The sequence below is a fragment of the Taudactylus pleione genome, unplaced genomic scaffold, assembly GCF_031769625.1.
Source record: "Taudactylus pleione unplaced genomic scaffold, aTauple2 ptg000201l, whole genome shotgun sequence".
NCBI lineage: Eukaryota > Metazoa > Chordata > Amphibia > Anura > Myobatrachidae > Taudactylus > Taudactylus pleione.
In genome coordinates this window covers 57,144,664-57,216,752 of record NW_028284603.1, presented here as the reverse complement: position 1 = coordinate 57,216,752, position 72,089 = coordinate 57,144,664, and the positions used below count along the sequence as shown (strand labels likewise).

The window sequence follows — 72,089 nt, the reverse complement described above, 5'->3', positions numbered from 1 at the left end:
TTGCTTCACTTCAGGATAACACCACACCCACAGGTACTGTCACTGTTACTTTACCCACAGGACAAGAACTCGATTGTGTGATTGATACCGGAGCTCAGAAATCAGTTTTTATGCATTATCAGATCCACCCGCAACTTCTTACTGCAGAGACAATACAAGGCACAGGTCTGGGAGGTCAAGCAATGCCTCTCAAAGAAAGTAGACAACTCTTTCTGCTTATTAATGATGAACCTACTCCAGTTCCAGTGGCATTCCTCACCTCTCCCACATGTCCGGTGAACCTGTTGGGAGCAGATATACTCGCACTTATGCAAGCCTCAATACAATACACACCAAAAGGAATCAAGTACACCAGCAATATTCCAAATGAGGTGAGCAATAGTATTGAGGCAGCCATACAAGTTTATCTATTTCAGGAACATCCAGCAATTGACTCGCTGCCACAATGGATTTTAACTGTACCTGACAGACTGTGGTCAAAAGGAAAGACTGATGTGGGACTTCTACAATTACAGCCAGTACAACTATCCCTCAAACCAGGTACCATACCAGTCTCTGTTAAACAGTACCCACTCACACCAGCACAAGAAAATGCTATTTCACAACAGCTGCAAACATACTTGGACATAGGGGTCATAATACAATGCAGGTCCCCTTTCAACACCCCTCTCTTCCCTGTAAAGAAGCGGGGTACAGGAAAACAAGTAGAAGTACAATACAGACTGGTTCATGATTTGAGGGAAATAAACAAGAGACTTGTAGTCAACACCCCAATAGTACCAAACCCACATACTCTCCTAAATCAGATACCACCGTCAGCAAGATGGTTCACCATAGCAGACCTTGCAAATGCTTTTTTCTCTGTCCCTATTACAAAAGATTCCCAGCATCTACTAGCATTTACACATAAAGGAAAACAGTATTGCTGGACACGCTTGCCACAAGGGGGTGCCACTTCACCAAGTGATTTTTCTGAAGCTATGTCCACAATACTTCAAGCATGGAGACCTTTATTTCCAGATGAAACTCAACTTATCCAGTATGTTGATGATTTACTGCTAGCTACCACATCTGAAAGCAAGTGCCAAGAAGAGACTGTATCCTTGTTAAAGTTCCTGGAGGAACAAAACTGCAGAGTTTCCAAAGAAAAACTACAACTAGCAAAACAGAAAGTGATCTTTCTAGGACATTGCATCTCACACGGCGCAAGGCATCTAACAGAGGAAAGGAAGAAGCTGATATTACAAGCCAAGGTACCAAAGACTATAAAACAAGTCCGTTCCTTTTTGGGTCTCCTAGGATATTGCCGCGAATGGGTCCCCCTAGCGTCGGTATTCATGCAGACACTGTATGGCAGCACCAAAAAGGAGGGCCCATATCCCACTCCCCAGCAGATGGAAGAAGCAGTGACGCAACTCAAAGTAGCTGTCACCACTTCCCCGGCCCTAGGCTTACCTGATTACAGCAAACCCTTCACCCTCTACTGCCACGAAGAAAAAGGCCATGCACTAGGAGTGCTCACCCAAAAACATGGACTGAAGCAACGACCAGTGGCCTACTACTCCAGCAAGCTAGACAACATTATCCAAGGGGCACCTACTTGCATCAGAGCGGTAGCAGCAGCAGCAGTCTTAAAAGACAAAAGCACAGACATCGTACTTGATCATCTGTTAACTATTCAAGTACCCCATGCAGTAACAGAAATACTTCAACAAACCAGAACTAAACACCTTTCAGCAGCAAGGCTAACCAAATATGAAGTGGCATTACTCAGTGCAACTAAAGTAACTATAAGAAGATGTACTACCCTCAACCCCGCCACTCTCCTTCCAAGCTTACTCGAGCAACAAGAAGATCCTGAATCACTAGATTCAAAAGGAGGGAGAAATATGGTCTATCCAGACTTACATGCCTGCACCACAAGTGATGAAGAGCAAAATGATCAAGTAAGGGACGATAAAATATACAATTCAAAAAATTTTGACTGTCATGATTGTCTGGCCCTTATGGATCAAGAAACCTCACCTTTACCACATGTTACAGACACTGCTCTCCCAAATGCACATTATGAACTGTTTGTAGATGGCTCTAGATATTATGACAATGGGACACCTTACACAGGATATGCTGTAACCACACAAGATGACATCATAGAAGCAGGACCACTACCCTCACATCTATTAGCACAAGCAGCAGAAATAGTAGCTCTCACAAAGGCTCTAGAATATGCAGAAAAAGCTACAACCAACATCTATACAGATTCAAGATATGCTTGGGGGGTTACACAGGATTATGGAAACATATGGAAAAGCAGAGACTTTAAAACAGTGACAGGCAAACAAATACAGCATGCAGAACTTATAAAACAACTTTTTCAAGCACTTGAATTACCCCATAAAGTAGCTATTATTAAAGTTCAAGCACATGCCAGAAATCAGACCAGCATAACCAAAGGGAATTGCACAGCAGACAGAGCAGCAAAACAAGCAGCTAAACAGCCTTACAAAGGCATAACAGCATATGTCACACAAACTGAAGGTACAACAACAATGCCAGATTTTCAAGACCTACAAAAACTCCAAGAACAAGCAGGACCAGAAGAAAAATCATCATGGGAAAGGAAAGGAGCCTGCAAGGAGGAATTCACAGGACTATGGAAAGCAGGTAACCTATTATGTCTACCAAGGGCATTGTACCCACCCATGTGTCAAGTTACTCATGGTCTCACGCATATAGGAAAAGACCAAATGGGAAACCTGGTAAAGGAAAGGTGGATAGCTCCAGGATTCTTCCCAGCAGCTGCACGGTTTGTACAAGCCTGCTGGATCTGTGGGATCTCCAACCCAGGACAAAAGGTAAAGACTACCATGGGAGCCATTCCAAAAAGTTATTTTCCTTTCCAGAGACTGCAAATTGACTATATTCAGATGCCCAAAGTTGGGATTTATGAATATGCATTGGTCTGTTTAGACACCTTCACAAAATGGATTGAGGCCTGGCCAGTAGCTAAAGCCACTGCAAGGAACACAGCAAAAAAACTCCTCTCAGAAATCGTCTGTAGGTATGGAGTACCAGAGGTAATTGAATCAGATAGAGGCACACACTTCACAGGAGAAGTAATGACTCATATCATGGAAGATTTGGGGATTCAACAGGCCTTTCACACGCCCTACAGGCCACAGGCCAGTGCCCTAGTAGAGAAATTCAATGGAACTCTTAAACTTAAGATATTAAAAGCAGCACAAGAGACAGGGAAAAATTGGTTAGAATGTTTACCAATAGCTCTGTTTAGTATAAGAACCACCCCATCTAAAGCCACAGGGCTGTCTCCATATGAAATTTTGTTTGGGACTATCCCTAAGATAGGATGTTATTATCCACAAAAAATGCAAAATAAACATGCTGACTTAACTGCATATGTAAAAGCCTTAACTGAAAAACTCACCTCTCTGCATTCTCTAGCTTTCGCCTCTCTCCCAGATTCTAAGGCAGATCTCAGTCCACATCAGCTGCAACCAGGTGACTGGGTCTATCTGAAAAGACACGTCAGGAAATCGCTGGAACCCAGATATGATGGGCCATACCAAGTGTTACTGACTACACCAACATTGGTGAAAGTTAAAGGGAGAGAGACTTGGATTCACGCGTCACATTGCAAACTCACTAAAGTTAAGTTTGATTTAAAAAAAAAAAAAAAATATGATCATGTGGAAAGAATTAATGGGTCCTAATCCAGATAGAGGTGTGTAGGGATGCATTATGTGTATAAGCCTCTTTATAGTGCTCACCTATACATATTTCTTTGGAATAATGATAATAGAGGCTGAGGAACAAAAGAATTTTACTCAAACTAATCATACCTTGACAAGAGGAAAAAGGGATGTTGCAGTGTGGCCCAACTCAGTTATACAGTCTCACATGATGGTAGCTCGAGCATTGAATTTGACTGATTGTTGGATATGCACACATGCCCCAGTCAGTGCTAGGTCCATGCATTGGGTAGCAGTACCACTGACTTTATCAGAGCTTAAGGAACTTAATTATAGTCTGGGCAGCACATATAACAAAACGATGGCAGAGACTCCTGTCTCATTTATGACAGCATATACCATCGGATATCCACAATTCTGCATAGAAGCACCTCCAGTCACAACGAAACGAATCTTTCCAGATGGGTTCGTATTAACTCCTACTCAGGCACGAGTAGGACAGGTAAAATGTTCACAGGCCCAAGTAAATTTCACAACAAATTCCACTCATAACAAAGGATATTATTTAGGATGGTGTGACAAAGGACAACTGGTAGTACACCGAGAAATCAAACTACAGATTAATCAAACCAATGCAATTATACAAGAGTGGTTCAAAGCAAACGATTCATGTATCAATAATCGAGACATACTAGGCCCATACTCCCAGAACATAAGTGAATATCGCAGAATAACCCGACACAGCAGAGATTCAAGTGGCATACGGAGTGGTTCTGGGATATACATATATCCTAGAACAAGGGTTGTATTTTCTGTGTGGGAGACGTGCTTATAAGTGGATACCTTATGGGGCTTCAGGCATGTGCACTATAGGACGAGTCATTCCTGCAGTGCGAGTTCAGAAGGAATATACTGTAGAACAGGTGCAAGCTGCCCAACATACCCACCAACTAGCCCGCCGTAGTATAAAGAAAAGTAATACACATGCACATGACTTAATATTCATTCCATGGTATAAGAAAATGGGCTTAGCACTAGCAGGAGGTACAGTACAGAATGCACATAACATAGAAGCCCTAGCAAAACTGCTAGACAATGTAACCCAAATATATGATGAGACATTTAGATTGGTGCTTGATGATGTAAAAATGATAAAGAGGGAAGCCCAGGCACATAGAATGGTATTGGATTACTTGACAGCAAAAGAAGGAGGAATGTGCATGGTAGTAGCAGAATCCTGTTGTAATTACCTCAATAGAACTGACTCTATAGAAGAAGCTATAGAGGAACATTTAGATAAAATACAGGAATTAAAGGAAGAATTCAGGAAAAAACACAATGACCCTGAATATGACATTTCCACAGATGGATGGTTTTCCTGGCTCAATCCAGCTAACTGGTTTAGTGGGATAAAAGGATGGATTGTGGGCATTTTGATGTTCCTTCTGAAAATAGTGAGCCTAGGATTATTGATATATGTATGTCTTAAAGTGTTTTTCTGTTGTTTTTCAGTTTGTAAGAAACGTGTGACTAACGCATTGGACTCCTCCAAATACAAAGAACTGCAGAAGAGCTGGGCAAAGAAAAGTCGTGAACAGCTTACGAGAATGGATATGTGTGATTCGCGCCTTTAAGCCCCCCGCTCGGACAGTATGATTAGCATCATCTCAGTGGGGCCATAGCCATTAGCACCATTCTTCCTAAACTGTTTGCTTAACTGTATGATAGGTAGACAAATTGTACTGCCAGAAGCTCAACTGCTAGATCAGATTAATTATAAAAAGGAGGGAATGAGAGAGATAAATGTATTCCCCCCTATGTAATCAAGCATATATAGTTATAAATAATACTGATCTCTGATTATTGCTTTATGAACTAATAACCTTTGCTGAAAATGTGTGTTTCTGCATGTTCCCCCTAGTTTAGGATCAGCTGATTTAATCTGTGGGTTATTTCCCCTGCTGTCTCGTCTAGAAATGTAGAAATGCTTATATGTGAAATTTACTTTAACACAAAAGAGGAAGTGCACCAGACTCTGGAAATACCCTTGTATCTAAAGATTAGTATGTCTTACTTCTCCGAACCACATCCTGTTTTTGTAACAAATGAGATACTGTGTGTTTTAAAGAAACTGCTATATTAACCCCATCGGATTAAACGTGAGGCAGTCTCAGTCTCTTAAACACGACCTGCTGTTTGATTTATTGGGGCTCCCAGTCGACTGGTAAGGGGGAAACACAGAACTGACAATCGAAGGGACTTGGTAGTGGAACATCTCCAACAGATGTAAGTGTAGTGGGGGGAGGTATAGAATCTGAAGGCTATTTCATTGGGTGAGGGATGGTGTCGGTGCCTAATAGTGGGTAAGAGATATTACATATTGCACTAATAGATGTGAGAGGTAGATCAGTGGGGTGGTGGTGTATTTGGAATAAACAACAAATATAGCCCAGGCGCTGAAGGGTTGGTATAAGCTTAACAGATTCAATGTGGTTGTGTGGGGTAGTCACTCCCACTGATCAGGAAAATATATATAGAGAATGTGTCATGGGGTGTTAATGTTTGAAGGCTATTTCAGTGGGTGAGGGATGGTGTTGGTGCGTAGTTGCGGGTAAGAGGTATTACATACTGCACTAATAGATGTGAGAGGAAGATCAGTGGGTTGGTGGTGTATTTTGAGAGAGGTAAGTTTGGTGGGGTAGGTATAGTGTCAGAGGGTGCTGGTGTGTGAAGTGGGTGTGGGATGGTGTTTTTAAGTAGTAGTGGATAACATACAATATATACTGGTATATCAGAAAGTGTGTGATGCATTTTTTGAGGGGTAAGTGTGGTGGGGAACATTCAGACACCAGTGATCGTACACAGGGCCTGATTCAGACCTGGTCGCAAGCGCTGTGCGCTCGCAACCGGGTCGATGGTGGGCCAGTGCGCATGCGCGAGACCCGGATAGCGATGGGCACTCCGTCACTCCGGGTCTCGCAACAAAGGGAGCGAGCTGTCGATGTTGAGTGACAACTCGCCCCCTTTGGTGGGCGGGCCGGGGGAGTGGCTGCCCAAATGGAGACTTTCCCATGAGAACACCTCTGTTTGGGGGCGGCCCCACTGACATCACGAGTGATGTCAGTGGGAGAGATTTCGGCTCTGTTAGAGCCAAAATCTCTCTGGGGCTTGCGGCCACGAGACCCTACCACAAGGGTCTCGTCGCAAGCCCGATAGTCGTGATGGTCTTGACCATCGCGACCATCTTCCTGGCCGCTCGCTATAGCTGTGGGTGGTCACCCACAGCTATGCGAGCGGCCAGGAGGCCATTCTAAAAAAAAAAAAAAGACCGGCCCTGATTCAGAGCGAGCGTCCGGCACCGAATCAGGGCCACAGTCCTATGCCTGCGTATCTAGACTGCTAATGATATCACTTTACTATTGGGTTCGGATCCAGCTTGCCTTTTGTGCACGTGCAGCCTTTTTGACCGAGTATGTGCAAATAGTAATTACTGGAGAGGAATCCTTCGGTTCTCTCTCTAAGAAACCCCCAAAACATGCGTTATTGTACAGATGTGTCCTCACTCATCTTTGCTACAGTCACACTGAACAGTTTATCTCGGTGCGCCTGATCCGGTAAGTCTCTGCTAGCGCAGGGTGTCTTTTTTTAGTGTATTTTTTTCCCAAAACTGCATCGGTGGTTGCATACACACGTAAAGATTTTCTGTCCAACCATCCAACTAGTTGATTGGTCGGAATGAAAATCTGGTAAGCTATGAAAGCAAATGACAATCAGCAATATACTCCCAAACACCGGAAAACGGACAAAAACTGTTGTTTAAACAAATTGTTTAGATCAAACATTTAACAAACTTGTCTGACCGACCATTTTCATCTGTTTTCTGGCATTTAGGAACAAATTGCTGATCATCAGTTAAGGCCCCCATACATCAGCAATCAATTGTGCCAATTCTGCAATTTACAATCGATTGAGTATAAAAATCTGCAATGTATGGGCTTCACAGATCACAGATTGCAACCAAAAAGTGATTGGAATTGTTTAATCAGATTGTCCAACATGTTGGATTTCACAGATCGATTGGGACTGTAGATTGCAAGTGTATGGACATGATCAGCAGATTTGCAGACCGTTACTAGCAAAAGGATGGGCCTTTCAAGATTGGCAGATTTATTTTTGCTGCAATCGATCTGCAAATCACTGAAAAATCTGTAATATATGGTCGCTTATTGCTAGATTGGGAAATCCGAAGATCGGGCAATAAATCTTCAAATAGTTCAATTGTGGTTTTCAGATTGCTGATGTATGGGGGCCTTAAGTTGCAATGTATTGTGATTAGGAGGCACCAGCAGACTCTGCTGATTAAGTTGATATGTGACAGTTGTATATCTGTGTGTGACTGAGGGGTCTATTTACTAAGCAGTGTTAGGAGACAGAGTGAAAGGTGATAAGGTGCCAGCGATTCAGCACCTAACTGCCATCTCACAGGCTGTGTTTGAAAAATGACAGTTTGGAGCTGATTGGCTGGCACTTTATCACTTTTCACTTTGTCTCCTAACATTGCTTAGTAGATAGACCCCTGAGTCTCTCAATCAGCATGGGAAGTGCTATGAAGCAGAGGCTGCAGCTTTTCTTCACGACAAACTGCCGTTACAGACTCAGTAGCACACAGATATACAAGTGTCAGATATCATATTAATCAGCAGAGCCTCCTGGTGTGTCCTAGTCATATTGTATTGCAATTTAGATGCAAAAAAAATTATGCCGATGCTAGCAGAGTTGCGCAGGACCTAGCGGCTCACAGGCATATTGCGCTGCATGGTGTACTGAGGCTAGGTGAGCAAAGACATCTATAGTCCAGATCAGGGGTTCCCAACCACGGTATTCAAGGCATACTAACAGTCCAGGTTTTAAGGATAGCCATACTCGAGCACAGGTGACTTAATTAGTACCTCATTCATGTTTATTTAACCACCTGTGCTCAAGCATGGATACCACTAAAACCAGGACTGTTAGTGTGCCTTGAGGACCGAGGTTGGGAATCACTGGTCCAGATGGTACAATTGGATAGCATCTAAACTGTTTAAAGATTTATCTAAACATTCCCTCCCTCTCAACACATCAGGCCACCCACCCATCAGACACCCCCAGCATATTACACATACCTATATAGTTCATCTCATTGAGGGCGGGATGCACCAAAGGGGAAAATGCTATAAACCCCAGAAGCTGCTGGTCTCCCGGGTGCTTTGTCCTGGTGGGTAACACTATCTTCAGGTGGTGTTACCCAGAAGAAGCCTATGGGCTTTTTTTCAGGATGCCTCCTCTGAGAGGGATCCAATCGGATGCCACCCATCTCCCTCCCACGCCCTTCTGTGTGTAGAAAGACGCCAGAGGGACTTCTGGGTGTTAAACCTTGAAGTCCCTCTATCCAGGGACATTGCAAAGGGCAGCTCTTATCGGGACAGCTGTCCTTTACAATATTCTAAGTACATACCGTGGTAATCAACTGCAGTATGTACCGGATGAGAGGCGGGATGTACCACATCGCGGATGCGATGCTTAGAACATCCCACTCTGAGAAATATTAACATGACAGACGCTTTTTCTACAATATATATGTGTTATATAAGATTTGTGTAAGCATGATGCTTATGCAGACCATCCGCAGTTCCGTTGTTCCCACAAATTCCCCCCCTTCCCTACTACACATGCCAACTCTAAGCTGCTACATTATCAGTCATTTCCACTTTCATCCCGATCACCAGCTACACACACCACCATAGCAGTGCTTCCCTGATATAGTCCCTATGTACTCTCTGAATGTGCAAAATGCGTTTCCACAATAAACTTACTGCACTCACTCATATAATAGGCAGACATTTTTTATTGATGTTATTGCTGCATGTGGTGTGCTGTTGTGGGCCTTTGAGTGTGGTAACTGCTGCAGATGTTACTGTCTATGTGAGTCAATGTGGGGTACTGAATTACTGAGGTGCTTGCGATGTTATGGCATGTTGAGGTCAGCCGTGAACGTGTGGTACACCTAATGGCTGTGTTAGAGGCCAGAAGCATTTGTGGCAGATTGGAGAGCGCGTATTTAGTTGGAACTTACCTTAGGTGTAACTATGGGGAATTACCTGATCTCTTAGTGTGGGATTTAGATGGTTCCTACAGGAGCCATCTAATACCCACGCCAGGGGACCGGGTTATTCTCCACAGTTACACCTAAGGTAAATAGATACTAAATAACTTCTTTCCAGTCTGCCACAAATGCTTCTAGCCTCTCCTACAGCTAATAGGAGAATGGTCACGGCTCACCTCAACAGGCACCTCAGTACGACAATACCCCCATTGACTCAACATAGACACAAGGCAGCAGTTAACTCAGATCTTATGAATGACCCAAAACAGTGCAATGGGTCACATCCATTTCAGTGCCTGCGAATACTGGCTGATGTCGCCGCCAGATTGTGGTGCTGACCACACGACACTTGTTCCTGTAAAGAGAAGAGAAGCCGTGTAAGTGTCAAAGGTAAAGGGAGTCATGTACACATGTAAAAGGCCATAAATATATATGATATGAGGGAACAACAATGGGAAAACACCTGGATTGGATCACGTTTGTACGACACTATCACTCAGAAATGTAAACAAGACAATTGCTACATTATACACTATAGCCTGTGTGACCAGGGGTTTCTGTACGGCATAATGTGACCACGGGTTTCTATACGGCATAATGTGACCTGAGGTCTCTGTACGGCATAATGTGACCAGGGGTCTCTGGCCCTCATTCAGAGCCGCTCGCTCTGAATGAGGGCAGCCGCTTTGTTTAGAAAGGCGGCCTCCTGGCCGCACACTAAGCTGTGGGTTACCACCCACAGCTTTAGCGAGTGACCAGGTGATGAGACCATCATGACCATCGGGGTTTGTGGCGAGACCTTAGCGGGAGGGTCTCATCTACCGCAAGCCCCAGGTAGCTTCCTACTCTAACAGAGCAGGAAGCTCCCTACTGACATCACTGGTGATGTCAGTAGGGCCGCCTACAAACGGCAGGCGTTCCTTCAGGAACGCCTCCGTTTGTTCGGCCACCCCGCCTACAAAATGGGGTGAGCTGTCAATCAACATCAACAGCCGCCCCTTTTGTAGCGAGCCCCGGAGCGAGAGAATTTCTCGCTCCGGGGCTTGCGTGCGCAGTGCCCCCACCAACGACCTGCTTGCGAGCGCATAGGCACTTGCGTGCGGGTCTGAATGAGGGCCTCTGTATGGCATAATGTGACCTAAGGTCTCTGTATGGCATAATGTGACCTGAGGTCTCTGTATGGCATAATATCACCTGAGGTCTCTTTACGGCATAATGTGACCAGGGGTCTCTGTACGGCATAATGTGACCTGAGTTCTCTGTATGGCATAATGTTACTTGAGGTCTCTGTATGGCATAATGTGACCTGAGGTCTCTGTATGGCGTAATGTCACCTGAGGTCTCTGTACGGCATAATGTGTGCTGGGGTCTCTGTACGGCATAATGTGACCAGGGGTCTCTGTATGGCATAATGTGACCTGAGGTCTCTGTACGGCATAATGTTACCTGAGGTCTCTGTACGGCATAATGTGACATGGGGTCTCTGTACGGCATAATGTGACCTGAGGTTTCTGTATGGCATAATGTTACCTGAGGTCTCTGTACGGTATAATGTGTCCTGAGGTCACTATACGGCATAATGTGAACTGAGGCTTCTGTACAGATAATGTGACCTGATATTTCAGGGATACTTAATGTTTGTGGGTACCCCCTGACAATGGGTGTTTCATGGGTATAACCCACAATTGCTCTTTAATAAATATGCACCTAAGCAAGGTTGAGACAATTGTGTTCAGATAATACTGTAAAGGGGGGTATCCACTACAAGATCTGAAAACGACTGCACGGTTACCACATTGTAATCGTTCAGACGTTTGTCAGCCATGTGATGAGCCTGCACTGAACGAGCAGTCATTCAGTGCAGGGTCATCAATCATCTGAAAACATGCTGAACCTGACGATATCGTCAGGTTGACCATCATGTTGGAAAGATGGTAGGTGTCTAAACGACCAGCGGGCATGTGCATCGCTGGTCGTTTTAGACACTTTTGCAAACGATTTGCAAACGATTGAACGGCCGTTATCGTTCAATTGTTCAACTAAATCGTCTAGTGGATACCTCCCTTAACACTTTTATGCTTATCAGGGTGTTGTGTTGTGTGGTGAGAGTGTGCGTCATGCCCCATATTTGGTGTGAGCTGTGTAATGCCAGGTGGCACGGACCAGGTTGGAGGCCGGGGCACCTAATGTATCCCTCTTCACAATCCGTAACTCATCCCTATAGGAAGGAACGGGGCTTAGCAGGTAACGACAGCTGACGAGGGTGTCAGGCCTGATGAATGGTCACCCCCATACTATTACTGTATGGGGACATGTGGCACATCATGTCAGAATGCACACAGGAAATACCCGTCATATCTCCTGTGCTGCAACTTTACTGAATGGGTCTGTAACTTAAGTGCATGAAAAGCACGATACATGGCAATATGTATATTCTAGTCACTCCTCCTAGCTGTGTATCTGTGACCATGGGCATTACAGGCACAACCACTTTCCTGCAGCTATGAAAGTCACTTACTTCTTAGGTGCCTTCGTTCTGCGCCAGCGGAATCTCTGTGGTACAGGGAAGAAAATGCAATACATTATAAGATACAATACAAGCTAATTACCAAAAGTTATTATAGTTTATTACGTTTCATTCATAAAATATAAAGGTGGCCATATAGGTATGCTCTGCATAGGGCCATCAGCCTCCGTTGGGCCCCTGCTCTCTGTCAGCGCAGTGAGGGCCTGATTCAGCAATGAACGCAGTTGCTTATACGCACGCAATCGGCCGATTGTTGCGTTCTGTGTATGCGTATGTATCGCAGTGCACGTGTATGAACTAGCTACGCAGACCCATAGCAGAGTGATCGACCGGAAGTGTCATTTGTAGGTGGTGACGTGCCAGTGAGTTTCAACACCGTTGCAGGGGCGTGCAGAAATTATTTACTGTGTGCCATAAGCAGCCATAGCACTGATAGCGTTCGTGGCTGAGTGCTTGTGAAATGGGTCCGCTGTTACTCGATGTTATCGATTGTTTCGCTATGTTGCACTAGTATACGGATGTGAGTAAGAGGGCGTACTTATGTCAGGCTGTGATCGCAATGCGAATGCAAACATTTACATAGCACCGCTGATGTTAGCAAATGCGTTGCGTGTGTATAAGCAGAATTCAGATCCTTAGTGAATCAGGCCCTGTGCGCTGTAGATTCTGGCTTCATGACAGAATCTACTGCGCATGCGCGTATTTTCTGGAAAATGGCACTTGTGCATATTTTCCGAGGACATCTATTCTGGGCATGCGAAGGTCATCGGGAAAATGGCCACCTCCATTTTCCCAGTGATTTTTTGCTGCTCCGCAGCATCGGTCTGTCACAACGTAATCTGCACAGAGGTAAGTATTTATTAACTATGGGTGCAGAGTGTGCGGTGTGAGCCCCCCTGGACCCATTATAAAGATGCCTATGTACACTACGGTTCTGCCCCCTCGACACTTTCCCCGGTTGCATTTTCCCACAGTCCCAAATCTCTTCCCTTTGCCCCCCATGGTTCTGACTCCTTCCCCTCTATTCCCAACAGCATGTCAGCCTCAAGACATGCCATAATATCGATTATTATATAGATTCCACAGAACATGAATAGAAATAGATAGATAAACATTAGATAGATAGATACCGTAGATAGATAGATATGAGATAGATAGATGCCCTGCGGGAGAGGAGGGTTAGGGTTAGTCTGTGGGAGGGGATGCTAGTGATAACCTGTGGGATGTTAGGGTTAGCCTGCAAGAGGGGAGGGTTAGGCTACAGGAGGGGATGCTATGGATAGCCTAAGGTGTGGGTTAGGGTTAGCCTGCAGGAGGGGAGAGTTAGGCTACAGGAGGGAAGGTTAGTGTTAGCCTGCAGAAGGAGAGGGTTAGGCTACGGGAGGGGAGGTTAGGGTTAGCCTGCAGAAGGGAAAGGTTAGGGTTAGCCTGCGGGATGGATGTTAGGGTCAGGGTGTGGGAGAGGAGGGTTAGGGTCAGGCTGTGGGAGGGGAGGGTAGGGCTAGGCACTTTGAGGGGTGGTTAGGCATATACTCACCACTGGAAGTGCCTCCAGATCTGCCAGAAGTTATCATTGGCTGACTGTCGGAACCAGTAGACATCGCTGGAGGTGGTCAACGCTAGACCACCTGGGACGTTTTTGTCATCATTCTCATTATGTCGACATTTCCTCAGTACTGACATAATGAATGATGACATGTTCAATGTTGACATTGTGAGGTTGTCGACATTCTCATTTAATAATTATCAGGTTTTAGACCCAATAATTATCAGGTTTTAGACCCAATAATTAGAATGTATTATTTATAACTACTATTGGCAATAAGAAATTCTTTAACTTCCGCATGTATTAGAAATCACATCCAGGGACAGAGTATATGAGACTATAGGAGCCTGTCCCTGAGGTGTGTAACATATAGTGATGGTATCAGCGATCAGTTTATACTGTGGGTCCTACTGCGCATGCGAGGGCATCAGACATCACATGAGCGAGTGTTTATTACCGGGGAGAGATCCAAGAGAACCATTTCTGTTCTGGGGGGATTTTCAACAATCGAGAGAGAGATGTATGTTATGTTTCTGCCACTGCGCACACCTCTGAGTCGCACTGCGCACATGTGACGTGGTGATGTACACAATTATATAACACAGACCCCAGCACCAAACATTATTATCTATTGTATGCCAGAGCCAGATGGCACAAACTCCCTCACATTCTCTGGTCTGATGTACAGATGTTTTATTCACGCACCTTCATCCTGTCAAAAAAATCCACCACTTGGTAGAAGTCTTGTTCAAACTCTGTAAATAAAAAGCAAAATAACAGTCACAACTGGTGTCTCAGGTTCCGCAGCTGCCCATTCATGAAGATAGTGGCGGGATGTAGTTGGCATCTCAGCGCATGGGTTGTGCCGGTGCTCTAAATGCCGAAGCAAGAATCCGGATGCCAGTATCCTGACAGCCGACATCCCGACGGTAAGTATTGGCATTAGGGTTAAGCACTAGATCAAGAGTAGGCAAAAAGTGCCCCCCCCCCCAGCTGTTGTAGCACTACTCATCTCAGCATGCCCTTCCAGTTTCCTAAAAGACCATGCTAAAACTGTTGCGGGACATTCTGGGATGTGTAGTTCAACAGCAGCTGGATTGTCACTTATTGGCCAACCTTGCACTAGGGGAGATTTATGGTTAGGCTTCGAGGGTTTAGGCTGCGCTGGAGGGAGGGAGGGATAGGTGAAGGCTGCGGGGAGGGAGGGTTAGGTTTAGCTGCAGGGAAAGGGTTAGGGTACCTACCGGCAGCTGTCGGTATTGTAACCCTGTTGGGATGCCGGCATTGGGAATCTCGGCGCTGGGATCTTGAACACCGGCATCCCGTACTGAACCCATTGTGGCTTGTGGAATATTTCTATATACTACACTGTATATTACACACTATAGGGGAACAGTGTATATAGGGGTCTATTTACTAAGCTTTAGATAGAGATCAAGTCAACAGAGATAAAATCTCAATCAATCAGCTCCTAACTACCATGTCACAGGCTCTGTTTGAAAAATGACAGTTAGGAGCTGATTAGTTGGGACTTTATCTCCATCGACTTTATCTCCATCCAAGGCTTAGTAAACTCTCTGTAACTGTAATAGAAGTGTTGGCATCAGTATAAAGTCTTCTGGAGGCCACAACACCTTAGTACAAGGGCTTTAGCCCCATACTGTAACTGAATGATCTCCTAATGCAATTCTCTCCCACTGCTAGACTGATCATTGCTGCACAACTTATGGGCAGTGTGGGGCTCCATGGCTGAACTCCAAAGTGCATGATGTATATACTGGAATTAACATGACTTTGTGTGGCTAATTGACCATATCTCTCTAAAACCTTAGTCCAATCATGTCACTGTATCTTACTCACACCAGGCCCCACCCCCTGGTATACATTGATATGATTACCTGCATTGCGGAGCAGGGGGCGGGGCCATAATGCAATTCAGCATAAATCACATTGGGCACACGGACCTCCCACACATCACTGGGGAAGGCCTCTGGGAGATTTGCCCACTCTTCCGGGCTTCCGGGAGAGCCGCCAGAGATTTGTGTATGTGGAAATACATTTGTGTGTACTGGGCTGCTGACAGTTAAGAGGGAGGGGGGTGTCGGACACGGGTCCCAGCGGACCCCTCCAAGAAGCCCGGGACCGGGTAACTAGGTAACTGATCACCTCTGTGGTATGTGAGACAAAACCATGCACCATGTACCACTCTGGGGCACATTGCAGCCATTGCGTAGAACTGAACCGCAGTTAAATCTGTTCTAGCTAAATATTGGAGAGATTTACCATCGCCCATCCTTCATAATGTTATTGTCACAAGTTACGGATGAGTATTGGATGCTAGCCTGTATTTAGAATTGCAGGCACAGAAACAGACAAATCTCAGGTGCACAACTCCAAATTATTGATCATGTATAAATGCAATACAATTTTGCAATCAATAGAGGCAGTCCAGGAATCTTTCCCATATACTCCATTTAATGTGCTTTATTGCACACTTGAGGGAAAGGAGACGCCCTCAGTCTGGATTAGCACCCTTCCTTATAGGTTTAAAAGCATGGAGTCTGGTATAGTATATGCACACTGATATTAGGCACAATTCTAGGTAAGCCATACAAGTTATATACTGTAGTGCAACTTTGGTTCATTTTTGGGGCGTGGGTCCCCCTGGATTGCTTTGGTTGATCTGTTTCAGGGCACCACATTATAACACATTATTCTTTTATAACACATTTTTACCCTTCACTGTTTGTTTATTATATATGTACCTCACTTTTTATTATCATTCTTTATATGCAACTGTGGCTGCTCTTAACTATCTCTTTTACACTGTACTTTTCTTTCTATGGCGGTGCCCTAGGGCGGCTTAGCTGGGCCAGTTTGGGGGTGTCCTGTGCTCTGGATTTGAATCCTAGTATGTTAGGGACCTACCCTAAAGAGGTTACCTGGATATGGTGGGTAGGCCCATAACCATGGCCATGATTATGCTAAAAACCTCTATTGATTGCAAAATTGTATTGCATTTATATATTATCAATAATTTGGAGTTGTGCACCTGAGATTTGTCTGTTTCTGTGCCTGCAATTAGTCTCATCAGGTAGCACCTCCCCATTATATATATTCAGGTTGTGCAGTCCAGGAATCTTTCCCATGTATTTAGGATTGGCAAGACATATTACTGAGATGCAGTGCCTAATGTGCCAGCGGTGTTCACCAGGGACCCCTGCAAAGAGGTTTGGACTTAGCTGCGTCTAACATGCAGGTTGTGGCCCTCAGACTAGGTTCCTTAATACAGGTGCTGGCATGCTCTAGAAGCAGAGTATGATGGAGGTGTACAGTGTAGTCGACAAGCTGGGTCAAACCAAAAGGACAAGATGGTACCAGGGTTCAGAAATGTTCAGGTCACAGAGGATAGTCAGAGGTCAAACCAAATTGCCAAGCAAAGTACCAAAGGGCAGACGAAGATGGATCACAAACAAGCTGTTAGGGACTGTGGGCCTGATTCAGACCTGGGTCGATGGTGGCCCACAGCGCATGTGCACGACGGAGCCGGCTCCATTGTGCGCAGGGTCTCACAGGGTGCGGCTAGCGACGGGCACTCCATCGCTCCGGGTCTCGCACCAAAGGGGGCGTGCTGTCAATGTTGAGTGACGACTCGCCCCCTTTGGTGGGCGGGCCGGGGAGGTGGCTGCCGAAATGGAGGCATTCCCATGACAACGCCTGCCGTTTGGGGGTGGCCCCACTGACATCTGTTAGAGCCAAAGCTCTCTGGGGCTTGCGATGAATGAGACCCTACCACAAGGGTCTCGTCGCAAGCCCAATGGTCGCGATGGTCTTGGTCACCAAAAAAAACAAAAACCAGAGCCCTGATTCAGAGCGAGTGCTCTGTTAGAGCGAGCGGCTCTGAATCAGGCCCTGTGTTTGTTGTGGACCCGGGGTGGGAAAAGGAGCAGACACCAGAACAAGTTTAAACTGAAAGGTGGGTTGTTTAATGTGAATGTTTGTAGACATGAACAATAAGATAAACTAAGGTCCAGTAAAAAACAAACTGATATATGTGGCTGAAGGGAACTGTAGTGAATGGGAGTAAACGAATGTCCAGATCAGTGACAGAGATGAATCCACATAGACTGTGAGAGTGAAGTGGATATCCTGGTTTGCTGAATAGTGACTGAAGGTGATATCGGGTAATGCTGTGATGATGGCTGAAATGAAAATCCGGAAATGCTGTGATGATGACTGAAAGGGAAATCCGGTAATGCTGTGATGATGGCTGCGCAGGAATGGGTTAACTGAGGAGACAGGTTGAGGCAGGAGTGGGTCTGGTGGAAGGTGCAGGGCTGATCTCAGCTGAGAGCAAGGCAAGGCAGAGCGGTTCAGGCTATGCAGGGTGTTAGAGGCCGACAAGGAGCTAGGGCAAGCATCGGAGCACAAGTCTAGGTTACAGGAACGCAGAGAACTCTCTCTCACAGCAACGCTGTGAACACGTTGCAGTGGCACTACAGGGAGCTCCAAACACCCTTAAGTACCCAGTAGCGGAACGTGATAGGCCAGAGAGAGCAGGTGACCTACAGACGATTGGCCTGCTATGTCACATGGCCAAAGACAACATGGTGGCGCCCAGACACCTGTGGCACAGAGATGCCGCTAGACTTACCCTTGCCAGGATGGCCCAATGCTGGCAGACCTCTGCGTATAGCCAATGCTAGTCTCCACACGCCAGCTCCCCCGACAGAAGGACTGCGCCCCCACCGGTAAGGACTGCAAACCTCCACGCCACAAAACCATGGTCGTAACACAAGCCAAGGTCAGGAAGGAGCAGATGGATTACATTCAGGAGCACTGGAGTAAGGTTGCCTATACTCTGGCAAATGAGAAGTGGCCAGGCTTCTCCTTAAGTAGAGCCACTTCAATTTTGCCACCCACAGGGACATCACTATTGGTGCCCCTGTCCCTTTAAGAAAGTTTCTGAGCGCAGCGCGCAGCCCTATGGGATCCGCAGCCGCAGGGAGGAACTGCAGTCGGCAGTACAGTGAGAGCCGGGGACTTCAGCAGCGGGTGCTGGGGACTCCCTGTCCGCTTCCTGGACACTGTCCACAGCTGCGAGATCCAGTAAGGGAACGCCGGGCTCCAGTGGGCTGTGAATGTTATAAACTAAATCTGTACAAGGGATATACATATATGTCACTCAGGGAGCCCTGGTTTTCTGTTTCTCCAGCATCTCCTATGTGCAGCGTTTCCTCTGTTCATCTCTATGGTATCACTTAGTGCCCTTATTAGTCTCACTTGTTGGGTCACACTTTATCCAGTTTATTACTCACAAAGGACAAATTTGCAGTGAAATGACTGTGGGTGGCTTAGATCCGTATTACTAATGTTAATGAATAGTGCCCTCCATAGACATTACTTTCTGCTATAATTATGTAATAAAAATGTAAAATAAAATAAAGAGAGAGTATTACAGAAGAATGCCGATTACCAAACGCCAATGATCAGAAGCGCCAATTTGCCAAACACAAGCTACGGAACCAAACATTATATTTGACAGAACTTTACTCCATAAAATCTCAAATGTACAAGAAAAATACATTATAATATAATACACGTCAGTCCCAATGTGTTTGGATAATCAGCAACTACTGTATAGGGTGTTTCATTAGGGGCAGAGCTTTTGGGAGCAAACCAACATATATTATTCAGTCAGGGGTGTAACTTATGATATTTGTGGCCCAATAGCAGCTGTATGTAAGCTCCCTCATGTACCTCTAAATGATGGAAAATTTATATAACACATGGAACTTTATCAGAGAAGATGGACGCCCCTCAGCCGTAGCCTGCACCCCTAGAACCTATGGTAGTTACCCCTTGTATTCAGCAAAGGGAACTGCATGACTCCCCAAAGGTGTATGCTCTGTAATCACAGAGAGGGTTCATGTAATGTCACAACTATATCTACTTTACTTACGAAACAGCATCATGTCAGCACAAAGACTGAAAAAATCCATCATGGGCATGCCATTTATTCTGGGCATGTTTGGAGCTGTTAAAAGAAAAAGTAGTAAAATATATAACAGAAACACATATTAAGACATCTAATTGAGAAATGCAGAACAATTACATGGACACGTCATCCTCAGTTATTTTCTAGATGTTAATGTGTGAAATTGTATGTTATTGTCTCACTTGTTCACCTTGTACTATGGGCCTGATTCAGATTTGGAAATCGAGCAAGTAATGCCGCATATCCACTTCGCGATTAAACAGAGCGATTAAACGATAACGACACTTGTTAATCGTGCGCAAATCGGTCTGTTTAATGTAAAAAACGACCAATGATGGATGCGCCCACTGGTCGTTTTTGACATCTATCATCGCCCGAACATGCTGGTCAGCCTGACCATGTTCGTTCAGTGTAGGCACAGCAAAGACTGCGAAACGACTGCACGATTACAATGTCATAATCGTGCACTCATTTCACAGTCACCTAGTGGATGTGCGGCATAACTGTGCACCTGGACAAACCATGCTGCCATGCAAGGTGTGTATATGTAATACCCCGCTATGTGAGGTATTACGTTCTACACCATGCATAGCACTATGACATACCTCCCAACATGACCCTCTCCAAGAGGGACACAATGCTCTGGTCATGGACTTCCTTGGTAATTTATGATTGGTGGCAGCTCCAGGGGTGGAGCTGCAGCACAGTACAAAATTCAAATAGGGGAGTTACACCAACTGCCAGTGATTCCCAGCCAGTTATGTTTGGCAGCGTGTGAAATGGCAGTTGGTGTGGCTCCCCTATTTGAATTTTGAACTGCGCTGCAGCCCCACCTCTTACCAGGGAAGTCCAGGACCAGAGCATTGTGTCCCTCCTGGAGAGGGTCATGTTGGGTGTAATACTATGTCAATAAACAGGCACATCTCCAGCTGCTCAAGAGGTCAGGAGCAGGTCACATGAGCAGTGTCAGGTGGTCAGACATGTGACAGTTGGAGGAAATGTCAGTTGGTCAGGGCTGAGCTGAGGTAATGGCCATAGAAAGCTGAGCTGTGCTGTGAGGATGCAGATTTTGGATAGAAGGGGCTGATACAGACATTTTTGGCCAGTCCCCCTCCGTGGCTGACAGTGGAGGAGGCAGGACCTGGAGGCAGGGCCGTAGCTAGGGTAGTGCGGCTGATGCCATCGCACAGGGCACCACAGGTCAGGGGGTGCTGTTTGGGCCTGTCAAATTTCTGTTTATTATCATTCTTGCTTGTAGCTTTCTCTTATTTCATCCCCAGCATCTGCTGGCCTCTCCTATCTCTTCCCTGGCCCTTCCCCATGAAGCCATGGCCCTTTTTTGGGTGCATTATGTCCCTTTGAAAAATGAAGGGGCGCCAATGCTCTTTCTGGCACAGGGCACCAAAAAGTCTAGTTACGGCTCTGCCTGGAGGTGCAGTTCCCCTAAGCTGGGAAGAGCCAGAGGTGGACCTGAGAGACTGCGCTGAGAGGAGGAACCTGACAGAGAGCAGAGCTGGAGGAGTTCCTGCAAGGAGGGCAGGTATATGGGGCATCAGGGTGTAGTCACCACATTACCCAGCACCTGTCACATTCACAGCTCCTCACAATCCAGACACAGTGTATAGAGGGAGCCATTACAGGGACAGTGCAGAACCAGTAACCTCCACAGGCACCTCTTAGTCATGAAAGGGTGATAATCAAGAACATGGAGGTCATCCTGTATGACTGGAGTGTCATAAACCTCTGGTCAGTCACGTGACACACTCTGTTACACAGAAAGCGAGCAGTGGGCTGGGGGTGGTGCTTGGGTCTGTTCTTATTGGTCAGTAACATATCAGTTGGGTTAGGGGTGGAGCCTGTTGCAAGGGGTATTGTGGGAAATTATAGTTGTTCCCTCTCTTTCTTCTGGAGATTGACGGTGAAGTACTGTTTGGATATTGCTTTGTGTTTTTTGGTATAATACTGTGAATTGTATTCATTGTGTGATTTTGCCTTATAAAACCTTTCTTTCCTTTGCTAGCCTTATACCGCTTTATTTCTTAATCTGATCTAAGCACTTTTTTCACTTTTTCATTTCCTATCCTTCTTTTCTCCTTATTTTCTTCACTTTCCCTTCATGGATCGCCCCCGGCGTTCTGTCGGCATCCCTGCCCGTTACCTGGCTAACGCTGTGGCTGCAGGAGCGGGGTCCCCGAAGGAGCTACGCGGCAGGTCCGCAGGCCGCAACCTAGCGGCTGGACTCCACGTGGCGGGCCCCAGAGTGGGAAGGGGGGCCAGACTTCGCGCTGGGGCTCGCGGCCGGGTGGCTATAAGAGGGCTTTCCAGCTCTCCCATCCCGGTCGCTATGCCTGCGCGGCGCACTCCGTCGCGGCTTGCTAGTCGGGCGGCCGGCCCGGGTGCGGCCAGGCCGTCCACGTCCAGGGACACGAGGTCCCGCAGCAGGGGGGGAATGGTACCCTCCCCTCCTGTACATACGCCAGCATACTCGGCGCCCACTGGTTCTAATAGGGCCAATAAACGTGGAACCGCTGCTCAGCGGGGAAAGGCCATGGTGCCTGCTTCCCCCGTCGGCGCGCGTAAGCGGGCATGGGGGAGTTGTTCCCGACCTCCCTCTTCCACAAGATGGGGCTAATATTTCCCCGATGTCACGCGTGTCCACCCGTTCGGCGGGTACAAGGGAGCATAGGAGCACTCGGCCCCTTAGGGCAGGGGGGGTGACAGCCCCCTCCCTGCCTCGTGGGGAATGTGCAGACCGGGCTAATCAGCGCAGCGGCGGACGTCTGGCTGACAGGAGGGGCGGTGAAAATGTAATTGGACGCAATCCGTGAGATGGGGAGGACATATTGTTCCCCTCCGACAGCTGTGACTCCGCAGCAACGGATTGGGATGTTTCTGACGGGGGTCTTTCGCATGGGGCGGGGGATAGTCCGCCAGCTCATACTCGCAGGTCTTATGCAGAGGTGGTGTGCGGGGCACATGTGCCTCAGGCAGGATCTGTAGCTGGGTCTCATGCGGGGGCGGGGCTGGGCACGGAGACTGTGTCCTCTTTGTGTGCTTCACTGCTCTCTGCACTGGTGCCCTTGTTGGTGGGTAATAGTGGGCACACTGCCTTGGGTGCGGCCGACGGTCACATAACAGCGCTCGCGGACCGGCTCTCCGGTGCCATGGGTCCCCAGGCGCACCCGGAGTCGCATCACGACCTGGGAGGTGCAGGCGCAGGGGAATCTCTAGCACAAGGGCAGTCTAATTCTGTGCAAGACAACAATGTTTGTGTCCCAGCAGGTGAAGGATTATCGGAGTTGAACATGCATCGCCAAGCAGGAAGTGAGAGGGCCGAGGCTGCGGTCGCCGTTGGTGCGACTAGTCAGTCGGATGGTGAGTCTTCCATCGATCCCGATTGGATAGGCGGGTCCAGTAGCAGTAGTCAGGGAGCACCGGCGCAGCGAAGCAGGAAGCGTAGGCGACGTAACTCAGAGCAGGGCACTTCTACTCTTTCCTCCACCTCCTCAGACTCCTCCAGAAAATCACGGTGTTCAGGCAGGAAAAAGTCTAGGCGGTACAAGCACAAGCATCGTTCATCCAGCAGCAGCATGTCTGTAAACTCGGATTGTTCGGAAGGGGTCTTATGCTCTAATACAGCGGTGCTGCGTGGGGTTCGGCCCAGGATCTGGGACCGGATCAGACGCGGCCGTTACGTCAATGTATTCGCGCTTACAAGCCGAAGCAAGAAGGTTTGGGTGGCCGCAAAGAAAAAGGGAGGGGCTGCACTCGACGGGGTCCTGACATATCATACATGGCTGAAGAACATGTATATCTTCGCCTCTTGCTACTTAGAAACGCGCCCGGATGAACACATGCGCATGATTAGATACATGTACCTAATACATGACATGTTTACTAACTCCAGAAGTGGCGCCTGTCGTAAGCAGCACGGTCGGGAGATCATAGATTTCGGAACAAAGGACGTCGAGATCTTCGTGGACGTCACGCAACCACAAAGCTTGCAATCGGAGATGTCGTCTTTTCAAAGGGGTCTCAAGGGGCAGTCAGCCGCGCCAGGGGGAGGGCCGGCGCGTGGGTCCACTTCCAGGTTGGGCCATGCAAAATGCTTTGCCTTTAACAATGGGCAATGTGCATTGGGGACGCTCTGTCGTTTTCGACACACCTGCATTCGTTGCAGTGGCCCCCACCCCATCAAGGATTGTGCAAAGGGACCAGGGGGTGCGACCGGGGGAAATAGCGCTAATCTTGTCTGTGGTCCCACGGATCCATCCCACAAGTAGTACTCAGATACTGGATAGGGCCCCCACACCTGTCAAGGTTGAAGCCATGGCTTCATGGTTGGCAGAGTATCCATTGCGGGGCATCGCACGGTTTTTGCAGGAAGGTTTCGCGACGGGTTTTCAACTTCCCATAGTCGGCGTAGTGCAAGGGGGATTCGGGTCGAAACCTTCGTTCGGCCAGAGAGATGCCGACGGTGTTAAGAGCGAAGGTTAAGAAGGAAGTGGAGCTGGGTCGGATTGCGGGCCCCTTTACCGAGCCACCCATCCCAGGCCTGGTGCTCTCACCGGTTGGGGTGGTTCCCAAAAAGGCATCAGGGAAGTTATGTTTTATTCAGCACCTGTCGTACCCGAAGGGTCTCTCAGTGAACGATGCTATACCAGACGAGTTATGTCGAGTGGTATATCAGTCTTTTGACAGTGCACTTGACTTCGTTCCTTCGGTTTATGGGGCCATGATGTGCAAGGTGGATATAGAATCAGCCTTCAGGTTGCTTCCCCTCCACCCTCGCTTCTTTCAATTCATGGGGTTCCGGATCGGCAACGAATTCTACTTCGATAAATGTTTGCCTATGGGTTGCGCGATCTCGTGTGCATATTTTGAACGGTTTAGCTCCTTCTTACATTGGTGTCTGGCCAAGGGATCCCAGGAGGCGGGGATAGCTCATTATCTCGACGACTTCTTGTTGGTCGGCCCACGCAATTCGCTCAGGTGCGAGTTTTTGTTGCATTACGCTAGTAAGCTTTTTGCGAACTTTGGGGTTCCCATAGCAGCGGAAAAGACGGAGCGCCCTACCACTAGACTTTCATTTTTAGGCATTGAAATTTACACGGTCGGGGGGTTTTGTCGCCTGCCGGACGACAAAGTGCGTCGGCTGCAGGACGAAATTGTGCTGGCCCTTTCCGTAGGTAAATTAACATTGAGGCAGGCGCAGTTGTTGCTGGGCTTGTTCAATTTTGCCTGCAGGGTGATCCCCGCCGGGAGAATTTTTTGCAGAAAGTTAGAAAGATTGACGGCTAAAGCGAACAGACCCAATCATTTTCTGCGACTCTCGGGGGAGATTCGGCAGGACCTGGGTATTTGGAATTCCTTTTTTATTAATTTCAACGGGGTTCGCATTTGGCCTGCACAACCGGTATCGAGCATCATGTTACAGCTTTTTACGGACGCGGCGGGATCAGTAGGGTTCGGCGCTTTGCTAGGAAGACGTTGGTGTGCTGCGTCCTGGCCACTCAGCTGGGGGAGTGAGTGCCTCATCAGGAACATGCTGTTATTAGAGCTTTTCCCAATCATGGTTGCGCTGGAGCTGTGGGGGGGCCTGTTGCAAGATAGAGCGATCATAGTTTGGAGTGATAATCTGGCGGTAGTGCAGGTGCTGAATCGTCAGAAAGCAGCTGGGTTGCATGCCATTCGAGTGATTGCGCAAATTATATCGCGCTGCTTGCAATTTAATATTGAGTTTAGCACTAGGCATGTTCCAGGAACCAGTAATGAGGTTGCTGATGTGCTCTCGCGCGGCGAGTGGGCAAGGTTTCACAGACTTGCCCCCTGGGCGAATGTGGTCGGTGACTTATGTCCCGATTATGTGTGGCAGGTGGTTCGTCCAGCATGGAGGTTATAGCACACCGGTCCCTGGCCCCTGGGACCTACAGGGTGTATCTGGCATCATGGGAGCTCTGGAGTGGATTCCTCCTCAGGGAAAGATCGTGAGGTAAGATCTCTGCGTGATTCTTACTCGGGAACAAGGCCGGGGCCGCTAGGCTTGGCCGGCGTTCTTTTGTTAGAAAGAGAAGGGTAGGGTGGGAGCCTGGTTTCCGTCGGAGGCCAGCCACATCCCGCCTTGCCCCCCCCTTTTTTTTTGCCGTTAGGACGCGGTGGGCAGGTGCAATGCAGCAATGCCCCCCCCTTCTCATAATTTTGCCCGGGGCGGGGTTGCTTGGGTTTCTGCCCGAGGGAGGTCGCAGGCAAGTTTCGACGACCTCTCGAAGGTGGTCCTTTGCATTCTCTCTTTTGCCCTGGGTGGGGAGCTTTAAGGGGTTGCACCTGCTTGCCGGGTTGTCGTCTGTTACGGTTGGCCCGTCTGGACATGCACGGGCTCACATGAACCAGTGTTATGACAATGGGACATGGTCGATGGCAGGCGCTGCGGGGGTTCGGAGTCGGGTGTTGTTACTTTAGGTGACGCCCGGCTTCGGGCCTTTGCTTATCCCAACTTGGGGACTAGCTACTCGCCCTAGGTGGGGGTCTTAAGGAATTTTTGTTTAACCACTAGTTTTTTAACTTTGGCTTCTGCCAGCTGGTGGATTGTTTGTGTTTTTGCCTCAAGTCAAGTTGGGATCCTCCCTTGCCCAAACATCCCTCATGCCAGGTGTTAGAGATAGGTGCAAATAGGCCTAGCTTTACTGTAATACATGTCCCCTTTTAGACACCAAAATTTAAAAAATAAAATAACAATTCTGGCATATTACCCTAACATTTTATTATGTGGTTTTTAAAACCTATGGTTTATAAATTATATTAATCTATTTTCAAACAATTTTTCCCTGCCAGGATGTCGTCTGGATGATGCCTTCATATGGATTGTAGGGCATTCATTTGCATACTGGCTCTCTAGGTCAGAGGTAGTTATGTCAGCTAGAGAGATCCTGGAGTTGGCGCATGTTCGGTGGATCGGTCATCGTGGCATGCGTTGGGCTCAATTAGATGAAGTCCTTCGGGACGCCGTGGCCAGGTTCGGGTACCCCCGTTTCCTGGTCATTCACTTGGGGGGGAATGACCTGACAGAGAGGACATGCCTGGATCTGCGCATGTCGATGAGGAGGGAGTTGTTGGCGCTGGTCCGGAATTGGCCTTTCTGCCGGGTCTTGTGGTCGGAGATTGTGGCAAGGTTATGTTGGAGAGGGGCGGAGCGCCCAGGAGCTATCGAGCTCTCCAGACGGCGAATTAATTCGGTAGTGGGTAGAGCTATGGTGAGTGAGGGCGGTGCAGTTGTGCGCCATGGTAACATCTCTGTGGTGGATAGGCAGAATTACAGGAGTTTGGATGTAGTGAGTTAGTGGGTGTAGGGTTTGGAGTTATGGTGGCAGCGGTGGACTTGGTCCTTGTTGGCAGGTCTTGTTATTAAGTGTAGCAGGGTGGATCTTTTTTCCTTGATTTCTGTGGAGTTGCCCGTGCGGATGGGGTGGACTTGAGGGCGCAGTCAGCACCACCGGACCAGGTGGCTGCGGTCCCCCTAGGATGCGCGGGGGCTCCACATGTTGTTATTCCCGCATGGTAGGGCAGGAGGCCTAGGCACCATGCGAGTTGCAAGGAAAGAAGGGGGGGCAGTTGGTCCCGAAGTCCCCCTTTTCCTGCTGGGCTGTTCAGGCCCGCAGTTTTTGTTATTTTTCTTACTTTGTGTGATAAATATGTTGTTTCGGTTAGGCCATTCAAGCCCCCGCCACCATTTTGCCTTAGTATTTAGTGAGGAAATTCATGATAAATAGTTAGGTGCTTCATGATTTAGATATCACTAAATAGGTTTTAGTTTCTTGAAGTTTAATAAAAAGCTGACCCAAGTTTCAACCAATGCTATGTCTCTGCTTCGTTATTTTAGATAAGTTGGGGTGTGAGTGGTGTGGCATGAGTGTGTAGAGTGATCTGACCATAGAGCGTTTAATAGAAACAGAGACAGAAGCTACAGTATGCAGATCTAAGTACCCAACCTGGACATAATGCAGGTACCAGCTACTCAGTGTGTATAGAAGTACCATGCCTCAGTGCTATTGCTGCAGTGGAGTCAGTTTAGCTGTCCCAGCAATTATACAGAAGAGAAGTGTAATATTTTATAGCAAGCCCTTCGTGGAGGACAGTCTCACACAGAGCCGGATTTAGGCCCCAAAGGGCCATAGGCACAGTGCTAGTTTGCCCCCCCTCTCCCACCGCACCCACTCCACCTTCAGGGTACATCTACTGTTTAGGACAGTATTAAATATTTTCTGCCAATGCTTTTTGCAGAAATAGAGAATCTTCTATCAACTCAATGTAACATATAAACATATAAACAAAGCCAGTACAGCTGAGTGAAGCTTAGCTCCCTGGCGCTACAGGCTGGCAGCAGTAAAAAGCCACCTGCACTATAGCCTTGGCCACCAGGTATAGTACCTTCTGCACAAATGCGAAGCCCGGCTCTGACGATTACACTTGCTGAATGCACTGGAAGCCTTGACTATAGCTTCTAGCGGGTTCTACAAAAAAACAATCAAATGAAAAGTTAAATTGCTAAGAAAAAAAAAATTATAACATAATTAGCAAATAAAAATTATTTACAGATATAAAAAGACACACATATATATATACATACACACTGTATCTGCAATGAGCTGGCACTCATTTGCTTGTGAATATTAATTGTAACCTGGTGCCCTCCACTTTAACCCTCCGAGGTAAAATATAACATATCATCCACGGGCGGCATCCTGACGATAGAACTAGTTCTGAAACGTTGATATTAACAAGATGGTCCTGAGAATAATTTTGGAAGTCGACCAGAGTGCCGCCCATGGATGATATAGATATATATATATATATACTGACACCTGTTGGTCAGTATCTTAACCCTAACCCTCCCTTCCTGGTGCCTAAACCAGACCTCCCCCCCAGTGCCTAATCTTAATAAAAATACATATGCACACGTACACATATATATATATATAATTACACACACGCACAGTTAGATAGATAGATAGATAGATAGATAGATAGATAGATAGATAGATAGATAGATAGAGTCCTAGAACACACACATGAACCTCCCAGGATACAATTACAAGAGGGAGGAGTGGTAACAAAGACAGATGGGGAAATAGAGGGGCATTTTAAGGCACTGCACAGGAAGTCAGGAACACCAACAGAGATACAGATACCTATGAACACAGGGGTGGACAGAGACAGGGGTTGATAAGATCATACACACTAGGAGAGGGGGTATACAAACACTTACAATGTTACTGCAGACCCTCCAACTATACCGATTTGGCCGGTACAGTACTGTTCTTTAATGGTCTGTACCGGCAAAACAGGGGCTGTACCGATGTACCGGATGAGTACAATCTCCTGAATACTATAGCAGCGCTGCTGAGTGACATGTGGCTCCGTCCTCTGTGGTTCTTGGCAATCTGCACTGACGCTGACATAATGACCCACAAGCGCCAGCTGCCTCCAGTCTTCAGTACTCGTGGTCACGCCCCCTTTATAGATGACCACGCCCCTTTATCTGTGGCCACGCCCCTGTACCGGTTTTCAACTCAGAGATGTTGGAGGGTATGTTACTGTAACAGCACGGGGAGGAGGTGGAGCAGAAGTGTCCAGGAAGTGCTCTGACTGCAATCAGTGCATAACAAGGCAGCAGCCACGATCCTCACAGCATTTCACAGGAATCCCAGGGGCGTGATCAGCAGACAGCTTATGCCTGGGAGGCACTTTCATTGCTACTGTACCTTTATCCTCTAGTCCAGGAAGCGAGCAGTGCACCCGGCCAGCAGGAGAGGTCAGAGGGCAGCCGTTCCACTTCCCCCTGGCACAAAAAGTGCGGTGGCCACATATTGCCTTCCTTCTATGGCAATAACTTGTATGTCCTTCCCCACCCCGCCTTACCCTTCCCCCGTCCAGTCAGTGCAGGTCCCACGGCCGTTGGAAATTACAATAGTTTTTTTTTTATTTGCACTTGCCGGCTGTGTTTGACAGGCGGGCCCCCTGGGACCACCGGGACCTAGGCGGCCACCTGTACTGCCTTGTGGGAAATCCGGGCGTGGTCTCACACTATAACCAGTATGCTATAAAGCAGGTTCCAGCAACCTTATTCACCTAACCAGGGACTTTGCAGAATAAATGAATATAACTAGACTCTCATAGACTAATCTGCTCAATTTGTAACCATTACAACCTATACATCAGCCAATTAACCAGCTGGAGCTGGCACGTACAGTACTAATAAATAAACTTGATGTGCACCGTCAATGTTGCAACATGGTTAAAACCCTGGGGATATTGAGACTTGGGATTTTATACTACAGTGTAAGATTTAAGGTATAGTAATAGCCAGGATTCATATTGCTGAAAAGTATATGGTACTCTTCCCTGTAGTTGTGAGTTTATTTCTGCAATCACAGACAGAATTTGTGTTTATTAAAATCTTAGATGTGGTTTTGTGCATATATATATATATATATATATATATATATATATATATATCCACAAAAAGGCGTCACTCAGAGACTTGTAAATCCACAAAAGTGTATTACTGTGATATATGCCTATATCACAGTAATACACTTTTGTGTTTACAAGTCTCGGAGTGACGCCTTTTTGTGGATTGCTGTATTTGGAGGTTTAGGCCCCCTTACGGAAGGCACCAGAGCGCAATACCCCTTGCAGGGGTTCCAGAGTGCCGGGATTATTGGATTGTATATATGTTTACATCTACACAATTGTACCTGATGGTCTACATTGCTACCTTGGTCTCCAACTGCGGCTAATTAAATTGGGAGAGTTTATTTAAAACCTATGTGGTTATTAGGCCTGGGGTCAGATAATCTTCACCTCTCTGCCATGATTGAGTGAGCTACTGTAACCCAACCCTTGGACACTGGAAGTGGGTATTAAATATATACATGCATTGTTTGTGCATGTGGGGTAAATACTGTCTACTGTTGCATGTAGCCCACAAATGCTGGACACCTTTATTATTACTCTACACTTTAGATGTCCGTTTGGACACCTCCCTCCCAAATCTAAATCTCTCTGCACATATTACATCTGCCCCACCTGCAGTGCAACATGGGTTTACCAAGATGCAAAGTTACCTGCTCTATCTTACTCTATTCCCAACTGTGCATCCTAATGTATGTTCTGCATCTACATAAGGTGCTGCAGAACTCTTGTAACCCTATATAAATAATAGATAATAATAATTATACCCATACATACAGAGGGTCAGCCTCAGACCATACTTACAGACTTATGAATGTGGGAGAAGCCTGTGGAGGAGAAATTGGTGGGCGAAGTTGGGGGTGGGGCCATCTGGATCACGCTGTTAAGCCCTACCCCTCACGGAAATTCGCTCCGCGACTATGCAGGTTTCAGATAGGGGCGGAGCTAAATGACGCAATTCTCATAGAATCGCGTCATTAGGCCCTGACCACCAAGGCATGGACCCGCCAAACCCCGCTATTATTCTCTTCATTCTGCCCACTTCACTAGGAAGTGGGCAGAATGTGGGAGAAGTACATTCCCTTCCAGGGTTTTGGGGGGGGGTGTTGTGTGTTGGGTACCTGAAAAATCGTGAGCCTCCTCTGAATTCCAGACCTGACATTTGCTTTGTTGCTGCTATTTATTATTGAATACAGGTTTATTCTGATAATAAATATACTGCTATTAGTTTCTGCATAGTTTTACTGCCCATTCTGCCCCATAGAAAGCCTAGGAAATCTGACTTACCAAAACAGGTCTTGTTCTAAGTCTGCTTGCTTAGCAACTGGCCTGTTACAGCCTGGTAGCAATAGTCTGTATGACAGGGCATGACATCACAATGCACTAATTACAGTGGCATTCCATGACATCACTCTCTAATACATTTCTCCATGATTTGTACATTACATGATATTGCTTCAATAAATAAACTACAATACTAGGGTAAACCAGTCCTAGTAGAGACCAAGAAAACGTTGACGAGCCACCATTAGAATTGCGTTACTGTAGTATGTAGTCCATTTTTTTAACCAATATCAACAAGCAGCTTCTTTGTCAAACTCTACGTTTTATCATTTGTGACAGCTTTTATTTTAATTCCGCCTATAAACCGAACCTCCTGACATTTCCATACAACGGGAGACACTTAAGACTTAATAAATTGTATTTATCAGAAATAACGTCTATGCTTGTCTGCACGCTTTTGGATACAGATGACATTAAAAGGGATGTAGTTCTTTTTTTTCTTTACTTTAATTTGTTTTATTATTTTTGAATTTTCATGTACAGTACATAACATTTAATTTTTCTTTTTCTCATTCTTTCACAAAATATTTTAAAAATTTACATTTAGATTGTTACTATAATTTCATATCAGATATATAATTAACACAAAAGGGATGTAGTCAGGAACCCGACTGTCACAATCCTGACAGATCCTGATGGTATTAGGGTTAGATTTAGGGTTAGGCACTAGGAGGGGGAGTTAAGGTTAGGCTGTGGGAGGGAAGGGTTAGTTTAGGCTGTGGGAGGGGTGGGTTAGGCACTAGGGGGAGGGTTACGGGGGTTAGGTTTAGGCACTAGGAGGAGGGTTGGGGTTAGGCTGTGGGAGGGGTGGGATAGGAATAGGCTGTGGGAGGGGTGAGATAGGGTTTGGCTGAGGGAGAAGTGGTTTATGGTTAGACTGCGGAGGGTGGTCTAGGGTTAGGCTGCGGGCCGGGTGGATTAGATTTAGGCTGTGGGAGGGGTGGGTTAGAATTAGGCTCAGAATAGGAGGGTTAGGCTCAGGGGGGGAGGGTTAGGCTGTGGGATGGGAGATTTAGGGTTAGGCTGCGGGATGAGAGGGCTGGGATACTTAAGGGGTGGGTTAGGGTTAGGCTATGAGAGTGGTGGGTTAGGGAGAGGGTTAGGTTAAGGGGTAAAATACTTACCAAAATCCATTTGGACCATCGTAATGACTTGGGATCCCGTACCTATTCCCATTAAAACACAACTACTGGCAACCAGAAGCATTATAGCTCATCATAATGTAAAGGGTGTAAGGTGTAATAAGTTATAGAAGGACAGGTGAATTTAGAGTCCATAAGACAGACATGTGTGAGATATGCACAGACATGTATTTGTATCAGCTACAGTAAAAGGAATGGATTATACCCAATGATGGACGTATGGCATATAGGTAAGTAAATGGTGGTAAGATGATACTCACCAAACAGTACATGACGTATTATCACAAAGAGAGGGGATCAGTACCTAGAGGTAACTGATGAGGCGCTGCTTTGTTGTGTAAATATCCAATAGTACAGTGAGCTGCTGTATATATAGGGAGGATGGTCAATCCTCACAAACAAAATAGGAAAAAACAGCGCTTAGAATACAAAAATGAACATGAAAAATGTATCACAATTTAATATAAAAAAGTAATCATATGCACAAATAAAAACACTTGTAAATATATAGATATAACTATATCAGCACAATGAGAAGAAAATAAAAATAAAAGCATAAAAAGTCATCCATTCCACATGGACAGGAATGATGTCCAGAATATGGCAATGTTTCTATTAGCAAATATCCGGATTAAATTCCTTGTTCTTGGAAAAGCTAATGGTGCTTTATATAGAAATTGTCCAGCAAGAGTCTATAGTTACCAGTTCCAGTGTCCAAATGATATTATGGGGTCCTTTAGCAACGCTGGTGAAGCCTTTGTAGTGAAAATAGTCCCCTAGGCACAGGTCCAGTCCGCTGGTATTAGACAGCTGTCTGTGTCACCAATAGCAAGGTATGGAAATGCTCCTGCTGAATATTGTATGGTGGAGGGTAAATCAGTCAGTCCCTAACATGTTTCGCTATGTTCAATCACAGCTTTATCAAAGCTATTCGATAATCGATCAGCAGTGAACTTGTGTTCATTGCTGAATCAGGCCCATAATTCATACTTGTGATTATAAATATGAGCGTCTTACCCATGTGGTTTTTCACAAGCATGTATACCACTTAGACGTTTAGTCTATTTGTTCTATTGCTGAGTGTATTGTTTTTAATTGTGGTGTTGGGCTTATTTATGCTTGTATTTAGATGTCCATGGCAACGCTGACGTGGGGAGCTGCGTCATGAAGGAGGTGCTGTCCAATGATGTCACAGATGCGCGCTATTCCTGGAAGCGCCCAGCAGCGTGGGTTCTGCACTTTTGGGTGATCTTCTATAAAGGTAAGATGTGTATTTTTATTTCTTTGTCTCTGAGGAGAGTGTGCTGCTTCTCTATATACATACATATACACTAACAACACACACACACTATATATAATATATACAGTATATATATATATATATATATATATATAATTATTAATATTGTGAGGATACCCAGGTAACACGGGGTTCAGTCATCACACAGTGGAGCGGGTTATAATGAAGGCAAGATGAACTTTATTTATGGAGACCAGCAAGCAGTGAGCAGGGTTACAGTCCACTCAGAGTTCAGCAAAATCTTTTCCGGCTGCTATAAATCTCCTCCCTACCCAGTCAGCAATGACAGCTATAGCAGGGCACACAGAGCTGCTGATACCCAATGACACTGAGTGGACAACACCCCAACCTCCAGAGTCACTCAATTCTCCCTGCTGCATCACCCTACTTCCCTCTCTCTGATTGGTGGGCCCTGGTGTCAGTCTTTCCAGAGAGGAAGGAGGAGGGCTTTTTTAACTGGAACACTCCCTTGCTGTCTGCTGCTGGCAAACTTCCTGTATGACATTTCTGCAGACTGTGGGCTTCAATTTAAGAGCACAGAACTGGGTCATGGGGTTAACTCTTTAATACATGCAGGCAAGTCCTAGAAGCCCATTTCTGGACTCTCCAACATGACCCTTTCCATTAGGTACAAAATGCTCTACTCCTGGACTTCCTTATTAATTGATGATTGCAGTCTCCTGTGTTGAAACACCCTTCTCATCAATTACCTAGCTCAACAGAGGTGGCTGCAATCATAAATTAGGTGGGAAGTCCAGGAGCAGAGCATTTGTATCTGATGGGAGGGGTCATGTTGGAGGGTAGGCATTTCCCTTGCCTCCTCACAAATACAGACCCTCCAACATGACACGTTCCATTAGGTACAAATTGCTCTGCTCCTGGACTTCCCTCTTAATTTACTGTATGATTGCAGCCACCTGTGGTGAAACACCTGTCTCATCAATTACCTAGTTCAACACAGGTGACTGCAATCATACATTAGGTGGGAAGTCCAGGAGCAGAATGTTTTGTACCTAATGGAACAGGTCATGTTGGATGGTAGGCAATTATCATTTATTTATATGGCGCCACAAGAGTTCCGCAGCGACTTACAAAATATATATTCAAATATGTGACTAAAGACTTAAGCTGGCCACACATCTAAAGATTATCTGTCCAACCAGCCAACTAGTTGATTGGTTGGAATGAAAATCTGGTAAGGTATAAAAGCAAATGACAATCAGCAATTTGCTCCCAAAAGCCGGAAAATGGACCAAAACTGTTTGAACAAATTGTTTAGATCAAACATTAAACAAAATTGTCTGAACGACCATTTTCATCTGTTTTCTGGCATTTAGGAGCAAATTGCTGATCATCATTTACTCACATACGTTACCAGACTTTTATTCCAACCAATCAACTAGTTGGCTGGTTGGACAGATAATCTTTAGATGTGTGGCTAGCTTTACAGTACAATACAATATAATACAATGCAGGAGAAGGACATGGATATTATACATTGCTACATTAGGGACCATAACAGCCACATAAGCAGCAGAGCTTAAACAACCAAGTGTTAGGTGCCCTAGTGGGGAGTAAGAAGTAGATGAAAGTATGGAGAAGCACAAGAGGGTAAAGACCCTTCTCGTAAGAGCTTACATTCTAAAAGGGAAGGGCAGACAAACATGTATGACACATGGGGTAGATGGGGAGGAAGGAGCATTTAGCAGCAAGTTGGTAGGAGAGCTAGAAGACTTTAATAAAGTAGTGGGTCTTGAGAGCCCGTTTGAATGATTGTAGAGAGGTGGAGAGTCTGATGGGGAGAGGGAGAGCGTTCCAAAGGTGCGGAGCAGCACAGGCAAAATATTGGAGGCGAGAGTGAGAGGAAGTAATCAGTTGGCATGATAAGCGGTGTGCATTAGTTGAACAAAGAGTGCGGACAGGAGAGTGAAGGGAGATTAGATAAATACAGGGGTGTATCTATAATGCGTACAGGATGTGAGGTGCACAGGGGCCCCTGGGTCCAGGGGGAGCCCGCACCGCACACCTCGCACCCATATTATCTAATACTTACCTGAGGTCCTGCATTGGGTGTTTCAGCCCTGCAGAAAATTGCCGTTTCCCATTTTTCTGGTGTTTTGCGCATGCGCATAGAGGAAATGGCAGCCGTGCTATTTTCCCGGTGACCTGCGCATGCGCGGTAGATTATGGGTACAGACTTGTGCCCAGAGTCTACTGATGCTGCGATCGCCGGTCAGCCACTTCAGACTGCTGCCAGCCGCCGGGGAGAGAGGAGGGGGGCCCCGGACGGGGAATGCACACGGGCCCCCTCTTCTCTTAATTCGCCCCTGTATATAATTTTTTTTCTTTGCCAAATATAGAATCTGTGACCATAATGATTTATAGTTGTATTGATCTATACGAGAGATGTACTATGGAGAATATTCTGTTTTAGAGTAGTCCACGATATATTGTCATTTATGATATATATGTTATTGGTGTTTTTGTAGGGATTCAATGGTGATTTAATGTAAATGGTATAATCTGTAAAGTACTGGAACTATGTAGCCAGAGATAGGGGGCGCCAGATATAGATTACCTATGAACAGGCTTTTGATGGCACTGGATATGCCTGCGTTCCAGCTTTGACACGCAATTACTTAGTAACTACTAGTCATATGATCGGACGCTGCATTCCACCTCTGACACGCAGCCGTGTAGCAGCTCACGGACAATGAGGAAGTGGTGATCGGTGCCTGACAAACTTGGGTCCGGTGATTGTGACCACTGGGGAGTAATGCAGGTGTTACTTGTTACCTTAAAGATTCATTAAAAGGTACTGGATACTGGCGCACTATATGATCTGGAGTAGTTTAGGATCATTGTTTTTATGGTGGATGTTAATGATTTTCACTACAATTAGGTAATGATCAGTGATATGACAGGGTTACTGATTAAGAGGGGCTGTCTTGTGGGTGTGTGTTGGTAATACACTCTAGTATAAATACTGGGATAGGGACACCTGATGTGGTATCTTGTTTAAAGTCAGAGGGGACTGAAACGTTGATGTAATGTAATAGGCTGATGGCTCTCCTCTGAATAAATTCTCTTATTGATTTCATGAGAAGATTGGTGAGTGTACCTTTATTTGGATGTACAGTATGTGTGTAAATATATATATATATATATATGACAAAAAACCTTACGGTTTCACATGTACCATTAAGGCTGCTTTTGAATTTATGCCACTCAAACTCCAAAAAGCAATGAAATTACGATCGTTAAGGCTGACACCTTAATGGACATGTTCCTTGCATAATACAGATATGGTATGCCATTGTGGTTAACTGCAGGTTCAGCACTTTCAAAGAGTGAGATTGCTGTCACTCACAAAATGGTGGAGTTGCTAATTCACAGAATTGTGTGCTCATTGGGAGTGGGGAGCTTTTGGGAGTGGGGCCCCCGGAGTTGTACAGGCTGGACCTTATTCAGGGCATCACCACTTAATTCACATAGAATATTTTTACCACTTTTCTAATTGTTTGTTTATTATTTATGTCATTTTAATTCTTTCACATTTCATTGACACTTATTGATTTAGCCTTAAACATCTATCAATTTTCACTTCACTCTCACCTTTTTTCACCTTTTCGTGTGATGCCCTGGGGATGGTCCTTGGCTGGAATTTTATGGGGTACCCTGCTTCTCGGACGTGAACCCCTTAATGTTAGGGACGCCAGTATAGAGGAGCCTTGGCAATTGGCCTGGCGCTTATTCATATATTTGCAAATGTATGTAACTAATACCTCTGAATCTCTATTATTATGTAGGATTTAAGTATTTTTTGTTTGATTTTGCTACAGTGTGCTGGAGGGCAAATCCCTTTTTTTCTGTGTTCAGTGTAAACCCCGCCCTTTAGAAGCACCTGTGCTAAGTCATTAAGCTGATCTGGTTGTGCTCAATATGGGGGACCCCTACGTCGTTTGTCCCCTGTATTTAGCACAACCAGTACTGGGTCTCCAAAGCCCGGTGCTGGTTGTTTTTTGGGGGGTGGGGCCACACCATTTTTTTTTCAAAGGTTTTTTTTTTTTTTAAATTAAACACAGAAGCACAGACGGGTCTCACTGACCTGTCCCTGCTTCTGTTTGTTTATTTAAACACAGATGCAGGTATGTCCTGGTCCTGACACTCCACCGCTGCCGCTGCTTCTGCCGCCGCTAATGCCCGCTATAGTTCGCAGGTCCCAGCCACAGCTGACGCCCGCTCCCCCCCACCTGGGACCCAGGCGCAGTTTACGACCTCTTTCTTCCTCCCAGTTCCGACCCCCGCTACTGCCCGTAAAAGACAGCCATCTTTTTGCACCAAGTGAAGCCACAGTGATTACACCTGCTGTAGGCTCCTACTGAGACTGCGCAACAAGTTGAAAAATCCTATCTATTCAATGGCGCATTCTTGAGGTAATAGTTTAAAAACTGTAACTTTCTAATTTACCTGAACCCCAAAAGGCCCTACCCTGGAACAATAGCTACCTAATAAAACAAACCCCAAGTCTAAATTTGCCCCCTACCCTGAGTTATACCTTCCCAAAAATCCCCCATAGAGAACAGCAGAAAAGTGTTCCTAATTGAGGATGTCAGAAAAATGTGACATTTGGAACTTTAGATTATTCCCAAATCCTCATTTTTTGTTTTTGCCCTGAAATTTGGCATGCAGCACCGAACCCGTCCATGCCAAATTTCAGCTCGGTACCTCTAATAGCTTTTGAGGTGTAACCCCTTAGCCCCTTAAACACCATGCCCCCCTTCTCTATGGAGAAATCCATTTTATTAAATGCAGCCTTAATATAAGGGCAGGAATATAATATATAAATATATTCTACAACTGACCGGCAATGGCAGTGGTGCTGCCATTTTGTCCTAACATTTAATCTCCCCACCCACATCTAGCAGTCTTGCAGCTGCCACATGAGGCACTAAGATGTGGACTTTTTGGGAAGGAGCTGTGGCTAAAATTTTGTCTAGGGTGGCTAGAAACCTTCCATTGGCTCGGTCTATGACACAGAACTAGGGGTATTGGAACAGGGGGCATCTCACCCTTCCCAAACATTTGAGAGTTTCTAATCTGATCTAGGTCAGAGGATTGGAGGAGAGGTGGACAGTCAGGTTAAAAGACCGCACATAACCACTTACCCTTGCAGTGCAGGAGCTGTGCAGTTTATTCCTACAATGCACAGACCCTGCCTCCTCCGCAGTGGTGTCACTTGTTCCTCCATGGTGGTTCCGCCCTCCTCTTCTTCAATGGTGTAGGCCTGCTTCTCCCCCGTGCTACCGCCTTGCCTTCTCCTCTCCCTGGTGGTTCCGCCTCAAGTCCTCACAAGGGACGCACCACAGTGGCAGTCTTGGAAGAGGCCTTTCCTATGGCTGCTAAAAAGACAGAACATAGGATCCTATTGGCTGCTGCTACAGGACAGAGAAGATTAGAGCATTACTGTGACAACAGTCCAGACTTCAGAAGATAATCAGACCCAGCAACAGGTATGTTGAAGAGAGGGAGGGGAGGGGGCATTGGGAAGGGGGGTAGTTAGGAGGGAAAAAGGGTTTAGTTGAGGACAGTTAAGTATGAGGGGGGCTTTATGGGGGTAGAAGGGTTAATTCTGTAATAGTGTGAAGTGGAAAGGGTTATTGCTTTTAATGGAGGTAATTAATATTAAAGAGTTCTAATTAATATGAATTAAATTAATTGATACTTGAGGGTTATATGTGGTACACACCTAACCGACCCAGCAGCCGGCCAGGAACCTAGCCAAACGACCGAGTGTTTTGGTAAGCACAAACTTACTAATCGGCCGCTCAATATATCTGGCCAGATATCAGAAATGGACGGACATTTAAATTTGCCTGCGCAGTCGTGATGTCATTGTAGGCAGTTCCTGCGGCCACCATAACAGGTTCATCGATTGGTCACATATTCACACGGACAAATGTGCACAATATATATGCAAGGTACAGTACATCTATCATGCTGCATGGCCGATGCGATAGTGTGTCATTAACAAAAATGCACTTTATTGTATGGTGCGCTCACAATTGAATTGTATGGGCGCAATTCAATTGTGTAAGAGAATTAACTCCTGTCTTAAGGTGGCCGAGAGCAACTTCAATTGTCTGTACCACTAACCCCGCACTGGTGTGGGGGCCGTATTCTCACATAAAGCAGCTGCAGTTACAGTGTACCCGGCACACATACCTAGGCTGAAAGCTCTACTTTACACCGATGTCTCAGGAGGGTGCGAGCAGAAATCCGCTCAAAACAATTGAATTAGCTTCCGGCCACTTTAGACAGGAGCTAATGCTCTTAAAACACTTGGCGGTCTCAAATATATAACTGTATTGTATGGCGATCTCGCAAATACACTTTGGGGAAAATGTAATTAGCCGCAGAGTTTTAGCTGTAGTTAAAGGGTTTAAGGGCCAGAGTTATTCCATTATTAGGCAGCTTCCCTGTGCGGTAAACTCGGGACTAACACACGTTAAACCAATGATCCTGTGTTAAGTACCCTAATCTATGGGTTACCCTGTGCGCTAAGCCCCAGAGGGTGCATGTAACACATATTTTGCCTTGCAGCTCCTGAGACTGTAATTGTACCCTCTGGGCTTACCGAGTGGGTAATTAATTAAATAGATAATTTAATCTGCCCTTTTGTATTGTATGGTGGTCTCAAAAATTGTGGCCTCGCAAATGCACCCTGTATTGCAGGGGTATTCAACATGTGGACCACCAACTGCTGTAGAACTACACATCCCAGCATGCCCTGGCAAAGTTTTAGCATTCTGACATAGGAAAATGTTGGCAGGACATGCTGGGATCTGTAGTTCCACTCCAACTGGAGAGCGGTATGTTGAATACCCCTGTTGTATTGTATGGTAGAAGTAGTAGAAGTTGAGTGTAGAAGTTCCCTATAGCAACCAATCAGCTTCTACCAATCATTTTATTGGATGTACTTGATAAATGCTACTGATTGGTTGCTATGGGTAACTCCAATTACAAGTCAGTTATCAATATTAGGGAACCGATAGGACCATCTAATATTCAGCAAACTTCGAAAACTACAGTGCATCCAGAAAGTATTCACAGCGCTTCACTGTTTCCACATTTTGTTATGTTACAGTCTTATTCCAAAATAGAATAAATTAATTTTTGTCCTCAAAATTGAGAATTGCACAATCCAACAACATTTAGAGAATTAAATACAGAACAGCTTAGACGGGTGGGTGGGTGTTGTCCAAAAACTGGAAAAGAGGAAGATTGCTCCTCTTCCAGACTATTTATAATGAATAGTAGGGGCCTTGCCCCTTATTACTGCCATCGGCAGGGCCGGTTCTATGATTACGCATGGTACGCAGCTGCGTAAGGCGCCACACAGTGAAGGGCGCCGCGGCCGCGACCATGCTGATTTATTAATTCACTAATTTAGCCAGCAGCGGAGAGGGCTGACCGCGGGCAGACTGTGTCACTATCACACAGCTGCCCTGCGGTTCTACTGGGTGGCCGTCTTATGGTGAGTATGCGGCGTGACGTCATGACGTCATGCCGCAAGGTCGCAGGTCGCACGCTAGGGCGGGAGCGCGTTGTTCACCGAGTGCTGAAGGGGAGCGTGGTGGTAAAGGCTAGAGTGGGACTTGGGAGAACAGTGCTGAACAAGGCTGGGACCTGGAGCGGGGTGGGTGGTGAAGGCTAGGGGGGGACTCGGGAGCGTGGTGCTGAAGGCTGGGACGGGAGCCGCGGCCCGCACTTGGATAGGTGTCAGACAGTCAGGACTTGGGAGTAGTTACATTGGCGCCACAGCGCCAGCGCCCATCTTACTTAAATCATTGTTCTGTGGGCTGGAGAGGCAGAACCGCCCGCCTGGGCCTCCAGGCGCCGTCACCGGGATTCGGGCAGGGTATCTAACCACATCCCTACTGGCCCAGTGCTACCTGGCTGGTAAGTTTATATAAAACTGTCAGTGTCTGTGTCTGTGACAGACTGACAGTGACATTTTCTGGGAGTGCACTCCCAGAAAATTACTCTCATCAAGTGATGAGGTGCTAGCCTGGCCCTGGGGCAGGGCTTAAACCTGCATATGGTGTTGACTTAAGATTATATATCTATAAGTTTATATATAATATGTTACCAAATATAAGTTGACCCCCTAGGCTATCATATAGCTATATCTATCCATAGGGCTTAAACATGGTAATGGTGTGGTTTTATAGATAAATAGCTATAGAGATATATGCTAGCTATATCTATAAAATCACGCCATTGGCATGTTTAAGCCCTATAGATAGATATAGCTATATGATAGGTGGCTAGAGGCATATTCATTTTTTTGAGGATATATATATATATTTCCTCAAATTTGATTGGGAGAGAGGGGAAGCGAGCTACCTAGCTGTCAGTTCCCTAGTTCAGCTCGTTACTCTGCTACAATAGTCGCACAGCTGTGCTCCACTTGGGGGGAATTCTGAGGAGGAGCCACAGAGGAACTGAGTATAATGGTGCCTTTGGGCGTCCGACTCTGCTCTTCTCTGTGTTGCAGCTTTGGCTCTGGTTCGACCAGATACTGTGTCGCAGAAAACTTCTTCATCTCACGAGACTCTGACTGTGGTGTGGTGAAGCTCCTCGGCTAAGCACCTGTAGAGGACCAGAGCGGAGACAGCTAAATGCTGTACTCTGATTTTATATATTATATGTGGGGAGTATGGGGAAATTTGGGGAGATGTATTATTGTGCAGCTATAATGCTTCCTGCTTCGCCTCTTTAACGAGGCAAAGCAGGAAGCACCAACGATCAGATCTAATTACATCTCATCAGCCAGAGCAAGGGAGTGATAACTCCCCCCTCTGGCGTTTCCAGCTAGAGGACACAGGGCATCAGCCTAGTGCAAGTACACTGTGTCTCAGTCCTGGTTGGCTCCACTAAGCATGCATACCGCGATGGCTGCAGCTGGTGGAACAGTCAGGCTGACCATTCATACTTAGCCCCGTCTATTGGCACTGCTATCTTGTAAATAGCAGCACCGATAATGACATAGCGTCTCTGTCATTTACCAGCCAGCATCCCAAACATACATGGGGCAGAACCGGTATCAGTGCACATAACATGTGCTGATGCCACTGTGGCGATTCATACATATGCCCCAGTATGTGGGGACCCCAGGTAAGTGTTTTTTTTTATTTTTATTACGTTTGTCTCTACTGGGGGGGGGCTACTACTGGGGGCACTACAAGGGGGGACTACTACCGGGGGCACTACAAGTGGGGGCTACTACCGGGGGCACTACAAGGGGGGGGCTACTACCGGGGGCACTACAAGGGGGGATTACTGCTGGGGCACTATAAGGGGGGCTACTACTGGGGCACTACTACTAGGGGCACTGCATAAGGGGTACCACTACTGGGGGCCCAATATAAGGGGCTTACTACCGGGGGCACTGTAAAAGGGGCACTGCATAGGGGGGTGCCAAAAAATATACTCGCTTACCAAAAAATTTGGGCTAAGGCAGGCCCTGGCCATAGGCTACAATTTTGATGGGCACATTCCTGGCTATGCCCCGTCTCCTTTAACCCCTGGTGAGCTAGCAATATTCCATCACTAAACAGGGTGCTTATCTTTCCTCAAACGTATTCAAGTATTCGGATCTATTAAGTCACCCATTGTTTAAATCTTACATTATGCTAATTCACTCACAAAGAGCCGAGCCCCGCCACCCATTAGGAAATAATTGGCCCCCAAGGAAGATAGCAATGTTACTAATACAAGACTCTAGACATGCGCTCGTGAGGTGTATCCCATTGGGCCTTTAAAAAACTCCTCTCCTTGTAAGGCAACTGAAGGTGCCAATGTAACCATCTGTCCGGACAGAATATTACTGCCAGCCTACCCTACTGCTGGCCATCTCTAGTATATTATTTGCAGATCCTTCCTAATAACAAGTAAAGCTGCAATGCAATTGCCAGTAACCTTATCCTTGCCCCCAAATGTACCCCAAATCGGTGTCCCATATCTGGCTTTCGCTGTCCATAAACGTCTAATAAAGGCTACCTCAGAGCTTTCCCCTAAAACCGAACCATTGAATCTTATTAGTACCTAATAAATGCAGGGCCTGAAATGCTAAAGGATACTCATTAGCACAATAGATACATGAAATGTCCTACGACCCACACCCGACAATTAGCATTCTTATAAACCTGTAAAAAAGGGTTCATCACGCCTGGATAGGCTAAATACAATTGATAGAAAAACAGCCTAGCCAAGGGAAATAGTTGGGTTACCCATCTGAAGGTGAAAAACAGCAAACCTCTTTGAGGGCAAATCTGAAAAGCCCTTCAAACTCCCTAGCGGCAGTAGGCATAAGGCACCTGGGTTTCCCAACAAACTCGCAAGAAGTGCTGCTAACTATGCAACTATTACCTGTGGTTTGACGACTACCATTGACCTAAATGTTTTAAGGCGTCAACAGAAGCACCTGCAGCTGCCATGCAGATTGCCGCCCCAATCCTGGAAAATGTGTATCAAACTGATCTAACAGCAATTCTAAAGCAACAAAAGTTGTGAAAACCCTAGTGAAGTAAAACCGTATGTCGTAATGTCGTCTGAGTTGCTTGTATGAGCCAGCGCCTGGGGGCCGTAACCCATTAAATGTACGGCCAAGCTGACTATGATTGGTGAAAGGGTATGCTTGAGCTGGGATAGAGGTCCATCACCCTTTAGCAAGCTGAACAGTTTAACAATCCATGAATATGACACAATTATAGGTTAAACTGAAAACTTCATTCTCAAACGACAACCCATTGATGTTTAACTCATCTTCTTTGAGAACAACCAGCCAATTATAATAATCCTTAAATAAGCTAACCACAATGCCGAATTAAAGAGTTGTGTCTCTTAATAAGCCAATGCGATACCCGACCCTGTGACTAACGGATCCTTTAAAATTGATAGCTCAATATGTCTTTGTGAAATCATTTTGAATGAGGCGCTACACCCCTGACCTCTCTCTACCTTATCTAATAAAAAAGCATCAGCTCGCCGCAGGCGTACCAGGAAACTTTGTGAAATATGAAAACGATAGACCGAGCTGCCGACGTGAACGTTCCGCAACGACTTAGCTCGTGCCATTTCCAAATAATTCTAACAGGTGTGCCTGAAATGGCGAACCTCTTTTACCTTCGTAAGCCAAGAAACCCTGCTAAACATTACGAGCAGTCAACTAAATCTTCAGCGTACGTGGAGCCAAGGACGTCAAAACAAACTACTTAACTTCCGGCACTACAACCAGCCGACATTAACAGGACGTAAGCCGTGTATCTCAGCCAAATAGGGGGGAGTCCAGAACCCAAAAATCAATCGATAGACAACGAGACAAGCACAACTGCTGTCCCGTATTCCATTCCCGGAACGTGACGTGCCCTAAACATCTATGCTCGTTCGCAAACACACAAAGAGGTGATAAAATGCCTCAACAAAAACGCAAAGCTGGAGGGAAATCAGCCCCGTAAATATTGATAGCATGAACTACCTAAAATATATCTGCAGAACCTAATCCCACTGCTGCCGAGTCTAGTAGCCCAGATTTCAGCTACAACCGTGATTGTAAAAAAAATTCTAAACAGCATACTCGCAGTTATATCTTACCACATCCATGATTCCTGGTGAATTCTCGCGCACCAACCCCACTGATAACTCCCCGGAAAATACGGAGCCAGACGCATCCTTAAACAAATTAAACCTGTAATTGTCCACGTGAGCAGGTAGTCAATTCTAACTCCGGTGGACTCCCGAAACATAACCCAGCAAACATGCAGAACCTCCCACAAGTCCTGAGACAAGCGAAAATGGTGACATTTTGACCCCTGGCTATGGACCGGTGAAAACGACGCCAATTTCCTGCCCATGGGTATTACTCTACAAACAACATTCTTGTCCTAAAAGCGATCGCAATTGCTTTGGAGACACTTCCACAATAATTCCCCAATTCACCAACTTTAAACCAAAGGCAATCGGCAAAAGCCTGGCAAATTGTCGATCTCTATCCCCAGATAGGATAAACGTGTAAACAGAGACCTCAGCTTTGTTGCGAGAAACCAGTATGTCTAGAATCGATACAAAATGCCTGTAAACAAAAAGTAATTCTCACAAACTAAAAACCACCGAGTGCCCCCACTACCGATAAAGCAACCTAAGAATTGGTCTGCCCTGATGTGCACGTGCTTGCCCTCACCATTGCTAAAATGAGCTGCCACATTCGACAAAGAAAAGTAAACAGAACATCCCACTGGAAAGAACTTATCCATGGAATAATTTCACTCAAAATTCCCGAACACAGAAAAGATATGGAGAGAAAGCGGCATTAAACAAAAAGTGTACGATATCCCCCTTTTTTATTATATATATTTTTATTCTAGGTGAGCTTGTTCCAAAAACTTTGCACCCCTTCCGGTGACTTGCTCGAAGGATTGATACACTTTGTGGCAAACTGTCGAATCTAACGCGTCCTTGACGTATCACCGATCTGGGTAGAAAAGCTGCATAATAAATCTGAACTTGCCTGTCACCCTCCTAGGTACAAATCCCAACTGCAAAGTGCCCCAAAGGCAAGGTGCAAAATCCTTTCCCAGGGAAGGACAACAAAAAGGGGCACGCATGCACCCCAATCTACCTCCACTACCAATTTACTTTTAACGACTTCCGGGTGATTGCTCATGGACTGAAGGTTCCGTTTGGAATACGACATATATACTGTGCATTAAGAGAAACGAAAACCCAATTTTATAACCCTCTAACACTATGTAATACCCCCTCGCTGCTCGTTTCGTTAGCCCCATGATGCTTTATTACTGGCCGATGGCCGTCACCAATCCAGCATGCAGTGCCTAACCTTCCTGCTTCTTCCTGAAAACTGCATGTACTTCAGCACATCAATGTATTCCCTGTCGGTTTTTCTCAGTAAAATTCGCCGTGAGTAGGAACAAGCCAGTTAACTGAATCAAGTATGAATGATGGTAACCGACCTCAAAATGCCAACAAGGCCTTCGCCTGGTTTAAGCCTTTTATCATCTGCCGCACTGGCAAACTTGCCCACCAAGTTGCCTTTTCTAATCCGCTCCCTGATGCCAGAGTAAATGGGAGCATAACAAACTCCAAACAGTTGGGGCTAAGGATGGAAATGAACCCTCAAAGTCTGCACTGAGAGGCAGTAACGGTAACCACTACACCCTCTGTGCTGCCATAACTTTAACCTCCAATCACATAAGTAGAGCTACGTTTGCACAATGGATCCCATCCCCCGCTGCAACCGTGACCCTAGCTGCTAATATAGTACTAGATCTCTTTGGGCTTTTGTGCTTACCCTTAATCGTTTGCGCAAACTCCCCCTGAACCTACAGGGCCTATGGTGTATCTGTAAGAATCGCTATACACTGCAAGAAAATAAAAATGCTGCACAAAAAGAGAACAACATGCTCACGTGACCCAGCGGAGGAAGATCCGGCCCTGACCGATTGCCCGCTAACATCTGTCCCTCGCTGTGCGGTGCGCCCACCACGACTTGATTCGCCTTCTGAATATCCTGGACATCTGAAGACTATTCCTGTGGAACCCTGGAAGACTCTGAAACGGCAACCTGAGGACTTGAAATAAACACGTGAGGCCAAAGCATGGGACGAGACCACTTTCAGCTAATCAGGATTGTGAAATGGTGGAAGCGGACCCGGGAGTAATGGGGGGGGGTGTATATGGCTGTGCTGACATACAGGGCGGCTGTAATTGCTAGCAGTACCGGGGGCGAAATGTGAAATGGGAGCAGTCCGGGAAAAAACTGCGGGCATGAATTGACGCAGGGATGGGAGAGGGGTGGCTGGTACTGCACAGCTACTGTGGGATAAGGTGGCAAATCTGTGTGATATCCTGGTGAGGACTGGGGATTGCCTGCATGCCCATGTACGGGGCCATGCTGCGGCCCTTGTACGAGCGGGGTAGGGGGGTGATATGCTGCAGGGGAGGGAGGGGCTGGGTGTTGGACCCAGGCAGCGCCTTAAGTGCCCTGGGGTAAAAAAGCCTGTAGGGGAAAAGCCTGGGGCTAATTGATAATGGGGCATTTAAACTGCTGTGGGGTTCCTCCCCCCTGTTTAACACGGAGGAGGCAGGTTGTTTAAACGGCCGGGGCCGTGATGGCGCTGTGCAGACGTTTTTTGCGCACTGAAATGGCCGCTGGGATGTAGTGGGCGGGGCCAAATGGAAGAATGGAGCGCATGGAGACCTGGGCTGGGGGGAAGTGCTTGGCATGGCAGGGGTCCGGATGGCTTGCGGAGTCCCCCGTGACCCGAGCGGTGAGCTGAGGAGGGATGGAGCCGGGAGGTGGCAGGTTGTTTAAACGGCCGGGGCCTTGCCCCTTATTACTGCCATAGGCTACAATTTTGATGGGCACATTCCTGGCTACGCCCCCTCCTCTCCTTTAACCCCTGGTGAGCTAGCAATATTCCATCACTAAACAGGGTGCTTATCTGTCCTCAAACTTATTCAAGTATTGGGATCTATTAAAGACTACTGAGGGCTCTTTGTTAAGCTACCTATTAAAGAAGCTACAAACCTTTGAACTAGGACTGTGCATGTGCTTCAAAATGTTTTCACATGTGTTAGCTTGTGTATTACTGAGTACAGTATGGTTACAGTCATTTAGAACAGTGATGTAACATTAATGTCTAAACTTTATAGATAGAATTTATGGTGGTGACAGGGATGTGTTACATCTATTGGCAAACAGCCTGTAAAAATGAGGGGAAGAGAAACAAAGAGTGATTTAAATTGGATGAATTTAAGGTCAAACATTAACTTAATATATTTAAATATTGTGCCAATAATTCTTGCGCAGTGTACCCATAGTGCCAGCTCCTTCCTTAGCACAGTTCCTCTTGTCATTAATAATACTTATATGCATAATTCCAGCACTAGTACAAGTATTGCTATGGTAAAGTGTTGTACATTTTACAGGTGTGCATGTGCATTGCAGATGTACTATACTCCAAATTTGGTGACTGTTGGCCTTGTCCCTTTAGGCTCTTTGGAATATAGCATCACCCCTTCCCGTGCAATTATTATAATCATAGTCACACAGGGATCCGTCTATTTATCAATATTAGGCGAGAAGAAACATTTTCTATAGTCACTAATCACAGCAATAGGGAATATTTTCCAATTTATTCTTGCCCAAATGATGAATCCATCATCAATACACTGATTTGGTGCATGGTCTCAGTAAAATTAGGGTGTCTCCTGTATCAGGGGTTTGGCCTATTTGATACCAAAATATTTTAAATTTAAAAATGTTGAGAGGTATATTATATAAATATAATACACAAAACATAATTTAAGTAATTATATGTGTATATATCTATATATAGATATATATCAATTTAAATCATACTTCCCAACTCTCCCTGATTGTCAGGGAGACTCCCTGAAATAGCAACAATATCCCTTACTCCCTGAAGAGTCTAGCAATCTCCTTGATTGCATCTTACCCCCATTATGAAGCTGTTATATAATAAAAAAACAAAGACATATACATTCAAATGGGATCATTAGTATAATTTCCCTGCATTGTTTATAAGGCACAATGGTGCAGGTGTATGAAGCTCTGGAAAGTGATAAAGTGGATAGTGATAAACGACCAGCCAATAAGCTCCTGACTGTCATGTTACAGGCTGTGTTTCAAAAATGACAGTTGGGAGCTGATTGGCTGGTCGTTTATCACTCTGCACTTTATCACTTTCCATAGCTTCATACATCTGCCCCAATGATCCCTATGGCTACATGTATTTTGTGAAAAGTATCAGTGTGTTTTCATCCACAAGTAGATCTTATGGTGCGTACACACTGGGCGATAAAGTGGACGATTGAACGATAACGATATCGTTATCGTTCAGTCGTCCACTTTATCGTCCATTTTTAACCCCAAAAAGATGAACGATGACGACGACGCGTGTTTCCGCGGGTCGTTCGTCATCATCGTTCATCGGGCTCACATGCAGGCCAACCTGACGACCTCGTCAGGTTGCTGCATGTCAGGGAATGGGCGAGAGAGCCCGGCGCTGAACGATATCGTTAATGATATCGTTCAGCGGCTGTGCTCAATGTCATGAACGACATTGAGCACAGCCTGCCGGGGACAATACTACACGATATCGCTCAGGGAGCATATCGTGTAGTGTGTACCCACCATTACTGACTGCTTTGGGGCTCATTTACATTTGGATGTAAATCAGTTTTATGACATGCCTCTCAGATGTAGCAGTACACGCCCACTTTTCTCAATCTCCCTGAATAGCTTTTTCAAAAGAAGGCAAGTATGATTTAAATAGTGCTACTGGGTGTGCAGTTGAAAATTGACAGTAAGTGAGTACTGAACAGGGAGAACTATACAGTAATTGGAGATAAATATAAGTGTAACATTTGGGAGACATAAGAGAGAAGCCCATGCTCTAAAGTGCTTACTGTATAATCAGCAGGAGACAAACAGAAACAGTAGTTAATAATTTAGTCCAGTGGTGTCAAACTCGGGACTACATATCCCAGCATGCCCTGCCACAGTTTTAGAATGCCCTAATAGCAAAACTCTGGCAGTGCATGCTGGGACGTGTAGTTCCACTGCAGCTGAAGGGCCCAAGTTTGACACCACTGATTTAGTGTATATACCAACACAGACCAGAGCTATGGGATATGGACAGGGCTGCCATAAGGGATATTGGGCTGGCAGGGGCCTGAGAACAGCTTCTTGTTCAGAGAAATTGCTGGACTGAGATTGGGCATAAGGTTGTCATGGGATCTCTCTACTTCCTGCCTCAACATGTGTCCCCACCCCCAGGTCTCCTCCTCTCTTCTCTTGCTGCTTCTAGTGACCAAGCCTATTTCTGTGCACAGTCCCTGAAGGAAGCAAAGTAAGTAGCTGTGGTGCACAGAATTAGAGATATTTAGAAAGGTGGATGCGCACTGAGCACGTTATGCCTCACGTATACATGTAGGTATCCCTGCCTGATGACAGTCTGGCCGGTGCTGAAGGTGGATGAGGAAGGACTCACAGAGGAGGAGGTACTGCTGCCCATAGAAATAAAGAGAATGAAAAACTAAGAGCAAGAGAGACTGAGGGGCAGGACAGACAGATGGGACATGGGGGAATAGGAAGGGAGATAGAAACAGAGGAGAGATAAGGAAAGAGGGAATGAGAAAAGAGTGAGAAAGAGGAAGAAGAGTGTCAGAGGGAGAAGTAGAAACAGACAGAGGGCGGAGGAGATAGATGGGGAAGAAACAGAGTGGAAAAAGAGATGGGGAGAGAGGGCTGAAGAGAGGGTGGAGGAGAAAGAGATAGAGGACGGGATGTACTAAAAGCAGAAATGCGGTAAAAACTCAGCAACTGCAGCTTCTGAGGGTTTTACCACAATTCTCATATGTACTAAACACTGGAATGCGATGCATTCCATTTCTTCATCCCGGGGGGTAACGCCATGCACAGGAGGATGCCAGAAGGACTTCTGGTCATAAACCCAGAAGTCACAATGGACAGCTCTTACTTTGCGATTTTCTAGGTATACACCATTATGAACCTGATAATGTGCAGTATGTAGTGCATCCCACCCAGAGAGAGAACCTAGGCAATGCTGGGGATAACAACTAGTATATATATTGTGACACGGACACCTTCTAGATGTCACTCACGTGTAACTTTGGATTTAAGTATGCTTTATTACTGGCGATCCCTAGCACTAACCTATCATAGTCCAACTGACTATCATGTTGGCCAGCTGGTCCAGCATCAGGCTTGCCTACCCTGCCAATTTGGCCGGGAGCCTCACGAATATCAGGTGCCGTAACTAGACTTTTTGGTGCCCTGTGCCAGAAAGAGCATTGGCACCCCCTCATTTTTCAAAGGGACATGATGCACCCAATAAAGGGCCATGGCCTCATGGGGAAGGGCCAGGGAAGAGATAGGAGAGGCCAGGAGATGCTGGGGAAGACATAAGAGGAAGCTACCCGTGAGAATGATAATAAACAGAAATTTGACAGGCCCAAACAGCGCCCCCTGACCTGTGGTGCCCTGTGCGATGGCACCGGCCGTACTACCCTAGTTACGACCCTGTTGGGTGACTAGTGATGCGGGTGGGGGGGGTACATGTGGGTGTGGTCAACAGAGGAGATGAGGCCTGTGCAGTGGCTATCTTTATGGAGATCATAGTTGGCATCTACCTTTAACCACATCATGGTGGAGCTACTGTATAACAAGAACATTTTTTTTTTTTTTGTGAAAGGGTGAGAACTGTACTGTCTATCATTAAGTGCTAGAATAGTTTAGATTAATAAAAAAAAAAAATCCCAAATTATTTACTGATAACTGGCATATTTCTATGAGTGTTCCTCCAACATTCCTAGCCACTGCAGTAAATTAGCTGTTGCCTTTTTTAAAAACGAAATAGCTACAGTACAATGGAACTAAATGTACAAAGGCGGTTTAATTGACCACCACTACACTACAGAGGGCCTGATTCAGAGCCGGACGCTATTTGCGCTCGCTCGTTCAGAAAAAGGGGCCGGCTATTTAAATTGAGCACTCGCTCTTTGCGGTCTGTTGACGCCTCTATGTCTGAGCGAGAGAACTAAATATGCGCTCGCTATTTTGTAAAGACGCCCCCTGGCCGCTGGGATCCTACGTAATCTCCGCTATTTATTGATTAATCGAGTACATCGAAAGGCGTCTGAACTGCTTGCAGTGCTTGTGGTTGGATTTTCCTACCGCAATCATGCGAACAGTTCAGGCTAAGAAACAACCAAGTGACGTAGTCGATGACGCTGCTTTGTTAATTATGCACACCCTTAAAACGCCCATTTTGGCACGCCTGCGTTCGGATCACCACTCCCCGTTTTCAAGCACCTTCCCCTGTTACCATCCACAAACGCCTCATCCTGTCACTCAAATTAGCAGGCACTCGCTATTTTGCGAGTGCTCGATTTCCGACCGCAATGACTGGTTGGCGCATGCGCATTACGACCCATACGCATGCGCAGATGTGCGAACATCGCTTGGAGCGAACGAGCAGCCGCTTACGAGCGGCTCTGAATCAGGCCCAGAGAACATTGCAATGAGTGCCATATAATACAGAGAACTCCAATGACCACCACAAAGTACATAGGGCACACTATGGCCCATGGAATTGGATAAATCAGATAGCAAGCTGCTGGCAGATCTATAACAGCTATAATATATATCAGGAATAGATGGCTGGCACTCTGCACATCTAGGGCCTGATTCAGATATAGACGATAAGCTATGGTAATGGTACCAAAGATCACCCGGGCATAAGGACGCCCACCGCTGTATTCTCATATGCGTACAACGTCTCTTACCTGCATAAATATTAGTAATATTGACACAAATCAAGCGACCATCTTGCCCTTGCAGAAGGTCTGACCAACCGCAGACTAAGCAGCACTCCTGACATGCAGAGGGCTCTCATGCTGCGTAGGAGGTCCCAGGAGCTAATGCATGCACACCCATGTAACAGCTTTTAAACAGCCAGAGACGCCTATGTTTTTCTGACCACCCACCATTACTGCCTCCAAACCCTGACTGCCTGTCACTCACTGTTGGATGGATTCCACTGTGCGTCTGTAATAGCAGCGCGGTCTCTAAATCAGGCCCCAAGTACACAAACACAGGACATCAACAGTATTTTTAGTGTTTCAAATCTCTTTATTAATGTTCTTTCATCCCAGCGCAGGAGGTAGCTACTCACACATTTTGCAAACACATTTTGCACACACAGTTACACACACACACACACACACACAGTCACACACACACACACACTTTGCGCACACACAAACATATTTTGCCCACATGAACACAGGTACACACAAAGAAGCATTCAAGTATTTTTTTTGTTTATTTTGGTCTGTTTCATTGTCATGCATGGGCATACAGAGCAGTAGTGTTAACATACAGGCTACCGCTCATACCCCCCCCATCTCTTACCTAGTGTTCACTCTAGCTCCGGCGCGAGTCAGGGTGCCGGAGCTAGAGAGGGCACGTTCGTGCGCACTTACGGACACGCCGGGCAGCCCCCAAGCCCTGCAGACAGGGAGAATAGATGTGTCTATTCTCCGGACACTGCGACCCATGGGTGAAGACAGTTCCCGCAGGCTGTTAGGGCAGGGCGGTTTTTGCCCTCCTTCTGGAGGGCAGGGCGCTTTTTGCCTTCCAGAAAGAGGGCAGGGCGCCGCGCCCCGCTAAAACAGCCTAGCGGGAACGCTACTTACCTGTCCTGATGTTCTGCTCCCCTCTAATAGCAAAGTACCTCATTACTGTAGCACAGTACCTCATTACTGGACGGTGGAGCCTAGACGAGAGCACCCAATGACAGGCAGCTTAACACTTCACCCAGGCACCACTGTGGGACATATAAATCTCTGGGGGGGGCATCAAACAACCGGAGCTTTGCTGTCTTGCACAGGGACACAACTGTGGATGGACCAGGAGGCGGGACTTAGTGCACATGGGAGCGGAACTTTGGGTGGAATGGGGGAGTTACTCTTCCCCCCCCCCCCGTTGGTGGGGGGCTAGAATAATGGGGTTTTGGAGCAGGCCAACCAGGAGGTGAATGGACGGGCCACGGGGCATTGGAGTCCTGTATAGGTGGTAACAGGAGAAAAGTAATTTTTTTCCCATCTGTGCTGGAATGGATCCTAAAGGCTATAATTTTAAAGGAGGCCTGGAGCTGAAGCTCCGTAGCCCCATTATTAATCCGACCCTGACTACTGTGGGGGCAGGGGGCCATAGCATGCAGTTTTACTGAGCGACCAGGCTCCTGCTACATCTCTGCATCTGCTAGGTCAGTAATGAAGAGAGGAGGTAGAGTTCAAGATAGTGGGGGAACCCTGACTGTATACTTTGTACTGAGGGTCTCATTCAGACCCGCGCGTGAGCGCAGGACGCTCACAAGTGGGTCAATGGTACCCAAATGCGCATGTGCACGACGGAGGCTGCTCCGTCGTGCGCATGCGCGAGACCCGGCGAGCGACGGGGAAGCCGTCGCTCGGGGTCTCGCACCAAAGGGGGCGTGCTGTCGATGGTGAGTGACAGCATGCCCCCTTTGGTGGGCGTGCCGGGGCGTGGCTGCCCAGACGGAGGCGTTCCCATGGGAACGCCTACTGTCTGGGTCCGGCCCCACTGACATCACTAGTGATGTCAGTGGGAGTGATTTTGGCTCTGATAGAGCCAAAATCACTCCAGGGCTTGTGGCAGCGAGACCCTGCCGCAGGGTCTCATCGCAAGCCCGATGGTCGCGATGGTCTTGACCATCATCATGGACGCTCGCATAAGCTGTGGGTGGTAACCCACAGCTATGCGAGTGACCAGGAGGACGCACCAAATAAAAAAAAAAAAATGCCCTGATTCAGAGCGGGCGCTCGTTCAGAGCGTCCGGCTCTGAATCAGGCCCTGAGCCCCATCATGTCTGGTGGCGGGCCTGGCACCATCCCATAATGGACAGCTGCGTTATTAAGGGTTCCTAAATCACCTGAATAAAGCTGTACTAAGGACTGAGACTAACAGGGAGCTACTGTATACTATTTAATTCTATGCTATTCGTTTAACATCCTGGCAGGCTAGAGACAGACTGAGGGGCCTATTCATCATCACTTATTTTTTACAAAAGCATGTGCAAATTAAAATTTTCACATACTTTTGTAAAAAATAAGTGTCAGGGCTATTCATTAAATGCCACTTTCAGATGACATTCAGCCCCCAACATTCACAGGCTGCTGTTAAGATGGTAGCCTGTGAAGATTTACAAGGCAGCCACAGCAGAGGGATCTGTTCAGATCCCTCCCTGCTGTGTCTGCACTGCAGAGCCCCAAGAGCTTTTTGCCCACATTGGACACCAGCAGGGGGCTGGGGGTGTTATGGTACATACACATGGTCAGATTTGTCAGATGTGTCAGATGAACGATTGAACGTTTTGACCAACAATTTGAGCAATTTTGCAAACGATTTGAACGATTGAACAATTTTTGACTGCATTAAAATTACTGAAATCATCCAAAACTGACTGCAAACACATCAGATGTCAGATATCGGTATCTGAACATCGGAAACGCGCATCGTTCAGACATGTCAGGTTTTCCTTCAGATAATCGTTATCGTTCAGACCTGAAGAAAAATCTGACCTGTGTATGCACCATAAGTCAGCGGAGAATAGAGAGTGAGGGAGGGGGGGGGGGGGGACAGGGCCGGTCTTTTTTTTTGTTTTGTTTTTAGAACGGCCTCCTGGCCGCTCACATAGCTGTGGGTGACCACCCACAGCTATAGCGAGCGGCCATGATGACCGGTCTAGACCATCGCAACCATCGGGCTTGCAACAAGACCCTTGTGGTAGAGTCTCGTTGCCTGCAGATAACTTTCTCCCCTCTCACCCACTCTTTCCTTTCTGCAATCTCACTTCCATCCTCAACATTCCACTGAGGCTGCACTCAGAAAAAGTGATCAATGATCTGTTTACAGCAACGTCTAAAGATCACTTCTACATACTGTATACTGCCTTAGCTCCAGTATTTCCCCCTTCACTCCAGTATTTCCCTGGTTTACATCATACCTAACAATCTGCTACTTTAGTTTATCTACCACTAGCACATCCTCACCTCCACTGTTTTCCCATAAGGATCTGTTCTCAGCCATCTGATTTTCCCACAGTGCATCTCTTCTCTTGGGGAGCTATTCATTTATTTGGGCTCCAGTAACACATCTGACAGCAACCAAATCTACCTCTGTCCTCATGTAACCATCTGCATCTCTCTATCTCCCTATCAACATCTGAATACTAACTAAAGCTCAGTATTTCCCTCTTCCCAGAATCACCACCTCCCCTCAGATCTCCCTCACAGTCAGCAACACCACAAGTTCCTCAGTCACACTTGACTCTACCTACTGCTATATTCCTTATATCCAGTCCCATCACCTGTCCTGTCACCTTATAATTATTGGCAGAATATACCTAAATCTTACCAAGATGCTCCCAATATCTTTTCTGCTCTCTCATCATCTCCCACCTTGACTAAAACAACCTCCTCCTCTATGGCATTCCCCTCAGTCATTTGTGCCACACTAATTTGCAGATGTATACAAAGGTTCTGTTGTGTTCGGGACTGATGGTATCTCTAATCGGATGGCGTTCCTGTGGCGTAGCTAGAGGTAAATGCAACAAAAAGTCTGTCACATGGACAGGTTACGGGAGTGTCGTGGGCGTGTCAGTGAAAGCAGCTGCATTCGGGAGCACAGTCGTAAGCATAGGAGGACATGGTCAGATGAGGAAATTGCGCCTGTCATAGGGCTAGTGCAAGTTTCTCTGGTGAGACTGATGGTGGCATATAAGGAAGCACCAATCAGTATTACAGCAGGCACGGGCGCTAACCGTGGGCATCTCAGTTATACTTACCAACATTATGGAACAGCTTTGCGGGAGCAGGCTGGAGAGCTCCTGCAGCAGGCTAGATCGGGGGGCGGGGCTGGACTGGTGATGTCATTAGGCCTGCCCCTTTCCTAGAGAAGTCTGCAATTTGTAGGTCTGCGAGGAGGGGATGGGGCTAAATTATGCATATTGTGTCATTTGGTCCCGCCCCCTACTCGCGGACCCGCAAATTCCCCATTAAATCTCCCTTCACTAGGAAGTGGGCAGGATACAGGAGATCTGCCTATACTTCTGGGGGTGCAGGGGTGCATCCCGCGACTTCCAGGAGTGTAGGCAAGTACAGTATGATCTCAGTTCTTGCAGATTTGGCCACATGGATGTACACAAGGGAAGGAGTTTGTAGGCTATTTGCATAAACTCGCAGACCGGTGGTCACCTGCTAACTGAGTATTTTGGCAATGGAGACACCTAGGGCCATATTTGGACTTTGTTACAGTGCAGTAAAATGGCAGCATGCTTATGTGACTTGTAGTAGTTGAATTGAGAGATATATAATATAATTCCTACAGTCAGGGCAGAAGTCACAGGTTAAATTACCAGTGTCGGACTGGTGAATGAGGTGCCTACCGCGGGAATGCAGTGATAGGGGCCCATACTTAGGGGTGTGGCCAGCCTTCAGAGGGGGTGTGGCTACCTCCACAGAGGCTTGGCTAACCATTAGAGAGTGCATGGTCTGGGCCCCTTTAAAAAATATATATATACAGTGTATAGTAAATACTGCTGGTGCATGCATGATAATGTACCAGATTAATAACAGCAATGCATTGTAGAAAATACACCATAGTCCCGTGCAGTACAATGTAACATATGTGTAATGTATAATTCAAGTGCACAGTCTGTAACCTGATCCCTAGAGGAGGGGGTGGGCCCTCAGGCAGTGAGGCCCAAAGGGGGTTTCCCCTGGTACCCTGTTGGCTAGTCCGACCCTGTAAATTACTGATTGTGATAGGGAAGTCTCTGGAGGGAGATTGTTTGGGCACAATAATGGTCAGGTCACTAGAACACGTTTAATTTTTTTTATTGAAATTTTTTGCATTAAAGCAAAATGTACAAGCAAACAATCCCTTATCTACTGCGGCGCAAGGGAAATGATATGTCAGCACAGCTGAGATATACACATTTCTCAGATGCTGACTATGAACTTGAAGTAAGTTATTAGGTATTCATCCACAAAATATTTAGTACCGTGTCAAAACAAAATAAACATTCCACAACCTAGAAAATTAAAACATCAATTATTAAATATAAACAGTATTCATATTCCTTGTAGTTGCAAGATTTTACAGGTGCAATACTGTACAACACCTCAAAAGTTACACAATTTATTATGGACTACGTCGAGTAGTCATCTTGGGCCTACGTCAAACAGCCATCTTGGCCCTACATCGAGCAACCATCTTGGCCCTACGTCGAGCAGCCATCTTGGGCCTTGTCGAGCAGTCATCTTGGGCCTACGTCAAGCAGCCATCTTGGGCCTACGTCGAGCAGCCATCTTGGGCCTACCTCGAGCAGCCATCTTGGGCCTACCTCGAGCAGCCATCTTGGGCCTACCTCGAGCAGCCCTCTTGGGCCTACCTCGAGCAGCCCTCTTGGGCCTACCTCGAGCAGCCCTCTTGGGCCTACCTCGAGCAGCCCTCTTGGGCCTACCTCGAGCAGCCATCTTGGGCCTAGGTTGAGCAGTCATCTTGCCCTTTCGGCAGATCTGACCAGCCACAAACACTGCAGCTCTCCTGACATGCAGAGGGCTCTCATGCTGCGAATGCAGTCACAGACGCAGTTGTGTAATAAGACAGCCAAAAAGTATTCCCCCAGCACTCAGAATGAAATCAGCAATAAGATTTGAAAAACTACATGGTGGTAGATAATTCAGAGATCTCAGTTGCATATATTTGCAAAGATATGGCTAAGCCTCAGGGCCACGTCACGGCGTCTCTGATACCGGAGGTCCCTATCACTTGGTCAGAATCTGGGGTGCAGAACCCCAAAAAAAGCCGGCGATAGCCAGCCACCCCAGCGAAGCACACCAGTGAGAGACTAAAGTGTTAGTATAGGATTAAAGGAAAAACTATGTGTTAATAAGTGAAGGTGCAATTAAAAAGCTAAGAAAAAAAAAAAAAATTATATATACATATATATATATATATATATATATATATATATACACACACACAAATTATATTGGAAAGTGTAAAAGTGCTAAATAAAGTGTTAATGTGTGCCTCACCAGAGCAGCCCAGCCACACCAACCCCAAGGGGCACCGCACCCCAAACTCATCCCCAAAACTGATAACTATATCCAATTTGGGTAATAATTGCCCAATATAAGGCCACATGATAATGGCACATACAAATATACCTGAATTGAGAGCTAGCTTACCTTGGAGTCACCCCTAAGTCCTCCTAATGGCACTACAAGAACCAGCACGCCCTCCTAACGCTGGTCCCATCTATGCCTCTCAATACAGAAATACAAGTTGGAAGCTGCTCAATCACTTCAGTAATATCACTCAGGTGCATGTAAGGGAGGGGTTAGTCTATACAAGAAACAACAAAAAGTATTCCCCCAGCGCTCAGAATGAAATCAGCAATAAGATTTGAAAAACTACATGGTGGTAGATAATTCAGAGATCTCAGTTGCATATATTTGCAAAGATATGGCTAAGCCTCCGGGCCGCGTCATGGCGTCTCTGATACCGGAGGTCCCTATCACTTGGTCAGAATCTGGGGTGCAGAACCCCCAAAAAAGTCGGCGATAGCCAGCCACCCCAGCGAAGCACACCAGTGAGAGACTAAAGTGTTAGTATACTTTTTGTTGTTTTATTATTATTGTTGAATTATCTACCACCATGTAGTTTTTCAAATCTTATTGCTGATTTCATTCTGAGTGCTGGGGGAATACTTTTTGTTGTTTCTTGTATAGACTAACCCCTCCCTTACATGCACCTGAGTGATATTACTGAAGTGATTGAGCAGCTTCCAACTTGTATTTCTAATAAGACACAGCCGCTTGCACTTCTGTTGCCGGCCCTAAGGGTGTCTTTTCTTTACACCTATTTTTAATAGAAAATAATATATTGTAAGTTAAGGATTAATGTCAGAAGTATGAGATCACTGGGTGTTACTGATGTCTGTAAATGCACCCACTGAAATACTGTTCTTATTTATTGTTATATATGTTTATGGGGAGTAGTATGGAGTAGTGCCCCTGGCCATATGCCCTTACCTATAATAGCTCTTTATATCTTATATGATCAGCTACCCTGGCATCCTACCATTACTTCTATGCAGCCCCCGTCCCATCACTCACTCTCTCTCTTCCTCATCTCTCTGTCCTTCCCTGTCACTCTCCTGCCCCTCTCTGTCTCTTCCCTGTCTCTCACATTGTGCTTCAAATGACCTAGCGGGGACTCAGCAAAGCCCCTGAAGCTGGCATTGGGGACTGTCACTGTACTACTTATTTATTCTAAAGATGATGCGAGCAGTAAAGTCAGAAAATCGGAATGCATGTCATAACCCCTTTACCAACTGCTACAGGAGCTGTGACTTGTTTTTAAATGGAGCTCTTGGGAGGAATTAATATTTGCAGTTTAAATTTATTTAAGGTAGAAAAATTTTATAGTTTTCTTTTGGTGTTGCTAATTTTTTTGTTAGATTTTAAAGTGGATTTAAATGGGTGTGGTATGCAGCCAGGGAGCAGTGATGGGTGAAAGGAATTTCAGTGTGGGGGAGGTCTAGTATTGGGGTGGTAATAATTGAAGGCTATATCAGTGGGTGAGGGATGGTGTCAGTGTGGAGTAATGGGTAAGAGGTATTACATCTTGCACTAACAGATGTGAGAGGTAGATCAGTGGGGTGTGATATGTATTACCGCCGGACGCATGGCCGGCGGTTCAATTCCCGACAGCGGCTGCCCGACAAAGGAGAAATCCTGATCGTCCTAAAGGTAAGTATAAACTAATCTAATTCTATCCCTAACCCTCCTTTAGGGTGCCTAAACCTAACCCCCCCTTCTCCGCTGCCTAACCCTAACCTCCCCCCGGGGTTCCTAACCTTAACCCTCCCTCCTTCTAGCCTAACCGTAACAGAGATCGGCACCCGGCATCCCTTTGATCGGGATGCCGGTCTCCCGGCGTTGGTAAAATGACAGGCGTCTAGATTTAGATGCCTGTCATTCAACCCTCGCCGGGATTAAGTAGTCCGGAAGCCGGCAGTCGGCATTTAGACCGTCGGCTTCCAGACTACATCCCGATCAGTGGATTGGTGGTGTATTTGGTGAGGGGTAAATGTAGTTGAGGGAGGTATAGAATCACAGGGGCGTTTTAAGAGAGGAAGGGGCCCGTGTGCACTCGTCGTGCAGGGCCCCATCCTCTCTCCCTGGTGGCTGGCAGCCGACTGACGTGGCTGGCCAGACACCGGAGCATTAGTAGACTCCGGGCACTAAAGTGTGCCCGGAGTCTACTGCACATGCGCAGAACACCGGAAAATGGCTGCGACGGCCATTTTTCAGGTGTTCTGAGCAGCAGTGACACCTGATGCGGGACCACGGACAGATAAGTTTAAAAAAAATATGGGTACAGTGTGTGCGGTGCGGGGGCCCCCTGGACCCGGGGGCCCGTGTGCCCCGCACACACTGCACCCATTATAGATACGCCACTGGTCTGAAGCCTATCTCATTGGGTGAGGGATGGTGTTGGTTAGTAGTAGTGGGTAAGAGGTATTACATACTGCACTAATAGATGCGAGAGGTAGATCAGTGGGTTGGTGGTGTATTTGGTGAGGGATAAGTGAAGTGGGGGAGGTATAGAATCAGGGGTGGTAATATCTGAAGCCTATCTCATTGGATGAGTGATGGTGCCGGTGCGTTGTAGAGGGTAAGAGATATTACATATTGCACTAATACACAGGTTTTCAAACTCTGTCCTCAGGACCACAAACAGTGCATGTTTTCCAGTTCGCCTCACAGATCACAAGTGAAATAATTAGCTCCACCTGTGGATCTTTTGAAATGTGTCAGTGAGTAATGACTACACCTGTGCACCTGCTGGGTGACCTGCAAAACGTGAACTGTGTGGAACCCTGAGGGCCGAGTAGCAGGGGTGCTGAGAGGGGGGGGAATCAGGTAGAAATTACCCGGGCTTGCTGGAGGGGCCCGGCGGGGGCCCGGGTCCGGCACCGCTCCCCCCCTTCTTACATGACAGCAGCCCAGCACGCACTGCTGTGTGCTGGGCTGCACTGGGAGACTACTCGCAGCTGCTGAGAAGGAGCCACAGCAGTCTCCTATGCCGGGGAGCGATCAAGCTGATCGCGCCCCCCACTGGCTATGCGCCGGGATGAGGGGGCTCAGAGCGCCCCCTCCCCAGTGCTTTGCGCCGCAGCAAAGGGGTGAGGGGGTGTGGCCATGCATCCAGTGATTAGGCCACACCCCTTTTACCCAGGTCTGCCACGACTCTCGGCAGGCCTGGGGGTAAGTGTAGTGGGACAGGTAAAGTGTCAAGGGTGGTAATGTTTGAAGGCTATTTCAGTGGGTGAGGGATGGTGTCGGTGCGTGGTAGTGGGTAAGAGCTATTACATACTGCACTAATAGATGTGAGAGGTAGATCAGTGGGTTGGTGGTGTATTTGGTGAGATGTAAGTGTAGTGGGGGGAGGTATAGAATCAGGGTGGTAATGTCTGAAGGCTATTTCATTGGGTGAGGGATGGTGTCCGTGCCTAGTAGTGAGTAAGAGATATTGCAAATTGCACTAATAGATGTGAGAGATAGATCAGCAGGTTGGTGTTGTATTTGGTGAGGGGTAAGTGTAGTGGTACAGGTATAGTGTCAGGGGGAACAAACTTACCGCCGCTGATTGGCTGGCACCTTATCACTTATCACTTTTCACTCTGTCTCTTATCACTGCTTAGTACATAGACCACACCCCTTTTACCCAGGTCTGCCACGACTCTCGGCAGGCCTGGGGGTAAGTGTAGTGGGACAGGTAAAGTGTCAAGGGTGGTAATGTTTGAAGGCTATTTCAGTGGGTGAGGGATGGTGTCGGTGCGTGGTAGTGGGTAAAGCTCTGTACACACGGAGCGATGCCTCCGATCAGACGACCAGATGATCGTTGTTTCATAGGCCTGCGTATGCTGGATGTTCGATATTGAACATCCAGCACATGCAGCAACCCCCCAACGACTATAATGACCCGCGATTAACGATAGTGGGTCCCTATAGTAACGAGGCCAACCTGGTCGATATCGACCAGGTTGGCCTGAATGCACGGGCGATAACGACCATGGGTGCCCTCGCGTCGACCATCGTTTGGTCGTTTGAAGGGGCCAAAAACTGGACGATTTGAAAGATAATGATATGATCGTTATCGTACAAATCAACCAGTTTTATCTGACCGTGTGTATGCAACGTAAGAGACATTACATATTGCACTAATAGATGTGAAAGGTAGATCAGTAGATTGTTGGTGTATTTGGTGAGGGGTAAGTGTAGTGGGGCAGGTATAGTGTCATGGGGTGGTAATGTTTGGAGGCTGTTTCAGTGGGTGAGGGATGGTGTTGGTGCATGGTAGTGAGTAAGAGCTATTACATACTGCACTAATAGATGTGAGAGGAAGATCAGTGGGTTGGTGGTATATTTATTAAAGGGGTAAGTGTAGTGGGGCAGGTAGAGTGTCATGGGGTGGTAATGTTTGGATGCTATTTCAGTGGGTGAGGGATGGTGTTGGTGCGTAGTAGTGGGTAAGAGGTATTACATACAGTACTGCACTAATAGATGTGAGAGGAAGATCAGTGGGTGAGGGATGGTGTTGGTGCGTAGTAGTGGGTAAGAGGTATTACATACAGTACTGCACTAATAGATGTGAGAGGTAGATCAGTGGGTTGGTGGTGTATTTTGTGAGGGGTAATTTTGGTGGGGCAGGTATAGTGTCAGAGGGTCCTGGTGTGTGAAGTGTGTGTGGGATGGTGTTTTTAAGTAGTAGTGGATAAGAGACAATGTATACTAGTATATCAGAAAATGTGTGATGCATTTGGTGAGGGGTAAGTGTGGTGGGGAACACACAGACAGCAGTGATCGTACACAGTCCTATGCCTGCATATCTAGACTGCTAATGCTATCACTTTACTTTTGCTTGCCCTTTGTGCATGTGCAGACTTTTTGACTGAGCATGTGCATTATTGTACACATGTGTCCTCACTCATCTTTGCTACAGTCGCGCCAAACAGTTTCTATCGGCGCGCCTGATCTTTTTAGTGTCTTTTTTTCTTGCCAAAACTAAACTGCATCTAAGTCGCAATGTAATGTGATTATGAGGCACCGGCAGACTCTGCTGATTAAGTTGATATGTGACACTTGTATATCTGTGTAACTATGGGGAATTACCTGATCTCTTAGTGTGGGATTTAGATGGTTTCTAAAAGAGCCATCTAATACCCACGACAGGGGACCGGGTTACTCTCCACAATTACACCTAAGGTAAATACATACTAAATAACTTCTCTCCAGTCTGCCACAAATGCTTCTAGCCTCTCCTACAGCTAATAGGAGAATGGTCACGGCTGACCTCAACAGGCACCTCAGTACGACAATACCCCCATTTACTCAACATAGACATAAGGCAGCAGTTAACTCAGATGTTATGAATGACCCACAACAGAGCAATGGGTCACATCCATTTCAATGCCTTCAATGTCGCCGCCAGATTGTGGTGCTGACCACATGACACTTGTTCCTGTAAAGAGAAGAGAAGCCGTGTAAGTGACAAAGGTAAAGGGAGTCATGTACACATGTAAAGGGCCATAAATATATACGATATGAGGGAACAACAATGGGAAAACACCTGGATTTGATCATGTTTGTACGACACTATCACTCAGAAATGTAAACAAGACAATTGCTACATTATACACTATGGCCTGTGTGACCAGGGGTTTCTGTACGGCATAATGTGACCAGGGGTCTCTGTATGGCATAATGAGACCTGAGGTCTCTGTACGGCATAATGTGACCAGGGGTCTCTGGCCCTCATTCAGAGCCACTCGCTCTGAATGAGGGCGGCCACTTTTGTTTAGAAAGGCGGCCTCCTGGCCGCTCGCTAAGCTGTGGGTTCCCACCCACAGCTTTAGCGAGTGACCAGGTGATGGTCGCGATAGTCAGGGCTTGCGACGAGACCCTTGCGGTAGGGTCTCATCTACCGCAAGCCTCAGGTAGCTTCCTGCTCTAACAGAGCAGGAAGCTCCCTACTGACATCACTGGTGATGTCAGTAGGGCCGCCTACAAACGGCCGGCGTTCCTTCAGGAACGCCTCAGTTTGTTTGGCCACCACCCCCCACCTGAGGTCTCTGTACAGATAAATGTGACCTGATGTTTCAGGGATACTTAATGTTTGTGGGTACCCCCTGACAATGGGTGTTTCCTGGGTATATCCCACAATTATTCTTTAATAAATATGCACCTAAGCAAGGTGGAGACAATTGTGTTCAGATAATAGTGTAACACTTTTATCCTTATCAGGGTCTTGTGTGGTGAGAGTGCGTGTCATGCACCATGTTTGGTGTGAGCTGTGTAATGCCAGGCGGCACGGACCAGGTTGGAGGCAGGGGCATCTAATGTATCCCTCTTCACAATCCATAACTCATCCCTATAGGAAGGAATGGGGCTCAGCAGGTAACGACAGCTGACGAGGGTGTCAGGCCTGATGAATGATCACCCCCATATTACTACTGTATGGGGACATGTGGTACATTATGTCAGAGTGCACACAGGAATACCCGTCATATCTCCTGTGCTGCAACTTTACTGAATGGGTCTGAAACTTAAGTGCTTGAAAAACAACGAGGAAACCATGTGTCCTCATGTATAATGGCCCCAATCATGGTGATGAATAGGCCCCATAGTGTTCCGGTACATTACACTGATGCATGGCAATATGTATATTCTAGTCACTCCTCCCAGCTGTGTATCTGTGGCCATGGGCATTACAGGTACAATCACTTTCCTGCAGCTATGAAAGTCACTTACTTCTTAGGTGCCTTTGCTCTGCTCCAGCGGAATCTCTGTGGTACAGGAAAGAAAATGCAATACATTATAAGATACAATACAAGCTAGTTACTAAAAGTTCTTATAGGTTTATTACATTTCATTCAGAAGATATAAAGATGTCCATATAGGTATGCTCTACATAGGGCCATCAGCAGACTAGGGCTAGCAGGTGTGTGGGGTGTCAGTGGTGGCTGGTGTATTGGGAACCCCAACACTATTATTACATACACTAGGGGGCCAGTGTACAGCCTCCGTTGGGCCTCCTCCTCTGTCAGTGCACTGAGGGCCTGCTTCAGCAAGGAACGCAGTTGCCTATACGCATGCAATTGGCTGATTGTTGCACCTGTGCATGCGTATGCTTCACTGCGCATGCGCGAACTAGCTATTGCAGTTGGGACTGTGATTGCAGAGGCTACGCAGACCCATAGCAGAGTGATTGACAGGAAGTGCCATTGTGGGTGGTGACGGGGGAGTGGACGGCCGAGCGCAGGCGTGCCAGTGCGTTTCAATGGCATTGCAGGGGCATGCATAAATTATCCACATGCGTGGCCATAAGCAGCCATAGCACTGATAGCGTTTGTGGCTGTGTGCATGTGCATATGGATCCGATGTTACTCGATGTTGCCGATTGTTTCGCTATATTTCTCTAGCATACGGATGTGAGTAAGGGGAAGTGGGCGTCCTTATGTCAGGATGTAATCGCAATGTGAATGCAAACATTTACTTAGCACCGCTGATATTAGCAACTGCGTTGCATGTGTATAAGCAGAATTACAATCCGTAGTGAATCAGGCCCTGAGCGCAGTAAGTTCTGGCTTCATGCCAGAATCTACTGCGCATGCGCGGGTCTCCAGGAAATTGGCCTATTTCCCGGGGAAATCTTTTCTGCGCATGCGCAGGTCACCGGGAAAATGGCCACATCCATTTTCCCAGTGATAGCAGCTGTATGTAAGCTCCCTCATGTAAAGCCAAATGATGGAAAATTTATCTAACACATGGAACTTTATCAGAGAAGATGGACGCCCCTCAGCCATAGTCTGCACCCCCAGAACCTATGGTAGTTACCCCTTGTATTCAGCAAAGGGAACTGCATGACTCCCCAAAGGTGTATGCTCTTTAATCACAGAGAGGGTTCATGTAATGTCACAACTATATCTACTTTACTTACCAAACAGCATCATGTTCGCACAAAGGGCCCGATTCAGAGCCGCTCGTTCGTTCCGACCAATGTTCGCACAACTGCGCATGCGTACGGATTTTAATACACATGCGCGAACCAGTCAGTGCAGCCGAAAATCGTTTGTTCGTTAAATAGCGAATGCCTGCTATTTTGAGTGACATGAGGAGGCGTATGTGGGTGGTAACAGGGGAAGGTGCTTGAAAACTGGGAGTGGATATCAGAACGCAGGCGTGCTTAAAGGTCAAAACGGGCGTTTTATGGGTGTGCATAATTAATACAGGAGCTTCATTAAACACGTCACTTGGTTGATTTACAGTCAGAACTGCTCGCAAGATTGTGGTAGGAAAAACCAACCACAAGAATAGCGAGCAGTTCATACGCTGTTCGATGTACTCGATTAATCTCTTAAATAGCGGACATGACGTATGGTGCGAACGGCCAGGGGGCGTCTTTTTCAAAATTACGACCGCAAGTTTTGTTCGCTCGTTCAGACATAGAGGCGTGAACAGACCGCAAAGTGCGAACGGTTCATTTGAATAGCCACCCCCTTTTTAATGAACGAGCAAGCGCAAATAGCGTCCGGCTCTGAATCAGGCCCAAAGACTGATAAAATCCAACATGGGCATGCCATTTATTCTTGGCATGTTTGGAGCTGTTAAAAGAAAAAGTAGTAAAACATATAATAGAAACACATATTAATACATCTAGTTGAGAAATGCAGAACAATTACATGGATGTGTGAAATAAATTGTATGTAATTGTCTCACTTGTTCACCTTGTACTATGGGCCTGATTCAGATCTAGGAATAGAGGGGGTCATTCAGACCCGCTCGCGAGCGCAGGCCGCTCGCAAGTGGGTCGATGTTGCCCCACTGCGCATGACGGAGGGAGCTCCGTCGTGCGCATGCGTGAGACCCGGATAGCGACGGGCTCTCCGTCGCTCCGGGTCTCGCACCAAAGGGGGCGTGCTGTCGATGTTGATTGACAGCACGCCCCCTTTGGTGGGCGTGCCGGGGGCGTGGCTGCCAGACGGAGGCGTTCCCAACCGTCTGAAGCCGGCCCCACTGACATCACTAGTGATGTCAGTGGGAGTGATTTTGGCTCTGATAGAGCCAAAATCACTCCAGGGCTTGCGGCAGCGAGACCATACCGCAGGGTCTCCGTCGCAAGCCTGATGGTCGCGATGGTCTTGACCATCGCGACCATCATCATGGATGCTCGCATAAGCTGTGGGTGGTCACCCACAGCTATGCGAGCGTCCAGGAGGACGCTCCATTTTCATGGAGGAGGGCCCCGATTCAGAGCGAGCGCTGAATCAGGCCCAGAGTAAGTAATGGCGTGTATCCACTACGCAATTAAACAGAGCGATTGAACGACAACGACATTGTTAATTGTGCACAAATCGGGCAGTTTAATGACAAAAACGACCAGCGATGCGCGCGCCCACTGGTCGTTCTTGACATCTATCATCGCCCGAACATGCTGGTCAACTTGACCATGGGCTGCTGACAGGTAAGAGGGAGAGGGGTGTCGGACATAGGCCCCTGCGGACCCCTCCAAGAAGCCCGGGACTAGGTAACTAGGTAACTGATCACCTCTTTAGGATGTGCGACAAAACCATGTACCACTCCGGGGCACATTGCAGCCATTGCGCAGAACTGAACCAGCTAAATATTGGAGAGATTTACCATCTCCCATCCTTCATAATGTTATTGTCACAAGTCACGGATGAGTATTGGATGCTAGCCTGTATTTAGGATTGGCGAGACCTATTACTGAGGTGCGGAGTCTAACGTGCTGGCGGTGTTCACCAGGGACCCCGGTATTCACCAGGGACGCAAGTTGTGGCCCTCAGACTAGGTTCCCTAATACAGGTGCTGGCATGCTCTGGAAGCAGAGTACGATGGAGGCGTACAGCGTAGTTGACAAGCCAGGTCAAACCAAAAGGTCAAGACGGTACCAGGGATCAGACATGTGCATGTCACAGAGAATTGCCAGAGGTCAAACCAAATTACCAAGCAAAGTACCAAAGGGCAGACGATGGTGGGTCACAAACAAGTCAAGATCAGGAATGAGCAGATGGATCACAGTCAGAAACCCTGGAGTAAGGTTGCCTATACTCCTTAAATAGAGCAACTTAAATTTTGCCACCCACAGTGACATCACTATTGGTGGCCCTGTCCCTTTAAGAAAGTTTCTGAGTGCAGCGCCGGGGAGCCGGGGACTGCAGTCGGCAGTGCAGCGAGAGCCGGGGACTTCAGCAGCGGGTGCTGGGGACTCCCCGTCCGCTTCCTGCTGGACACTGACCAGCGCTGCCAGATCCGGTAAGAGAACGCCGGTCACCGGTGGGTTGTGACAGTTATAAACTAAATCTGTACAAGGGATATACATATATGTCACTCAGGGAGCCCTGGTTTTCTGTTTCTCCAGCATCTCCTATGTGCAGCGTTTCCTCTGCTCATCTCTATGCTATCACTTAGTGCCCTTATTAGTCTCACTTCTTGGGCCCACATTTGGCTATTTATGCAGACAGAGATCTTGTTTGCAGTGTAAGCCACCCAAGTTTTCCCCTTTTCTCTTTCCTTCCCTTTATCCAGTTTTTTATTCACAAAGGACAAATTTGCAGTGAAATGACTGTGGGTGGCTTAGATCAACTAATGTTAATGAATTGTGCCCTACATAGACCTTGTTACTTTCTGCTATCATATTGTAATAAAAATGTAAAATAAAATAAAGAGAGAGTATTACAGCATAACGCCGATTATCAAACGCCAATGATCAGAAGCGCCAATAAGATCGGCATATGTTTATTGCTTTACACCATACACCTTATTAGCTTACTTAACTATAAATAAAGACACGGACAACCATAGCTTGGCTAAAAAAGGTCACAGCTTTTTAGTTATGAATTAGAATTAATCAACCTAACCAGGGTAGCAAAGAGACGCCGCAGACTCAGTTCTAGCTTTCATCTCGCTCCAACTAAATATCTATCGGGGAACGACTAAACGTCCCCCCTACAAGACGTACTAACGATGTGAGAGTCTCACTTCCCTCCTGAGCCAATCCGAGGCACTTACGCACATAAAAGTGCCCGGGTCCCCCCGCGTAGAGAAGGACAAATTCACCATGGGCATTGAGGGCAAGTGCCCCCACAAAGTTGTCTTACGCCACATAAAGCCACTGAGCTGCAGCGTACTCTCGCCAAAGTCAGGCCCTAAGAAGACTGGCCCACCACCCAAACAACTAGCTCAAAAAAGAAAACAAATCCCTCACAAAGAAATCAGTACCTAACACATTTAAATGAACACCATCATGCCTGAAGAACCGACCAATATCCCCTACCAAAAAGCCATGACTCAACACCAAACCACCTATGGATTCAATATGCTTAGGCAACGCCACATTTGCTTTCTTACACACTCTTTTTAGCGCACCATGCGTCTGCACTCCCCTTCAAATCATACGTGGCATCATCTCAGACCATTCGATACGAACAGATGGCCATCGCAAACGCACCTCATCAAAAACCTCACGCAAACTGACAATCAATGCTACATCCTTCATTTTTCCTAAATCATACCCTCCAACGTGTAACACCATATATTCTGACACTCCCCATTTAGCCACAGAGGAAACAATCAAATCCATCACTAACTCCACACGCAAACCTCTAACACCAAACCAACGCATCAGACGTCCATCTAATGGCAACTGAACCCTTTGACCTCTCACATGCTTTTTAGCCTAAAATATAAAGGAGTGACCCACAAACCAAACCTGGGCATCTTCTGTTGCCCTTGCTGTGGAAAAAGAGAAACCCTGACCGTGAGAAACCACACCAAACCCAATTCGACACAACTCATAAAAACACATAGGGATGCATAACAGGGGGAAAACAGTAACCCGAGTGATGGAGAAAAACCAAAAAACCTACCCGGGAACCAAAGTGGGTCAGATCATGGCCACCGGGAGGAAAAATTAAAAAATTCCCTCACACCCTCAATTGTTGAATGCTAGCCGTTCAACAATTGACAGGTAAACTACGTTTTCAGGTTGGCACCAGATGCGCACCTACAGCTTATTACAACGCACATACTTCTTATAAGCAGCTGACCTTCCAACGCCCTACTAGCCGCACCAATCCGAAACGAATACGTACCAT

General features: G+C 46.6%; 1 protein-coding gene and 1 long non-coding RNA gene across 5 annotated transcripts; one reads left to right on the top strand and one right to left on the bottom strand.

Moving 5' to 3' along the window:
* The first annotated feature begins 2,006 nt into the window (after nt 1-2,006).
* On the top strand, nt 2,007-3,006 carry LOC148518423 (uncharacterized). Its single transcript, XM_088477436.1, has 3 exons — nt 2,007-2,664; nt 2,737-2,855; nt 2,971-3,006. The coding sequence occupies exons 1-3, from the start codon at nt 2,007-2,009 to the stop codon at nt 3,004-3,006; spliced, it is 813 nt and encodes a 270-aa protein (XP_088333562.1).
* A 29,220-nt stretch (nt 3,007-32,226) lies between these two features.
* LOC148518422 (uncharacterized) lies at nt 32,227-60,171 on the bottom strand. 4 transcript variants are annotated; one of them, XR_015879002.1, is made up of 4 exons: nt 60,091-60,171; nt 47,669-47,811; nt 39,348-39,581; nt 32,227-34,132 (listed from the first exon to the last, which is right to left on the bottom strand). It is a non-coding gene; the product is annotated as an uncharacterized LOC148518422 (long non-coding RNA). The 4 variants fall into 4 exon arrangements; XR_015879000.1 differs by having other exon boundaries at nt 47,669-47,824; nt 60,091-60,169; XR_015879001.1 differs by having other exon boundaries at nt 47,669-47,831; nt 60,091-60,167.
* Nucleotides 60,172-72,089: the final 11,918 nt, after the last annotated feature.

Coding starts and splice junctions, on each gene's coding strand:
- LOC148518423 (XM_088477436.1), top strand. CDS start 2,007: ATGGATCAAGAAACCTCACCTTTACCACATGTTACAGACACTGCTCTC. Junction 2,665..2,736: donor CACAGGACTATGGAAAGCAG/GTAACCTATTAT, acceptor TCACGCATATAG/GAAAAGACCAAATGGGAAAC. Junction 2,856..2,970: donor TCTCCAACCCAGGACAAAAG/GTAAAGACTACC, acceptor TGGTCTGTTTAG/ACACCTTCACAAAATGGATT.